Source organism: Bos indicus, chromosome 3 (assembly GCF_029378745.1).
Source record: "Bos indicus isolate NIAB-ARS_2022 breed Sahiwal x Tharparkar chromosome 3, NIAB-ARS_B.indTharparkar_mat_pri_1.0, whole genome shotgun sequence".
NCBI classification, from domain to species: Eukaryota; Metazoa; Chordata; class Mammalia; order Artiodactyla; family Bovidae; genus Bos; species Bos indicus.
Window position 1 is genome coordinate 44,333,076 of NC_091762.1, and position 72,089 is coordinate 44,405,164.

General features: G+C 38.8%; 1 protein-coding gene across 1 annotated transcript; it reads right to left on the bottom strand.

The window, feature by feature from the left end:
• Window positions 1–4,852: 4,852 nt before the first annotated feature.
• PLPPR4 (phospholipid phosphatase related 4) lies at window positions 4,853–60,000 on the bottom strand. The gene is made up of 7 exons (XM_070786054.1): window positions 59,578–60,000; window positions 28,188–28,373; window positions 20,527–20,656; window positions 18,205–18,400; window positions 16,387–16,444; window positions 15,486–15,659; window positions 4,853–8,720 (listed from the first exon to the last, which is right to left on the bottom strand). The coding sequence occupies exons 1-7, from the start codon at window positions 59,653–59,655 to the stop codon at window positions 7,392–7,394; spliced, it is 2,151 nt and encodes a 716-aa protein (XP_070642155.1). The 5' UTR covers window positions 59,656–60,000; the 3' UTR covers window positions 4,853–7,391.
• Between the last annotated feature and the right edge of the window lie 12,089 nt (window positions 60,001–72,089).

The following is a 72,089-nucleotide window of genomic DNA, read 5'->3' on the forward strand; positions in this document are numbered from 1 at the left end:
AGGGAAAAGCTACCCATGCCAGTATTCTGGCTTGGAGAACTAGTCCATGGGGTCGCCAAGAGTTAGACAGGACTGAGCAACTTTCACATTTTAGCGATAGCTTAAGTATAATAAGTATTCTTCATTGGCACTTGCCTCTACAGAAATTACTGTGGAGGTGGGAACATTTGAACAAACAACTGTTGCAAAATCACATCTATTGTGAGAAGACAGCTTGTTCCAAGAAATCTGGCTTACACCATGTCAACATTTTTAAAAGATGCTTCAAATAAGAAAAAAGAGAAAAATATAAATAAATTGGCTTCAAAATCGTGAAGGGATTTCTGAGAACTGTGGAACTTCAGAGAGAAATAAAATGAACAACTGTTCCTTTCTGTTCCAAGACCCTTCATATTTTTAACTTTATATAATAAATTCTATTTACTTATTTTCATGAATTTTTCATACATAATAGGTAGAACATACTGTACTCTTTCAAATATTCTTGTATTTGTTGATCATTTATTGTGTTAGATGCTGCATATAAGGAGGTTACAGTATAGTGTGTAGTAAATATTCAATGTCTTGTTAAATTGGTGATTAATTGTACAAATTATATAAGTATGAATACACTGGTCTTGAAAAACACAGGTATACAAACATTCTCAACCTTTTTGAAAAAGGTACCAACTGTGGTGTCACAATATTTCATTCATTCATTCAAACATTCATTCATTGTGAATGTTTTCTTACTGTCTAACCTATGTGGTAGGTGATGTGCTAAACAGTAGGAATTACAAAATGAACACAAGGTAGTTGTTTCCTGCTCTCAATACCCTCCTGGAACCTACCAGTTGTGTGACTCTGAGTAAGTCACTTCTCATGTGTCTTAACTTTTCTTGAGACGTAGATAATTAGGCTATTATACCTAAAAGGATGTGAGATATCTGAAGTCCCTTCTAGCTCTAAAGTTGTATAGGGGAAGATTGAAATTTAGTCTTGAAGGACAAAAGAGATTTAAAAATGAATGCAAAGACTTTCTGGAAGGAGAGTTAAAAATAAACCACAGACATACAGCCAAATACACACACAAATGTAGAAGTGAAGCCTGTTGCACAATAGGTTTGTATGGAAAAGTAGTGGCTTATAAGGGTCTATACATTGTACTATGAAGAGTCTTGAAGCTGTACGACAGAGACTGTTCTCATTTATAAACCATTCTGATTCTTTTCCATCTGGTTAGAGAAGACACAAACTTTTAGTTGGTAATAAGTTCTCTGACCAAGAGACTACATTCTCTGGCATCTTTTGCCACAGGATAATCCAGTTTGCTCCCACTGGGTGGATTATACATGACAGATACAACTTAAGTGTCATTTTGTTCAAGACAAAGCTGCTTATCCTTGACTTCCTCCTTCCTAACCCCAATCCTTCTGGGAAATCATGTCAACTAGAGCAATTTTGGAAGCCATATATTAAAGATGGTAAAACAACTTCTCTAGCCATGGACTGCTCCTATCTGTGTTGTGTGAGATGGAATCATACAGGTGTAACCTTTTGGTTTTTTCATTCAGCATACTGCTACTGCTAAGTCACGTCCGACTCTGTGTGACCCCATAGACGGCAGCCCACCAGGCGCCCCCTTCCCTGGGATTCTCCAGGCAAGAACATTTGAGTGGGTTGCCATTTCCTTCTCCAATGCATGAAAGTGAAAGGTGAAAGTGAACTCGCTCAGTCGTATCCGACTATTCGCGACCCCATGGACTGCAGCCTACCAGGCTCCTCCATCCATGGGATTTTTCCAGGCAAGAGTACTGGAGTGGGGTGCCATTGCCTTCTCCATCATTCAGCATAGCACCCTGGAGATTCATTCAGTTGCATGTATCATAGTTCATTTCTTTTTATTGATGAGTAGTAGTCCATGATATGGCTGTATAACAGTTTGTTTAACAACTCACTCAAGGAAGGACATCAGGATTATTTTCAGTTTGGGGCTATTATTAATAAAACTGAGATGAATTTCTTGTGGACATAAATTTTTATTTCTGTGGATAAATGCCCAAGAGTAGGAAATATAAATGTAAATTTGGTTTTGCAAATAGGTTATACTATTTTATATTCCCACCAGCAATGTGTCAGTGATGCAGTTTGTCTACATTCTTGTTAGCGTTTGGCATTATAATTTTTTAAATTTCATCTTTATAGGTATGTAGTAATATTTCATTGTGATTTTAATTTGTATTTCTGAAATGACTAATAGTTTTGAACATCTATTCACATGCTTATTTGTTATCTATATAGCCTCTTTGAAATGTCTCTTCATGTCTTTGTCCATTTTTATTTTACTGTTTTTCTCTTTTAGTCTCTTCTGTTTACTGTTATTGAAGTTTTTACTGTTGAGTTTTGAGGATTTTTTATATAGTCTAGATTTGAATTTTAAAAAATAACCCATAAAGAGAAAAGATAAATTGAACCTCATCAAAAATAATAACTTTGCTCTTTGAAAGACTCTACTCAAAGGATGATGGATAACTACAGACTGAAAACAAAATATTTGCAGACACATATCTAACCAGGGACTAGTAGCTAGTCTTTGTTCTATATCCTAAAGATTTTCTCCTATATTTTTTTCTAAAAATTTTTTAGTTTTACATTTTACATTTAAGTCTTTGACTTATTTTGAGTTTATTTTTTTTAATACCTCTTTTTATACTCTGGTGGCTAAGATGGTAAAGAATCTACCTGCAATGCAGGAGACCGGGGTTCAATTCCTGGGTTGGGAAGATCCCCTGGAGAAGGAAATGGCAACTCATTCCGGTATTCTTGCCTGGGAAATCCCATTGACAGAAGAGCCTATTGGGCTACAGTCTATGGGGTCACAGAGAGTCAGGCACAACTGAATGACTTATACAAACACACATACCTCCAGAAATATCTGTGATTATTTAGTTTAGGTGCAGAATGGGAAAGACTGGGCTGGAGGTGGAGTGAAATTAGTTTACCTAATACTGAAAACCACATATCTTTTCTCAGAAGGATATCACAGACTAGAAGTTACAAACTACAACAAGGGAATTTGTGGGGGGGAAATTCCTCTTATAGAGAATATCTAGCTTTCTTTCTATAAGTTAGTGTGTGTGTTTGTGTGTGTGTGTTAGTCACTTAGTCATGTTCGACTCTGCAAACACATGGACTGTAGCCCTTCAGGCTCCTCTGTCCATAGAATTCTCCAGTCAAGAATACTGAACGGTTGCCATTTCCTTCTCCAGGGGATCTTCCCAACCCAGGAATAGAACCGGTTAGTAGCCAGGTGTAAAGTGTCAGGAGGTGATTGAGAGAAAGGGAGATTATACATGAATATGATTTCATATTTTTTTTCTTCTTTAAACTCACTCACCTACTTGTCAACTGTACTATTTTTAAAATCTAACCCTAGAGTTTAGATAGGTTTTTCTCTTAGGCTATGACTGAAAATCTTAATGAAGAAGGAGTAAAGGAGACAAAATGAACACTCAATAAGTCTGTTAAATAGAATTGGCGGCAGAACTATAGCTTTGCTCAGTTTGCCCCTCCTTCTCATTGATGATAGTGAATAAACACTAGCAGTTAGGGACTTTTATTGACCATCGTTTGGCCAGTGAAATGAGAATCATTTCTGTATCAGAGGACTCATCTAGACATTTTGTTTTCTTCTTTTTTTTTTTTTTCTTTTTAACTATTAGGAAGCATTGTCCCTGGGAATCTCCCATTATTGGGTCTCATCTGTAATATCATATGTGCTGTGCTTAGTCACTCTGCTGCTGCTGCTAAGTCGCTTCAGTCATGTCTGACTCTGTGTGACCCCATAGATGGTAGCCCACCAGGCTCCTCTGTCCCTGGGATTCTCCAGGCAAAAACACTGGAATGGGTTGCCATTTCCTTCTCCAATGCATGAAAGTGAAAAGTGAAAGTGAAGTCGCTCAGTCACGTCCAACTCTTTGCGACCCCATGGACTGTAGCCCACCAGGTTCCTCTGTCCATGGGGATTCTCCAGGTAAGAATACTAAAGTGGGTTGCCATGCCTTCCTCCAGGGGATCTTCCCAACCCAGGAATGGAACCCAGGTCTCCCGCATTGCAGGCAGATTCTTTACCATGAATCACCAAGGAAGCCTACAATATCATATACTATGACTGAAATCTATATTTCCTTCAAACTGTAGCATTTGATCTTAGAGCACAGTAGAAACTTTCTACAGAATAAAGACAGGAGACATTTAATAAGCAGAGAAAATTAAACACTCAGTCACAAACAAACCATTACCCATTTTCCAGGCCACATTTCCCTTTTAGATTAAACCATTTCAATTCCTTTTGATTTCCTTCAATTATTTTAATTAAATTACTTTCTGAATAATGAATTTCCATATTCAATTTGAATTTGAATATGAAATAACCCATAGATATCAAGTAAAGACTTGACCTGTAAAAGGCATAAATGATATGGCTTTAATGATAACTTCTTACATGTATAACCCAGAAACCACTCACCTGATACCTCATGAGAAATGTATTAGGATCAGGGTTACTTATCCAATCATAGTATAAGGGGTACTTACACAAATGATTCTTTCCCATTTTCTTTTTCAATACTCTGTAACATTGATATGTGAAAAATCTAGGTCTAAATAAATTTAAAAGAACTTCTTTAATAAGCATAAAACCAAAATTCTAAACGATAAGGAAACATTATGTCATAGTTTGAGAAGCTTTTCCTTCTTAGTGCAATACTTTCTTCTAATTATAATCAGTTCTGGGTCATTCTAATTTTTTCAGCTGTTTTCCTATAAAGTATTATCAATTCATACTCTGAAGTAAAAGACCAAAATGCTCCAATTTTGATGAAGAAATCTAATCTTTATTTCTATGATGTTAGCACAATATACTCACACAATAGCTCTGATCTGTACTTAACAAAATACATTATAGCACTTTACAAACTTTATCAGTTTGGAAAACATTGCATAACATTTTATTAAACACAATACTTTATATATATCATATATATCTTCATAATTTTATTTACTTTAAAAAGATAATTAACTCTCTTTATTCAATACTTGGTTTTATCAATAAAGCACAGCCTAACAAAGGAAGAAGTGCTCTCATTAGCAAATAAGATAAATAGAACACTAAGAAGAGATACCACCTGTTAGTCTCATTTGTTTTAAATTAAGGTACCAGTGGAATGTAAACAAATAATTCTTTGTAATCTTTTGTTTACAAAAGATGTGTTATCAAATACACATGCAGAGGTCTGAGTTCTAGCGACCATCATTATATATTTCCTTAACAATGTGGTACAATTTAAGTCATTAAAAACTGTAGCCTTTGGCACTTTGAGTAGAAAAAGAATATATCAATATTCATGTAAAGAAAAAAAAAAAACTTCAGTGACTAGAGAAGTACTTTAAAATCTTTTGTTAAGAAATAGGAAAGATTAGCAAATATCATACTGCACCTGAAATGCTGCAGCTTTTTTTTTTCCTTCAGAGCACTAAAACCAATCCACCTTTCTCTCTATAATTGGCAAAAGCCAGTAGGAGTGTCATAATGGTGGTGGTGGTGAGAAGTGGGGAAGGCAACATTTTACTCCCACTCCCCTCTCTGAGAAGGAAATTGCCAGAAGGGATATAGTTGAATCTGTATTTTATTGCCAGAGTTTTCAGTTCTGATGGTTTCAGCTAAATCCCTAATGCCGTAGGAGGTTGGTTACTCTAGAAAGCTCTGCCCTTTTCCAGCAGAAGTTGATTAAGAATGTGGTACTTACTCATCTCTAAACAACTACTTCTGCTCTCAGTGAAAACTGAACTAAGATTAACCAGCATTGTTGTTACCTTTTGTCCCCGTGGCAATCATGAGATGTACATCAGAATTCTTAGGAAATGGTGTAAAAAGGTTAAATGCGAAATTACAAGAACCAAATATTTCTTCATACTTAAAGTTTTATGTTGGAAAAACACCTCAAAATGTTTTGCTTTTACTTTCTTCTTATTGACAATATTGGTTTCCATTGATTTAAGTTGAAGGCTTCATTCAAGATAGGTAGCAAAAACTGTTATTTGTAGTTGAGCACAAAAACTGTGCCTATCTATTTTGAAGAAATACATTCTTAATGTACACTGTGAGATATTTTTACTTATCAATTTTCTTTTTTTTTTCAGATTCATCCTGTTAGTATACAAATAACAAAATATTTTAGAGAAGATGGCAAAACCCAACCACTGTGACTCTAACTGGTTATCAGGATATCAAAAAATGTTAATAATCTGGAACAAAATGAAAATTTTGGATTACTTAAGTTAGAAGTTTAAGCCAGCTGGCTGGAAACATCTAAGGTTAACATATGATCAACACTGCTGGCAGTGTAACCCACAATGTCAAGTTTTGGTTCATATTTCTTGTTTATAAATTCACAGCAGTATATTTTGCTCAAGGAATATCAACTGTTATTTCTGCATTAAAGAATGTATCTATAACATAAAAATTTAAGTCAATAAATAAAGGAGAAGCCATAAAATGCAAAATATGATCACATCAATTTCAAAAAACTCTAAAATAATATTTTAAATTATGCAAATTTACTCACTAAAAACTGATTTTTCATTAGCAGTAACTTGAAATAAAAAGTAAACAGCAAAAAGCTATGCAGAAAAGTACTGGTTATTCCCTTTCACTGAAAATATCCTTATAAATTTTTGTTGTTGAAGAAAGCAAACTTTTGAAGAAATGCACAATACCTTTTCATTTTTTGACTGTGACTGAGCCACTACAGAGAAGCTGCAGGGTGTCCTATTCTAACACAAAGAAGCCAACATCTTCTTAATAACAGTAGCATTTCTTTGACAAGGAATTGCACACCACTATTTCACAGCTAAATAGAAATTGAGAGTTTACACCATATATGTACTATAATAATCAGCACCACCCATATTGAGCTTTTGGTGCAGATTCTGCAAAATGAATATATAATACTGCATGGCCTCTGCTGCAGGGAAAACGTGTGTTCTGGATTCCCACAGCTAATTATAAAGAAAGAACCCTAAAGTTGGCACATTCAGGAAGTACAATAGTATACACTGAAGGAAACCACTTTCTTTTGATATTGCCCTCTGCAAACGTTTTGCGTTTGAAGGTAGGTCTTAGGAAGAGTCTTCACATTATCGCATGAGTTAGGTTCTTGCATTGTGCTTTTCCCTTCCCTTGATGTGAAGTCTACAAGCTTGGGTGGAATAGTTCTCGAGAGTCAGTGAATCGCGGGCTGATGGTGGATACTCGAGTTTGGTGAGAAGGTTCCCGATTTGCTGGAACAGAGCACTGGTAGAATCAACACGTTGTCTCTTGGGGTGACTCAAGTGATTTGAATGACTATCACTCAATCCTTATAAGCCCGTGTTGGGGAGGTTCCCTTGTAGAAGATATTCCTCGTGTTTTCGGGGCTGTTGCTCCTTTCAGGGATTAAAATGATGTTGCCCTTTCTCCGCAGGGTGGAGTCGCGGGAGGAAGAAACGGACAGAGTCTCTGAACCGATTTCGCTGCCCTCTACCGGGGTGACGCGGATGGTGGTGATTCCGTGGTGGTGATGCTCACTGTTGTCAATGTTGCTTCTCTTTCGATCTCCGGAACCAAAACTGTCTTTCAGGGACTCACAGCTTTCTGAGTCCCTGTTGAGATCGTTGAGCTCGTACGTTTGGCGAAGGCTGCCCTTTTCAGGGGCTTTCCATTTCCAGGAGCCACTGCCTTCGCCTTCGGTGGACGGGATCTGTATGATGGGCCTGTTGTTCTCCGGGTGGGCCTCAACCCTCACGATCCCACTGGGTTCGTGGTCTGTCAGGGTTTTGTATCGGATGGAGCCGGTGCAGGAGACTGTGCTGCCTTCAGTGTTCTTGGGGCTGCTTTGGAGGACACCCTGCTGCTTGGACATGGCTATGACTTGCATGATGCGAGGCTGGCTGTTGCTTCTATTACAAGCCACAGTCTTCTCCGCAGCTTTCAGCCACTTGGCCCGAGCAGAGCTGCTTTTGGGGGAGGTGCTTATGTTTTCCTGCGTCTCTTCAGGGATGTGTACTAACTGTGAGGACCCGGGGCGGGATTGAATGGACACTCTTGGTCCCCCAGGCATGCTATTGTTACACCCAGGGACGGTGCCAGGCTGGATCTTGAGATACTGATTGCTGCTGGGAGCGTGGTGGTCTCCATTGACCCCCACCCTGGACGGCTCCGAGCTTGATCTCATTTCAATGGATCTGGGTGGTGACTGTCCCGGCTCGGTCTCTATAACCTGCAGAGACAGCTTGCGGCTTTCATTCTTGTTCTTCCACTGGGTGAGGAGCTGCTTGGATCTAGCAGAATCCATCGAGGCATGAATGCTGGCGTTTCTTCTCACAGGGTCTTCCACGGATGGGGTGTTGGCTCTAGGCAAGGTATTGCTGAAGGTAACCATGTTCTCCTTCCCCATGGGGCTCCGTGGAGTGATGATTTCTACATCTGCATTTGCCCTTTTGAGGTTGGTCAAGGAGCTAGCATCTCTATGGTTTCGGTTCAGAATGCCTTCAGTGTGAGCAATTCCGTCAGTGCTGCTACCATTTTTAGCAGCTAAAACTCGGCTGGGGTCTTGATTGAGGTCTGTCAGAGACCTGAGGGCTTCTCTGTGCTGAAACACACTCTCTTCGCTAGGCAGAAAATTCCCCACAGCATACAGACCCTAGTGTTGGGAGAAACAATAAATATCAGGCACCAGATGACATGGTTACTGAGAGTTTGCATTGGAGGATGTAGTGACGCACATTAAGATGTGTTTGCTATACCCCACTGACACAAACAACCAAAACTAAAAGTACAGTTACTCAGGAAATAGTTGTAAGTTATATCATCAGCCGCTGAACTAACTCTTCAGAACTATAAAGCCCATTATTTTTCATTATTAGTTGGGTTTTCTCTCCTTTCTCCATCCCACCAGATGTTTTGGACAATCTTATCCTCTGTATTGAGAAGAGAAGTCAGACAATGAGAGAAATAAGGGCATTCTTCTGTTTTTCTTTTTGAAATTTATTTTTCAATTAGATGGAAATTGCTTTACAATGTTGTGTTGGTGTCTGCCATGCAACAACGTGAATCAACCATCTTCTGTTTTTTCAAAGCAATTCATTTTCCTGGATTTATGAACTGCTTGTTGAGTGACACCTCAGATGGCTTAACTGATGTACTTTACCTTCCATTTTCAGTCATACCTCATGATGGTACGATTGAAATCATACCATTCAATCATACCTGCATGTGGAAATGCAGAACAACAAATCATTCATAAAATATGACATAGGTTTTGTATTGAGGTCAGAGGCACACATCCTCGCAGCTGACATGGAGCTCAGCACTATGTGTGCAGCATTTTACAGAATGTTCTGGGAAAAGAGGGCAGAAACTGTCCCTATATTGGGTTCTAAGTTTTTTCCACCTAAAACCTGATCTTAAATTTTGAAAGTTATATTTGATAAGCTCAGTATTATTACACTAAACTTAAGCTGAATTTTATTTAATCTTGTCTTCACACTCAGGTGATCAATTTTTTTTTTTTTTTTTTTAGATTTTGGGGATAAAAATCTGATAAAGGCTAAAGATCAGATTCAGAATTTTTTAACCTTTTGACATGCAGAAGATCTAATACCGGCTGAATTTTCAGTTTTTGAGATGCTTAGTTTAGAGATAAGAGCAAGAAGCAGATAACTATTTGTGTGTTAAGCTCAACAGAAGGGAGCCACTGTCTAATTTTCAGACCAAACCAAAGGAATTCCACAGATGTGATATTTTGTAGAGTGCCTAACAATGAACAAGGGCATAGGCTTAAAATGGATAAGTTAATAATTTCAAGGCAGAGTGTAAACAGGAACAGAATAAAGTCAGGCTTCTCCCTCTCCAAGTATTTCAATTCCTGGCTAAAATCTTCTTCTAAACAATACCTATGTTCTTACTACAAAAGTTTTCAGGGTAAACAATCTCTACCTCATGTTCCATTAATAATTGTATTTAAATTCATACATCTAGGACCATCTTCCACCAGACTGTACATCAGTTCAGTTCAGTTCAGTTGCTCAGTCGTGTCTGACTCTTAGCGACCCTATGGACTGCAGCATGCCAGGCTACCGTGTCCATCACCAACTCCCAGAGTTTACTCAAACTCATGTCCAATGAGTCAGTGATGCCATCCAACCATCTCATCCTCTGTTGTCCCCTTCTCCTCCTGCCTTCAATCTTTTCCACCATCAGGGTCTTCTCTAATGAGTCAGTTTTTCCCATCAGGTGGCCAAAGTATTGAAGTTTCAGCTTCAGCATCAGTCCTTCCAATGAACACTCAGGACTGATTTCCTTTAGGATGGACTGGTTGGATCTCCTTGCTGATCAAGGGACTCTCAAGAGTCTTCTCCAACAACACAGTTCAAAAGCATCAATTCTTCAGCGCTCAGCTTTCTTTATAGACCTATTCTCACATCCATACATGACTACTGGATAAACTATAGCCTTGACTAGACGGACCTTTGTTAGCAAAGTAATGTCTCTGCTTTTTAATATGCTGTCTAGGTTGGTCATAACTTTTCTTCCAAGGAGCAAGTGTCTTTATTTTCATGGCTGCAGTCACCATCTGAAGTAATTTTCAGATCAGATCAGATTTTGGAGCCCCCCAAAATAAAGTCTGCCATTGTTTCCACTGTTTCCCCATCTATTTCCCATGAAGTGATGGGACCGGATGCCATGATCTTAGTTTTCTGAATGTTGAGTTTTAAGCCAACTTTTTCACTTTCCTCTTTCACTTTCATCAAGAAGCTCTTTAGGTCTTCTTCGTTTTCTGCCATAAGGGTGGTGTCATCTGCATATCTGAGGTTATTGATATTTCTCCAGGCAATCTTGATTCCAGCCTGTGGTTCTTCCAGCCCAGCGTTTCTCATGAGGTACTCTGCATAGAAGTTAAATAAGCAGGGTGACAATACATAGCCTTAACATACTCCTTTCTCAATTTGGAACCAGTCTGTTGTTCCATGTCCAGTTCTAACTGTTGCTTCCTGACCTGCATATAGGTTTCTCAAGAAGCAGGTCAGGTGGTCTGGTATTCCCATCTCTTGAAGAATTTTTCACAGTTTATTGTGATCCACACAGTCAAAGGCTTTGGCATAGTCAATAAAGCAGAATAGATGTTTTTCTGAAACTCTCTTGCTTTTTCCATGATCCAGCAGATGTTGGCAAATTGATCTCTGGTTCCTCTGCCTTTTCTAAAACCAGCTTGAACACCTGGAAGTTCACAGTTCACATATTACTGAAGCCTGGCTTGGAGAATTTTGAGCATTACTTTACTAGCATGTGAGATGAGTGCAGTAGTTTGAGCATTATTTTGCATTGCCTTTCTTTGGGATTTGGAGAAGGCGATGGCACCCCACTCCAGTACTCTTGCCTGGAAAATCCCATGGACGGAGGAGCCTGGTAGGCTGCAGTCCATGGGGTCGCGAAGAGTCGGACATGACTGAGCGACTTCCCTTTCCCTTTTTTTGGGATTGGGATGAAAACTGACCTTTTCCAGTCCTGTGGCCACTGCTGAGTTTTCCAAATTTGCTGGCATATTGAGTGTAGCACTTTTACACCATCATCTTTTAGGATTTGAAGTAGCTCAACTGGAATTCCATCACCTCCACTAGCTTTGTTCATAGTGATGCTTCCTAAAGCCCACTTGACTTCACATTCCAGGATGTCTGGCTCTAGGTGAGTGATCACACCACTGTGATTATATGGGTCGTAAAGATCTTTTTTGTACAGTTTTTCTGTGTATTCTTGCTACCTCTTCTTAATATCTTCTGCTTGTTAGGTCCATACCATTTCTGTCCTTTATGGAGCCCATCTTTGCATGAAACATTCCCTTGGTATCTCTAATTTTCTTGAAGAGATCTCTAGTCTTTCCCATTCTGTTGTTTTCCTCTATTTCTTTGCATCAATCACTGAGGAAGGCTTTCTTATCTCTCCTTGCTCTTCTTTGGAACTCTGCATTCGGATGGGTGTATCTTTCACTTCTCTTCTTTTCACAGCTATAACCTCTACCTACATTGTTCAGAATTCAGTGCCCAGAACTCGGCTTAATAAATATAGTTGTTTGAGTCCTTGTTATGATATGAGGCAAATAGTTATTATCCTCATTTTATAGATGAAGAATCAGGCTTCTGAATGGCTACAAAATCGGCCAAATAGCAGAAGAACTGAGATTCGAGCCCAAACCCTTGGGACTCTAAGACACCATGAAAATCAGACATATACAGACAATGCATGAACTGGAGAGTGACAGTTCTCAGTCTTATTCTCTAACACTTGTTGCCAAAGAACACTCCCAGGACAACCCAGGCTTATGCACAGTTCCTGGCACACATTTTCATTCGATGGCTTTCTCCTTCACTGAAGAAAGTATGAGTAGGAAGTATGAGATCTGAAGTGACAGTCCTGACTATGCCACTAGTATATAAAAATGAAAAAAATAAATCATTGCTCACTTTAATATGTTTCCTGTTTTTATAAGCTTTTTTTTATTAATGCTTTTCACAAGTATTCCAAGATCACAAGATTTAGAACTGCTCCAACAGGCAGTTAATTTTTATTTCTCTGTAGATCCTCTTAGTTTCTTTCATTATGGCCTTTTCCTCTGCATGCTACTTGCATATTGGTGATTTCCTGGCTCCTTTTATTCTTCAGTTCAGTTCAGTTCAGTCACTCAGTCGTGTCTGACTCTTTGCAACCCCATGAATCGCAGCACGCCAGGCCTCCCTGTCCATCACCGACTCCTGCAGTTCGCTCAGACTCATGTCCATCGAGTCGGTGATGCCATCCAGCCATCTCATCCTCTGTCATCCCCTTCTCTTCCTGCCCCCAATCCCTCCCAGCATCAGAGTCTTTTCCAATGAGTCAACTCTTCGCATGAGGTGGCCAAAGTATTGGAGTTTCAGCTTCAGCATCAGTCCTTCCAATGAACATCCAGGACCGATCTCCTTTAGAATGGACTGGTTGGATCTCCTTGCAGTCCAAGGGACTCTCAAGAGTCTTTTCCAACACCACAGTTCAAAAGCATCAATTCTTCGGCACTCAGCTTTCTTTATAGTCCAACTGTCACATCCATACATGACCACTGGAAAAACCATAGCCTTGACTAGATGGACCTTTGTTGGCAAAGTAATGTCTCTGCTTTTGAATGTGCTATCTAGGTTGATCATAACTTTCCTTCCAAGGAGTAAGCATCTTTTAATTTCATGGCTGTAATCACTATCTGCAGTGATTTTGGAGCCCAAAATAATAAAGTCAACCACTGTTTCCCCATCTATTTCCCATGAAGCGATGGGACCAGATGCCATGCTCTTAGTTTGGAAATTTGGAAGACTCAGCAGTGGCCACAGGACTGGAAAAGGTCAGTTTTCATTCCAAAGAAAGACAATGCCAAAGAATGCTCAAACCACCACACAAATGCACTCATCTCACACGCTAGTAAAATAATGCTCAAAATTCTCCAAGCCAGGCTTCAGTAATATGTGAACTGTGAACTTCCAGATGTTCAAGCTGGTTTTAGAAAAGGCAGAGGAACCAGAGATCAATTTGCCAACATCTGCTGGATCATGGAAAAAGCAAGAAAGTTCCAGAAAAACATCTATTTTTGCTTTCTTGACTATGCCAAAGCCTTTGACTATGTGGATCACAATAAACTGTGGAAAATTCTTCAATAGATGGGAATACCAGACCACCTGACCTGCTTCTTGAGAAACCTATATGCAGGTCAGGAAGCAACAGTTAGAACTGGACATGGAACAACAGACTGGTTCCAAATTGGGAAAGGAGTATGTCAAGGCTATATATTGTCACCCTGCTTATTTAACTTCTATGCAGAGTACATCATGAGAAACGCTGGGCTGGAAGAACCACAAGCTGGAATCAAGATTGCCTGGAGAAATATCAATAACCTCAGATATGCAGATGACACCACCCTTATGGCAGAAAGTGAAGAGGAACTCAAAAGCCTCTTGATGAAAGTGAAAGAGGAGAGTGAAAGAGTTGGGTTAAAGCTCAACATTCAGAAAACTAAGATCATGGCATCTGGTCCCATCACTTCATGGGAAACAGATGGGGAAACAGTAGAAACACTGTCAGACTTTAATTCTTAGGACCTGGCAATTTTATATATTCCCATAACTATAATGGTATTTCCACCTATAATGTTCGTGATTTCCAAATCTATCTTCCACCAGTCATTGCTCCTTTAAGTTCCAGACCCAACTATTCAACTTCCTATTGATCTTTAAATTCAGCTTGTACAAATCCATTCAGTCAGCTCATGAAGTCACCATCTGCTGGTCTTCCAAACTAGAAACGTGGCCATTATCTCTCATTCCTTCTGTTCCCTCACCCTCCACAAAGACTTGATCATTCATATGTCCATCTTTTTTCATATGTAGTTTCTTCAGCTTGAATGCCCTCTTCCTTTCTTAACCCTAAGAAACTCTCATGTTTTAAAAACATGAGTATAACTCTGTGAAGCCTTCCTTAGCTTCCTTAGGCAGTTTGCTATCCTCAAAGTACTTTGTTTATACCCTGTTTTGTCATTTAACATATTGTAACCATTTATACTTTTCTTAATCTTTGCACTATAAACTCATAAATGATAAATCTTATTTATCAGTGCTGTGATGCTCAGTATAGTACCTGGCACAGATCAGATTTTGAATAAATGTTAAGGTAATGAATGCATGAATGAAATGGACAATTTCAGTTCCCTTATGCTGAAGATATTTCCCTTAAAGGAAGATCAGGTTTGGAAATGAAGGTTGCTAAAGAATTCAGTGGGACTTCTCAGGTGGCACAGTGGTAAAGAATCCACCTGCCAATACAGGTGGCAAGAGACATGGGTTCAATTCCTGGGTTGGGAAGATACCCTGGAGAAGGAAATGGCAACTCAAGCCAGTATTCTTGCCTAAGAAATCCCATGGACAGAGGAGCCTAGCAGGCTATAGTTCACTGGGTTGCAAAGAGTCAGACATGACTGAGCACAAACACACACAAAGAATTAAATATTAGCTGGATTACAGTTATGTCCAGGTGCCACATTTGTGTTATTGGGCAAAGTATATAATTTTTCCATTATACTTCTACTCTCTTTAACTTACTTTCCTCATCTATAAAATTATACTAGTAATAGCAGTCCTTGACTTTTTTTTTTGTGGGAGAGTGATAAGGGAAAATGTGATAATCTTTCTAAAATCACCTTTTCTGGCCCAATGTATGAGTTTAATAAATGATTTTACTGAAAGTAGAATATATGTTTTGGCTTAGAATGGAGAAGGAGCCAGGGATTTTCTCATAGATATAAACTACATTGGAAGTAAATTATTATAGTGCAAGACATTTTGTGCATGTTTTCCTTTTTAAACTGTGCTTTGTTGAATAATAGTAAATTATTTACCAAGTACAGAGCAATTCCTCCTCCTATTAAAAAGCCACAGTAGACATCAACTGGGTGATTCTTATACTGAGTTATCCGTGTTAGCCCACAGATGATTCCACAGATGATAAAGGTGAAGACCAAGAGAGGTTTCAGAAGCTTAGAGGAATCCGTTAGTGTGGAATTGAAGTACATCTTTAAAAAATGAAAGGACCAGGGTAAGTATGTTTAAAAGGTCATTTTTTCCATTCCATTATAATCAAACAAAAAGGTAAACTCAAATCTCTGATACACTTGATGTCAATTTTACTATTCCTTTCCCCCTGCTCTGGCTAATTTCTGTACCTGAAAAAAAAGAGATGCCTGACAAAATCCATCAAATAAATAACAGACCACTTATGTGATTACACAAAAGTCTGGAAAAAAATTAAAGCAGTAGAATTAGCCAGATAACTGGTTAGTCTCCATGTTACTTGTCATTTAATTTCAATCCATTTTTTCACATAAAATCTAATAAACTATTATATTAATAAGATATAGTGACAATTCATTGCAGAGCATTTATCAACTTACACTTACTTAGAATTTGCTGTTACATAATGATTGAAACGAAAGTGTATGCTGTGTGTATATACTTAACGCAATTCTTTCAGTTTTACAGTTTTTAACATTCATGTACTTCACAGTACTCTCTCATGAAGTATAATATCACATTAAAAGAGATACAAGGCTAAATGAATACTATGACTATTTCAAAAATTATCTTACTGTTATATTGTTTATACTAAATTCTATTTTTTATGCCATTATACTCTTCTGTTATTACCCAGCTGTAATATAATCTAATTGGTGTTTGGAGACAACACTCATTTCTCTGATTTTCTCTAGGACACAGTTTGATGAAAAAGACCCAGTTACTTACCGAAACGTACACAGCTGCAAAGGCAGCAAGGGTCGCATGTTGAGAAGGGAATGATTTTCTGCCAAAGGAAGAAGTCAAATTATGCCTTCTATTTCTGATACACTGCTAACAATTATCTCAAGAACACTGAGTGGTTAAAATGTTCAACTAAAAAGCTGCAAGGTAATAAGCAATAACTTTAATTTCTGTTTGATTTTCTGCAGAAAGATCTGAGTGATAAAATAAACACTGTTAATCACCATTAGTATTAAAGAAGGGTAGTGATACACTTTCCAGTATAAAGTGTTAGCTTTCTAAGGGATCACTTCTTTACATTATTGGAATGCTGGTTGAAAGCAGAAATGGGGTGGAAAGCATTATAACTGTTTATTGGTGTTATAATTATGTCAGGTTAAAGTAAAAGCCTATAAAACCTAGATTTTAATGCTTTTAAACTTTCTCTATGCTCCTAAATATATGGTTTCATTTACATAAATATTTAAAAGAATAATTACATTCTCACAGTAGTGGGTCTAGAAGTGTTTTTTACAGTTTAGAAAGCATAGGGAAAAAAATCTAATTTTAGCAAAATGTTTCTCTATCCCACTTTAAAATGACTATTATCTCAAGAATCGCAAAGTATATTGTTTAGTTAAATAAGAAGCAAGGTGCGAGAGGTAGAACAGAGGACTGTGAAAGACAGAAGGAGAACAGAGATCTTTTAATGAATAAAAAGTGGGGAAAACTCAGTTTTATTAATGACCTCCTAATTATTTGGTACCCAATAAAATGGATTACTATTCAACACAGACAAGATAACGTAGAAAAATTGAGAAAGAATATAGAATATAAGTCTTAAATGTAAGTTCAAAATTAATTGAATTGAATGGACCATATGTATATAATTATATAATATCAGGTTCTGATTCTTCAAGTGTATTTAAATTATTTTTGACTCTTAAATCAATCTTTGGGAACTGACTGAATGAAAAATAAAATTCTTATATCAGTCTTTTGCTGCCTTCACCCTTCTGTAATTTATTTCTTTTGAACTTCTCTTGCCATCTAAGCTTCTGTCTTTTTTTTTATTGATTGAAAACAGTTTAATGCTTTGGTAATTTCTTAAGCTTTTCAGTTTTTATTTTCTGAAATGCAAGGTCAGGAGCTGTACAGACTTTCTGGGTTTATTCAGAGGAGACACATGCAATCGTAGATGCTATTTCTTTTAAAACTCTACCAAAAGGAAAATTCATATGATTTCTTTTTTAATAAAATATGTAACGGAGCTGGAAATATCATATATAGTCTTCTACTTAAGTCACTGCATGACACATACTGATTATAAGCCGTGACTAACTATAAACATCTAAAATAAACCAATTTGTGATAACCTAAACCCATAATTCGGAGAAGGCAATGGCACCCCACTCCAGTACTCTTGCCTGGAAAATCCCATGGACGCAGGAGCCTGGTAGGCTGCAGTCTATGGGGTCGCAAAGAGTCAGACACAACTGAGTGACTTCACTTTCTTTCTTTCTAAACCCATAATTAGTATCGAGGAGATTATAGAACATGACTGGGGTTTGGTGATATGAAGTTGAGTGGAATGAATATGGGGCTGAAATTTGGAGAGAGAGAAGGAGTTGGAAGGAGCCACCAAATGGAAGGAGCCACCAATGGGTTTCTATGGTATCATCCCTAAAGAGATCACTGAATTGAAAAGAAAAATAAAATCCAAGTCATTGTGATTGAAAAGGGCATGCCTATGATGATACCCCCAAGCTATTCATGAACAATAAAAACACCAACATGGAAGTTTTCATAATCTCCATTTCTAACCTGCCGCTGTTGATAACTGTAAGGTCAGATCCTGAGCAAATGTCTTCTACAATGTAGGAATTCTCTTTGCAAGACACATTCAGAGAGGTGTAGTTTGGCTTGCACACAGTCAGAAAGTACGGTGCCTGGTAGCCTGTGGAGAGCTGGATAATGTCTGTGATAAGAGCTGTAGAGCAGAGTCCAAAGATATGAACACCTATAAGGAAAAGGAAAGAACCTGTTACCAAGCTAGCACTTGATGCCAGTGTGGTGCCATCATCAATCTTGCGTATTACACAGTAACATAACAACCTTGACATCTACTATGATCATTTTCTCTGAGTTTATTTCAGGAAGATAGTGAAGAAAATTTCTAAACTTCCAAACAGATGCTGAAGGCAATGAGTATCTCCAAAGTTGTCATTTGAAGGATTTTTGTCTGTTTGGTTATATCAGGCCAATTCTTAATATTATTAACTGTAGGTCACTTGACAAATACCTGGAACATGTTAAGATGACAACTGTGTGATTTGAAAAGGATTCAATACGGGGAATGAAGCAAAATTCAAAATCACTACAAACTGCTTAGCAGAATTGTACTCCCAGGTCTCTCTCCCCAGTAGTTCCTCACCCCAGCCACAGTAGGCAAACCCTACTGGATTGGTTCCCGGTATGACTACGTACAGATGACTAGCATACCAGGAATGCTAATTAAAACAGAGAAGACAGCAAGCCAGCCCTATGGTGAAAAAAATAATCATACAAGTACCAGGCTGTGGGAGGCTTCCTTCATTTTGGAATACAGAAATGGCATTCTTAAATCTTTTGATTAAGTTCTTTCTTTTCTCTTCTGGGACCAGTTTGAAATCATAAACTGACAAACCCTGATGCAGGCTTGTACATTCGAACTCCATTCTTGCTTCAAGTTCCTTGCCTGGTCTTATCCTTGGGAGTCTAGCCTACCTGCTCCCTCTACACCCTGGAGTCATTCTGACTTGAGATTCTGATTCACAATTTGCTCATAGAAATCACTGTGACAGGCAGCCAGGTAACCCGACAGTGTTCTCCTTCTGGCCTGGCCCCTTTTGCGTTTTCCTTCTCTGCCTGTTGTCACCTAACAACCGCTCTCCCAGTTCTTTCTCCACTTATTCACCTCAGATTCGTGACCTTGGACCTTTATTTCTATATTCTGATTCCTAGCAGCATGTAAGATCTTGGGGAGGGGTATGAGTAAGTGAGGAAACCTACCTATCTCTAGGCCCCCAGGGCATGGGCGTGGTTGACTCTGGGACTGGGCTCTCCAGGATAAGATGGAGCATCCTCATAGTCGTGAGGTTTTTCAGAGAGGTTACGTGCCCCTTTGCCACGGCATTGTGTTACATTAGGAAAACTTCCTCTGAGATCAGCTAGATGTCCTAAAGTTTTACTTCTTGGTCTTAGTTCATGATCCTGGTAAGGGGATTATTCTTGCCGTACAGTCTTTGTGGAGCAAAAATGTGCCTTTCTTAGTGGGGCAGAGTCTAGGGCATGATTTAGACCAGATTTTTTTTTTTCTCCAGTGGAAGAGATGATGGTACTTAATTTTCTATTAGGTATTAAATGAAGCTACCTCTTTGAACTGAGAGGTTACAGGTGAAAATAACTTTTTGCTGATTTACTGGGAATGAATTAAAACATTCACAGTGGTGTGATGTACTGTGGCTTGACTTTTCAATTCAGTTAAAAAGAAAGGTCTGTGACTCAAATAATATTAAGATAGTCACATGCTAATCAGAGAGATGAAGGTTTAGATGCTCATTTGACTCTGATACAGGCCTATGGATATTCTGTAGGTCTCATAAAAATAGGAGGCAGAGTTAGATGATATAACCAAGGAAAAATAGCCTTGATGCTGTGCTGCATGGTGACATTTCCATGGATGGTAACTTCTGGATGAAAACACCGCAGGACAATTGAAATGGAATCACTGATGTGGCTAAAGTAATTTCTGAAGGGTTATCCATTTATATTGGTCTGCTGATATTTACTCTCCATTTTAAAAAATGAACCCAGATCCAAGAAACCATTTTAAAGTAAATTCATGATTCTACCAGAGCTAAGACAAAAATAAACTGAAATGCATGGCGTACTGGCTCTCAAAACAAGGACCTTAACTATAACACATTGTGGATACAAAACTTAAATTAGGGTGTTTTTAACAGTTTTTTTTTTTCGTATAATGTAAAATTCATCATGTACCTGACACTATACATCTAAATTACAGCTTTAAAGATAATATCTGTAATTAAATATAACATTTCTATTTGAAAAACATTTTCTTTCTTTGTGGTTTCCCACACCCACCAACGAATCTGACAGCTCTTCTAAGGAACGAGTTGAAGTTGCAGCCTCCAGCGTTAATGTTGGGCTCCAGGCCAACCCCATTCCTTCTTTTGGACAGGCAACAGTAGAGGATTCCTTCCCCTACCATAATCTGTGAAGACAAGAGGGTATTCAAAATGGATTCAACGGGTGCAGATGAATTATATAAGTTATCTCTTACATATGTATGCTCAGTTGCTCAGTCATGTCTGACTCCTTTGAGACCCCATGTACTGTAGCCGCCAGGCTCCTCTGTCCATGGGATTTTCCAGGCAAGAATACTGGAGTGAGTTGCCATGCCCTCCTGCAGGGGAAGTTATCTCTTAACATGCCATCAATTAAATTAAGTAAAGATGTACCTTTTGTAGGCACTTTAGAGATGGGAGGATTTCTCCTGAGAATTTGCAGGAGTGAGAAGTAATCAGGGAATTGTAACTAGTGTAGTTGGATCTTCTGTGCTCCTACATACTGGTCAAAATTGTGATAGCATCCTGGCATTGCAATGTGGTTGCAGACTTCGGCCCTATGCCCAACAATACCCAGTGTTACTTAGCTGATTAATCACATGGTGACTGATTCTGATCTGACGCCTAGAATCTTAACATTTTATCCTTAAAACTATGAAAACAAGATGCCCAAGGAGAGAATAAAATAAGTACCAGAGTTAGAATCAGGAATATTTTATTAGCATATTATTTCAATAAAGTTTGGAATTGGGCAGAAGGATCACCCATGTAAAGCAGACATGAAAGTAGAAAGGTTCAATCTAAAGCAGAGCTATCTGCTAAAATTTTCTGTGATGATGGACGTATTTTCTGCTTTGTCCAATATGGCAGCCACTATTGAGCACTTGAAATAGCACTGTTGGCTATTGAGCACTTGAAATTTTTTTGCTACTGCAATCGAGGAGCTGAAGTTTTAATTTCATTTTATTGTACTTAGTTAATTATTTAAAATGTAAATCAATCAGATTTAAAATGAAATAGTCACATGTGGCTAGTAACTATCCTATTGGAGAATGTAGATTATAAGAGAATCTATCTAGGTAAGCAGTAACATTTGGATGAAAATGCTCCAGGACAACTGAAATAGAATTTGATGTGGTTGATTTCTGAAGAGTTATCCATTCATACTGAGTAATGTTGAGTAATAGTGGTTCGGCAGTAAAAAATACTCCTGCAATGCAGGAGACTGCCTACAATGTAGGAGACATGGGTTCAATCCCTGGGTAGGGAAGGTCCCCTGGAGAAGGAAATGGCAACCCACTCCAGTTGCCTGGGAAATCCCATGGACAAAGGAGTCTGGTGGGCTATAATCCATGGGGCCCAAGAATCAGACACATCTTAGCAACTATACCAACTACCACTACCAGTGAGTAATACGTCTTAAGAATGAAATATTTAGAAAATGTGTTTTCAGTAAACAGAGGACCATACTTATGATAAGGAACAGCACACTTGCTGTCGGATTCTAAGACACAGGACATCAGTGACAAACTCAATACATTAGGCATCATTTCCGTCAAGAACTTTCCCTTGAAATCCCTTACTATATCCTAAACTGAAGTATGCCCCTTCTGTGTGGCTCCCTTAGTATCTTGTCCTTCCCTCTAGCATAGCTGGATTATTTCTCACTTGACTGTGACCCTCTGCGGGGAAATCATCTTTTTGTTTTACCTTTTATTCTCACTATCTAGCACAGTGCCCCACATTGCAGGGTTTGCTTTTGTTACCTTCACTGTGGGATTCTCATTGGCTAATTACCTTGGGCATTTGGGCTGGTAGTTATTAAGAAAAGTAAGACTTGAAATAATGTGGCTTTTTAAATGCAAAAAATCAAATATTGGGGGTTACTGTGCCTCAGAGATTATTGTGAAATTAGAATCAGTATGGCTAAAAATGTGGAAGTGAGAAACTGGGAACAGGCAGTCCCTTAGGTATAAGTGATCATGTCACTTTAAAGATTATCACCGTGATTGGGAACTGAAATATATTTTCCAAGGAATAGTTCCCAGTTCTCAACACCTACTTAACATTTATTTTATAAAGTACTTAAATTTATGATTTTTAAAACTCATGACTAAATCTATGACCTTATGCTTCAAATGTTCTGTCTGATCTATTTAGTTCCATATGGTGTATGTACAATTATAAGGAACCTTTATGTGTATAAAAACAATTTTCTTAATAAAATTCTACCAATAACCTTACAAGCGTGAAAATCTTGTGGTATACACTGATAAACTCCTTTATGGATAACTATATAAATAATCAGAAGGAATTTTTTTTCAAATCATTGAATACTAAGTTAATTATACTTTTTGAAAAATACCATACTACATTATCACTTCAAGTTAGACATAGAAACACAAAAGATTCTATAATATTCTGCACAGATAGATGTGACATGTTGCACCATGCAAGTAGAATAATATCATAATTATCCCAAATTCATCATTTCAAGAAAATTAACCACTCATTTCTGAAATGTGTCCTGAAATGCATTGAGAGGCTCATTTCATTTTCATTTCTTTAATAATAATTCTGTGAATAATTTTGTTTCTTTTTAATTATACATGTAAATAGTGATTCACATATTATCCTTGAATGCTAAAGTATGCAAGAATTTATTTGTTTAGTGTCATTAGGGAAATGCTTCTTGTCATATAACACAGCAGTCATTATCTCAAGTGACCTTGAAATTTCAAGAGTTTTCATTTATTTGCTTAATAAGCTCAAAACTCATATGTCAGGAGAGTGCTTTCACATCCTGGTTTGATTATGGATGGAGGTTTCTTGTCAGTATTTTGACATCATCCAACTCTCCCACTCTCGAAGGAGCACATTAATTTTCTCTTCACACTACTATTCATTTAACCTTGACCTACATGTCACTGTATGCATTTTCAAAATGATTTAATTTGCTTTAAAGATAGAATTCTCCTCAGGGAAAGGATAGATGTTTCCTGATGTATTTTCAAATATGCCTGCTTGTCTCCCCATTCTGAATGACATGCTGTTGTGATGCAATATGGTTTCAAGGATTAGGTGTTGACAACAGAATTATTTGTTGCCGTTGTCATTTGGAAATAGAAAACAGTATATGACAAGTATCTTCTCACAATATTCTGTTTATGCCGTATACAATCCTGAAAAGAAACAATACCATTTTGTGCATGTCAGATATCATGGACAGGTTTTTGAAAGAGATTCTAAAGTGACTGTTTCAGGGGAGATGCAGAGAGGAAATACATTGCTTATTATTATACGGACACTGCCCTTGGAAAAGCCACTTAAAGGAGAGTATATACTCTCCTAAAGCTAAGGTTACCTCCCAGAAACAATAATAAATTTCAATACAATTCTTCTATAAAACTGGATATGCTTACTCTTTAATCCCTTTACTTCCAGGGAAGAGAACATACACATGTTTTCTATTCATATAGATTTCAGAAAGATTTATGAAAAGCCTTAATATTCTGTGCTATTTTCCTTGAGAATCTCCAAAGGACTAAACAAAATGCTTGTTTAATTATCACTTAAAAGTAAGTTAAAAGTTAATGTTAAAGATGAAAATTTAAAGACAGTTTCAAAAAATAAGAATATACATTTCACAGACACAAAAGAAGTTTTACAATTTCTTGCGTAACAATACAAAGGCAGGTAATTTTTAAAATATCTTTCACAGCATCAAAAAAAAATCTGAGGGGCTTCCTTGGTCCAGTGGTTATGAGTCCACCTTGCAATTCAGGGGACACTGGTTTGATCCCTGGTCTGGGAAGATCCCATATGCCATGAAGCAACTAAGCCCATGTCCCACAACTACTGAAGTTCGTGCACTCTAGAGCCTGTGCTCTGCAATAAGAGAAGCCACCATAAGGAGAAGCCCGCATACCACAATGAAGAGTAGCCCCCCGCTTGCTTGCTCCAACTAAAGAAAGCCAGCACACAGCAACAAAGACCAAGCACAGCCAAAAATAACTAAAGAAATTAAAAAAAATTTTAAACCTGAGAAGCAAACATCACATGAGTTATATGTAAATGCCTGTATAAAAATATCAGTTGATCTTCCTTTTGTAAAGAATATAAACTTCCTTTTAAAGAATACTACCCATGTGTGGTCTTTTGTTTTGCTTTGCCTTCTCTTCATATGAATGGGTGAAAATAAGAAGCACCTCTGCTTACACCAATGGACTATGAAAGTGATTTTCAAAGGAGAATTCATCCTGCCTCTCTGGCTCCCCCACCATTCCATTTTGGAACAGATTAATACTGCCAAAAAAGAAAAAAAAAAGAAAATGGCATCCTTGAACGTAGGGAATTAGAGTCTGTTATTTTCACTTTCAGGAAGAGTAGGGAAAGAAGTTGGAGCAGTAACATATGTAGTAAGTTTAGAGACAGAATCATGGCTCTGGTATAGCAGTCCCCAACCTTCTTGGCACCACAGACTGGTTTTGTGGAAGACACTTTTTCCACAGATGGGGGGAGGGATGGTTCCAAGAGGATTCAAGCACACTACATTTATTGTGCACTTTATTTCCTTTATTGTTACACTGTGGTATATAATGAAATCACTATATACCTCACCATAATGTAGAATACGTGGGGGCCCTGAGCTTGTTTTCCTGCAACTAGGTTTGGGGGTGATGAGAGACAGTAGTAGCCACTACCACCCAGCTTGCCTCACCACCTCAGCTCCACCTCAGATCATCAGGCATTAGATTCTCATAAGAAGCGAGCAACCTAGATCCCTCATATGCACTGTTCACAGTAGGGTCCATACTCCTACGAGAACCTAATGTTACCAATGATCTGCCAGGAGGTGAAGCTCAGGGGGTAATGTGAGTGATGGGGAGTAGCTGTAAATACAGATGAAGCTTCGCTTGGTTCCTAACGGGCCATGGATTGGTACTGGTCCATGGCCCTGGGGTTGGTGACCCCTATTTTACGACTATAGTGACATACAGACACAATAAAAACCAATGTTTTGGGAAAAGGCTTTAAAACAAGGGAAAATGAAATTAGAAATTTAGAGAAGATATATGTTTAGAGAGTAAGATGTAAAAGACAGTTATTTGATGTCCATAAAGTCAAGATTAGTTTTACCATCAAGTTGTTTACTCAAAATCCATGAAGGAAGTGTGGAAGAAAAGAATCACTGACATCTTGGAATATCCTGAATGATAAGGGGAAGATCAGGGACCTAGCAGTGTAAATATTTCCCTAGTTTGCCTCTCCTCCCATAAAGAGGCACGCAACAGCTTATGGAGGAGGCCCAGGGGCAACCTGGGAATTCAGGCAGTCTTTGCCGAAGGAGTTGGCACTGGGTTCCCCAGGTCAGCTTGGTAGAGGTAGTCAGAGCAAACTTGTCCTTTCACTTCTCAAGGCTCAAGAAAGAAAGTGTTGACTCAGAATCTCCCAGAAAGCATCCTTAATTGCATTTCGAGAATTTATTACTGGAAATGAGGGAGTCAGAAAAGCAGGAACACAATAATGAGGCCAAGGTCATTGACAGGACCTGTAACAGTGTCAGCAAAGGGATCAGTGTGAAATAAATGATGCTGGCAGGAAAAGCCACAATTAGATGTGTTCTCCTAGCCACTTAGTCTAAGACCCAGGGAAGAAAGACGTCTGGGTATATAAAGAAGAAATTATGTAACTGATGAAATGTCATCATAGTCTCTTCAGTAGAGTCACAAGCATTTGTATTTTACAATTGTACTTCAAATATATTAATTACAATAAATTTTTGCATTATATTCCAATTAGGAGAAATGCTTTCTGGTCTACTAGATTTAAAACATGTATACTTTTTGCTTTTGTCAAATAACTGGATGATAATAGATTTTTTGGTAAGTCATTAGAGAAATGACCAGAAAATACTGTTACTCTGAACAATAGCGAAAGTGAAGTCATTCAGTCATGTCTGATTTTGTGACTCCACAGACTGTAGCCTACCAGGTTCCTTGTCCATGGGATTTTCCTGGTAAGAGTATTGGAGTGGGTTGCCATTTCCTTCTCCAGGGGATCTTCTCAACCCAGGGATCAAACCTGGGTCTCCCGCATTGCAGGCAGACGCTTTACCGTCTGAGCCACCAAAGCAGCCCACTCTGAACAATATTGCATGTTAAATATGCTTTTAGTCAGAGTCTCAGCTACTTCCAAGTACATCATTAACAGTTCCAATCATCCTGGAGTTACTGAAGTTCAGATAACTCATTTCTTAAAACTTACAAAGTGTTTTGAGACAAAAAGGTCTCAAAATTCATCTTTTAAGTATGATGAAGTTCTAGGAAAAATTAAATTTCAGTTTTATCTTCTGATAATATTTCATGTAATTTATAGTGTAAATAGAATGCTGTTGTTTAATGTGAGGAAATTAAAAAAGAAACAAATCCAAGGGTATACAAAAGGTCAATGCAGAGACTTTTCTAAAACTGCCATATAATGAACCAGAAGAGACCAGTTCTTTAGGGGATCCTATAAAAACTCCATTCAAATACAACTTTTTATTTAATGACCACTTCCTCTGACATTCATTAGCATCATAAAAGTAAAGAGTTCCTGCTGTTAGAAATAAATATTATTAACCCTGAAACATGATTCTTGTCCTTTTAGGTAGGTTTTGGGGGCCAAAGAGATGCTATAAAGACTATGTTTGTGTTATTTATTAATACATTTATTGAAAAATATCTAATTCCCAATTTGTATGTTAGCAAACTAAAAATAACTAGATTTCTAATTCAATTTCAATAGGTTACATCATTTCTTTAGGTTAAACATTTTAAAATCCAAATGCTTATTCTGAATCTAAATTATTTTATTTTGTGGTGGACAGGAATGTGAGTTGTACCCTCTTTTCTGTACAGTTGTGCATACTCAGGGCTAAGAATCAATAAAAAGTGCTAATCTGCTAAAATTGATAGCAACATGCACTTTGGAGAACAAAGTCTGTTGGCTATAGAATTATTTGTTTCTTTCCCACAGTTTCTAAGACTTGAGACATGGTATGAATGCATGCTGCTGCTGCTGCTAAGTTGCTTCAGTCGTGCCCAACTCTGTGCGACCCCACAGACAGCAGCCCCCAGGCTCTTCTGTCCATGGGATTCTCTAGGCAATGAATACTGGAGTGGGTTACCATTTCCTTCTCCAACGCATGCATGCATGCTAAGTCGCTTCAGTCGTGTCCAACTCTGTGCAACCCCATGGACAGTAGCCCACCAGGCCCCTTTGTCCATGGGATTCTCCAGGCAAGAACACTGGAGTGGGTTGCCATTTCCTTCTCCATGAATGCATGAGAAATACATTAATGAGGAAGTGTATCAGAAACTTATTGTTTGTTTTTAACCCATTTATTACATGAAAGTGAAAATTAGTTGCTCAGTCCTTCCGACTCTGTGCGACCCCATGGACAGCGGCCCACCAGGCCCCTCTGTCTAGGGAATTCTCCAGGTGAGAATACTGGAATGGGTTGCCATTCCCGACTCCAGGGGATCTTCCCAACCCAGGGATCAAACCCAGGTCTCCCGCATTGTAGACAGATTCTTCACCATCTGAGCCACCAGAGACACCTCATTTATTACATAAATGTGGTCATTCTTAGTCTTCTGGGGCTGACAAACACAATTTGGGGGCAATTCTTACCGTAATTGCAGGTCCAGCAAAAGCCAAGCTAAGCAACATGAGGAAAGGAATCGCCTCCTGGGTGGGTTCAATGTATGGCATGCTAAGACTCCGGTCATAGCAGCTGAATCCAGAGTGCACGGGTTTGAAGACATCCGTGAGTTCAAGGAAATACAGGCTAACCACCGATGATGCCAATATAGGCAACTGAGAATGAAGGACAGAGAAGATAAATTTATTTTTCTACACAGGTCATATATAGAATCAGTACATATTGAAATTAGAAACACAAGTGTTTTCCATTTTCTCTTACCACTCCTCTCTGATCTCAGAATTAAAGTCATTCGTACTTACTATTGCTTCTGCCTTCAAAATAAACTCTAATTCATCCACCTCTGTCACCAGCCTTCTCTGAACCCACGGCATGCCTCACCTTTGCTCTTGGATTACTCCTAAATGCTGCTCCACTTTCACACTTACCCTCCCCATCCCATCTATCCAATTTCTACCCAGCATCCTAAATATTCTGAAAATATTTTATTTTAGGTCATATTGCTCCTGATTTTAACTACTCCAGTGGGTCCCATTTTGCTTGAATAAAATTCAAATTTTACACCATTGAATGCATGACCTGGCTCTTGCTGCAGTTTCTTACATCTTTTTATACCATATTTATACTATTCCCCAGCTCCCCACTGTAGAATCTGCCTACAATGCAGGAGACCCTGGTTTGATTCCTGGGTCAGGAAGATCCCCTGGAGAAGGAAATGGCAACCCACTCCAGTATTCTTGCCTTGAGAATCCCATGGACAGAGGAGCCTGGCAGGCTACCGTCCATGGGGTTGCAAGAGCTGGACATGACTTAGTGACTAAACCACCGCTACCAGTCCCCTTGGGCTATACAGGTGGATCTGTGGTAAAGATCTGTGCCTGTCAAGCAGGAGAGGTGGGTTCCATCCCTGGGTCAGGAAGATCCCCTGGAGAAGCAAATGGCAACTCATTCCAGTATTCTTGCCTGGAGAACCCCATGGACAGAGGAAACTGAAGGGCTACAGACTATGGGATAGCACATAGTTGGACACAACTTAGTGACTAAACAGCAGCAGTAGCAACCAGCCCCCTAAGCACTATAAGCCAATGGGTCGCCCCTTTTGATTGAGACATAATTGACATATATCAACATATAACATTATATTAATTTCAGGTATGCAACATAAGGTTTAATATTTTTATATATATTGCAAAATGATCCCAATAAATTTAGTTAACATCCATCACTACACATACTTAACAATTTCTTTTTTATGATTAGTACTTTTAAAATCAACTCTCAGCAACTTTTAAACATACAATACAGTATTATTACCTATAGTCTCTATATGAACATTACAACCCCAGGACTTACTTGTCTTATAACTGAGTATCTGTGACTTTCAACCCCCTTTACCCATCTTGCCCACTGTCATTCCCCACCTCTGGCAACCACCAATCTGTTCTCTATTTCTATGAATTTGATTTTTTATTGCTGTTGTTTCTTTGATTCTACATATAGATGAAATCATATGATATTTATCTTTCTCTGGCTGACTTATTTCACTTGGCATAATGCCTTAAAAATCCATCCATGTTGTCTCAAATGTCAGTATTTCCTTCTTTTTGAAGGCTGAATAATATTCCATAGTATATATTTACCACATTTTCTTTACTTCTTCATCCATCAGTGGACACTTAGGTTGAATCCATGTCTTGATTACTGCAAACTATGCTGCAATGAATACAGTGGGGCATATATCTTCAGTGGGGCATATATCTTTTCCAGTTGGTGTTTTAGTTTTCTTTAGATAAATACCTGGAAGTGGAACCATGGGATCATGTGGCACTCTTATTTTTAATTTTTTTAAGAAAACTACTGTTTTCCACAGTGGATGCACAGGTTTCCATACCCAAACAGAGCACAATGGTTCCCTTTCCACCACATCCATGTCAACACTTGTTATTTCTTGTCTTTTTGAGGATAATCATTCTAATAGGTGTCAGGTGATACCTCATGTGGTCTTGATTTACATTTCCTTCATGATTAGTGATATGAGCATCTTTTCCTATATCTATTGCCCATTGTATATCTTCTTTGGAAAACTGTCTATTCAGATCCTCTGCTCATTTTATAATCAAATTGCTTGGGTTTGCTTGTTTTGGGGGAGGTTTTTTTTTTTTTTTTTCTGGCTATTAAGGTGGTGGTGTTGTTTAGTCACTAAATCGTCCCTGACTCTTTGCAACCCCATGGACCATAGCCCACCATGTTAGCCTCTGTCCATGGGATTTCCCAGCCTAGAATACTAAAGTGGGTTGCCATTTCCTTCTCCAGGGGATCTTCCCAACCCAAAGATCAAACACACGTATCCTGTATTGCAGGTGGATTCTTTACCACTGAGTCACTGAAGAAGGCCCTATTAAGTAGTATGAGTCCCTTATATGTACTTTGGACATTGGCCCTAATTATAATAGATTTTGTTGTTCAGTCGCTAAGTCATTTCTGACCCTTTGCAACCCCAGGGACTGCAGCACACCAGGCCTCCCTGTCCCTCACTATCTCCTGGAGTTTGCCCAAGTTCATGTCCACTGAGTTGGTGATACCATTATAATAGATAAATGATTTATAAATACTTTTTTACATCTGATTGGGCTTCCCTCATAGCTCAGTTGGTTAAGAATCTGACTGCAATGTGGGAGACCTGGGTTCAATCTCTGGGTTGGGAAGATCCCCTGGAGAAAGGAAAGGCTACCCACTCCAGTATTCTGGCCTGGAGAATTCCATGGACTTAGTCCACGGGGTAGCAAAAAGTCGGACACGACTGAGCAACTTTCGCTTTCACTACATCTGATTGGCTGTCTTTTCATTTTTTGATGGTTTCCTTTGCTGTGTAGAAGCTTTTTAGTTTGCTGTAGTCCTATGATCTTCACTCTTACCCTGTAGCAGTCAAATTCATTTCTACCTAGGGTTTTTGCATGTGCCATTTCTTCTTTCTTTTGTGCTCTCCCCCAGCTCTTTGTCTGAATGGCTTTTCCTTATCATTTAATGATGACTTCTGTATCATCATTAAGAAGGTAGTCATTGATCCATCTTTCCCTCTACCCCCATCATCATCTTTTCATTTCTTCATGACATTTATCATTAACTGAAATTGTCTTGTTGATTTAACACTTCACTTATTTATTTTTCTTCTCCCCTCATCTCCCACTGAAATACATGCTCCATGAAGTGAGTCTGCCAGTGTTATTTATTGCTGAGTCCCCAAGGTATAGAATTATTCCTGGCACATGGTAGGCATGCAATATATCATTTCATAATTTAATAAAACAATAAATGCCTGTTGATAAATGACTAATTGAATAAACAAGCAAATATTAATTCATTACAATAACTAGACTAGAGTTACCAGATTTAGCAAATGAAAATACATCACTCAGTGAAATTAGAATTTCAGATAAGCAATAAATCACTTTTAGAGTGGTACCCATGTAATATTTGGGAAATACCAACGTTAAAAATTGTTTATCTGAAATTCTAATTTTACTGGATGTCCTCCAGTTTGTCTGCTAAACCTAAACTAGGCACAATTTACTTTCTACACTTTGTGTCATAGATTGAATTATTCATTCGTTCAACCTACAATGTGCCAGGTACTATGTGGGTCCTTACTATGATATGGCAAACAAGACATGGGCTTGGTGATTAAGGATCATAAGCTTACTTAGACATCTGTTCTCAGCTAGAGAAAACTACTTCAAATATAATGTCCAATGCTAGGTCTTTCAGAATCTGAAGACACAGATTTCTACAACATTGAAAAAATTATCTATCTTAAGGCTTACTTACTAGTGGAGGATACAGTATTTATTTAACAAAGCAGATCAAGTTTTGTTAAAAAAAATATTATTGACCATCCACAATATCTGGTCATCTGGTTTAAAAATAAATAAATTTACAAGACAGTATTATGTCTTCTATTCCCAATATAGTTTTTGTAATGAGGTGAGAAGTTTATTGGAAAAATTAATAATGTATGAAACTAATCTGGCATTGTCTTTCTGTTTTTCAGATGGGTGTTTTTCAATAGAGAGAACAAAAGCCTGTAAAAACACTTACATTTTTCTTATTAAAATCCATGACCATTTGACCACTCTAACTATCTGGTCATTCCTCCTCACCATTTCCCTCTCCTGTAAGAAGTAGTAGCTTCCAGACTCAACCAATAAATCAACACTTTATGGTCTATGTGCACAATTAAGGTTTTTCCATTTAAATTAAGTTAAATATATTCTATCTTTAATTCAACAAATACTTTAAATATCACTCAATATGACAGATAATTTTCTGTTTTTGAAATTTTAATTAATTTTATTAATTTTAATTCATCTAATTAAAAACTTTCAATTATGACATAAGTGCTATTTGGGAGGTATGTATGCTAAACAATTATTTATACTTTTCGGATAGATAAGCTCAGTATCCTCTAGCAAGTAGAAGTGGTTGGATTTCGAATCCACAAATTGTAGCCACAAGGTCTTCTTTCTTAAACATAGCTCTGTGCTTCATTTCCAAAAATGGGAGTAGAGTTTTAGGATCAGTTCAGTTCAGTTCAGTCATTCAGTCCTGTCCAACTCTTTGTGACTCCATGCACACCAGGCCTCTCTGTCCATCACCGACACCTGGAGTTAACTCAATTTACTAAAACTCATGTCCATTGAATCGATGATGCCATCCAACCATCTCACCTTCTGTCGTCCCCTTCTCCTCCCGTTTTTAATCTTTCCCAGCATCAGGGTTTTTTTTTTATTATTATTATTTTTTAAATTTTATTTTATTTTTAAACTTTACATAATTGTATTAGTTTTGCCAAATATAAAAATGAATCCGCCACAGGCATACATGTGTTCCCCATCCTGAACCCTCCTCCCTCCTCCCTCCCCACACCATCCCTCTGGGTCGTCCCAGTGCACCAGCCCCAAGCATCCAGTATCGCGCATCGAACCTGGACTGGCAACTCGTTTCTTACATGATATTCTACATGTTTCAATGTCACTCTCCCAAATCTTCCCACCCTCTCCCTCTCCCACAGAGTCCATAAGACTGTTCTATACATCAGTGTCTCTTTTGCTGTCTCGTACACAAGGTTATTGTTACCATCTTTCTAAATTCCATATATATGCGTTAGTATACTGTATTTATGTTTTTCCTTCTGGCTTACTTCACTCTGTATAATAGGCTCCAGTTTCATCCACCTCATTAGAACTGATTCAAATGTATTCTTTTTAATGGCTGAGTAATACTCCATTGTGTATATGTACCACAGCTTTAATGAGTCAGTTCTTTGCATCAGGTAGCCAAAGTATTGGAGTTTCAGTTTCAACATCAGTCCTTCCAATGAACACCCAGGACTGATCTCCTTTAGGATGGACTGGCTGGATCTCCTTGCAGTCCAAGGGACTCTCAAGAGTCTTTTCCAACACCACAGTTCAAAAGCATCAATTCTTCAGCACTCAGCTTTCTTTATAGTCCAACTCTCACATCCATACATGACTACTGGAAAAACTATACCTTGACTACATGGACCTTTGTTGACAAAGTAATGTCTCTGCTTTTTAATATGCTGTCTAGGTTGGTCATAACTTTCCTTCCAAGGAGTAAATGTCTTTTAATTTCATGGCTGCAGTCACCATCTGGAATGATTTTGGAGCCCAGAAAAATAAAGTCAGCCACTGTTTCCACTGTTTCTCCATCTATTTGCCAAGAAGTGATGGGACCAATGGCCATGATCTTAGTTTTCTGAATGTTGAGCTTTAAGACAACTTTTTCACTTTCCTCTTTCACTTTCATCAAGAGGCTCTTTAGTTCTTCTTCACTTTCTGCCTTAAGCATTGTGTCATCTGCATATCTGAGGTTATTGATATTTCTCCCGGAAATCTTGATTCTAGCTTATGCTTCCTCCAGCCCTGTGTTTCTTATAATGTACTCTGCATATAAGTTAAATAAGCAGGCTGACAATATACAGCCTTGACGTACTCCTTTTCCTATTTGGAACCAGTCTGTTGTTCCATGTCCAGTTCTAACTGTTGCTTCCTGACCTGCATATAGATTTCTCAAGAGGCAGGTCAGGTGGTCTGGTATTCCCATCTTTTGAAGAATTTTCCACAGTTTATTGTGATCCACACAGTCAAAGGCTTTGGCATAGTCAATAAAGCAGAAATAGATGTTTTTTCTGGAACTCTCTTGGTTTTTCAGTGATCCAGCAGATATTGGCAATTTGATCTCTGGTTCCTCTGCCTTTTCTAAAACCAGCTTGAACATCTGGAATTTCATGGTTCACGTATTGCTGATGCCTGGCTTGGAGAATTTTGAGCATTACTGTACTAGCGTGTGAGATGAGCATTTTTTGGCATTGCCTTTCTTTGGGATTGGAAAAAGCAGCATATCTGCTTTTTAATATGCTGTCTCGGTTGGTCATTGCTTTTCTTCCAAGGAGTAAGCGTCTTTTAATTTCATGGCTGCAGTCACCATCTGAAGCGATTTTGGAGCCCCCCAAAATAAAGTCTGCCACTGTTTCCACTGTTTCCCCACCTATTTGCCATAAAGTGATGGGACCAGATGCCATGATCTTCGTTTTCTGAATGTTGAGCTTTAAGCCAACTTTTTCACTCTCCTCTTTCACTTTCATCAAGAGGCTCTTTAGTTCTTCTTTGCTTTCTACCCTAAGGGTGGTATCATCTGCATATCTGAGGTTATTGATACTTCTCCCGGCAATCTTGATTCCAGCTTGTGTTTCAGCTCACCGTTTCTCATGATGTACTCTGCATATAAGTAAAACAAGCAGGGTGACAATATACATCCTTGACATAATCCTTTTCCTATTTGGAACCAGTCAGCTGTTCCATGTCTAGTTCTAACTGTTGCTTCCTGACCTGCATACAGATTTCTCAAGAGGCAGGTTAGGTGGTCTGGTGTTCTGAAATACAATTAGCATCAATGAATGGGGGTACTGTTTAATCTGCAGTTCTGTTTAAATAAGAGTTTATATTTGCAAATCTGTAGTTAACAGTAAGTTTCACTTAGCATAAACATTATCTTAGAAATGTGGTTTCAATAAATTTATAAAAAATTTTCCTCCATTAATTTGAATGTCAAATATTTAACCAGATTTGATGATCCACATTCTTCCCTTGATGCCATTAGTTCATATTTTAGGGCTTCACACATGTTTTAAACAGGAGTCATGTTTGAGATGGTCGTTGCTGTTATACATATTAATAATAATACACTCCTCAAATGTCACCTTTCCCACTTGCCTTACTTGGTAATCCTTTTTGAGAGTAATTTCCTCTTTCTTAATTTCCCACTACTTTGTCTTTGGAAATTTCTACACACTGTTCTTTATTACAGTTCTCCAATGAAAATATCCTTAAGATGGGGCCTAAGCTTATTCTCTTTAATATTTAAACTAATAATATAATATCATAATGTCTTTCAAATATATATGCATATATATTATAAATAAATATATGTGAAAATAATTTCCTTCATTGTTAATATTATGCAGTTTAGCCTTTTAAGACATTAGCCTCCTTGAAATGGCTAATATTTCCAGTTTTTATAATCTGTATATCTTTCTATCCATATGTTAATATCTTTTATATAGTTCTATTGAAGCATGTTTCAAGACTTTCATCTGTCTTCAAAATAAGAATCATATTTTCATTCCCTTTTGATATTTGTTTCTCTGACTTTTTAAAAAAGGTATCTTTTACTCTTTGCCTTTTATATCAATTTTGGTTTTTAAGAAAGATATTTGAACAAAATACTTATTAAAATATTTGGGATAAAAGTAATTTTAGACATCATTTTCCTATACTGTATTTTACTACTGGACAGTGTAATGGATTAAATGGCAATGTTTGTTTCTAACATACTTATCTTCAAAGATTATTTTTACCTTTTTAAGTACACAACAATAACTTTCTTTTGAATGTAAGAAATTTAACAGACAGTATGTGCTGACTTTGGCATATAGAATTGATATATATACATAAAATGATATATATACATAAAATCACACAGACAGCTTTCGGTTGCATTTAAGATGAGATTTAAAAAGACATTTTAAAAGTCTTATACAGTTAAATATTAAGAATTTTATTCTCTAGTTATGTCAGACCAAAGGAAAAAAGTGTGAACCACACTATTTTTATGCAGCAATACAGAGAAGGGAAATTATCTGAAGATTGGGAAAATGGTTTTCAAAAGGAAAAGATTGATTTTTATAATTATCCTCTGATACAAGTCTTGTGAGTAAAAATAATAGGGCAATTTTTAGAGAGAAAATTATAATAGTTTAGAGAACAGAGCAAACAAAAGAAATGTGTTTCAAAAGATGATGTTTACTAGATAATATTGATTTTTCTGATGCCAACTTGAAAAAGACAAATACAAGATGTACATCAATGTTAGTGAAACATTTTATGGAATCTATCATGACATTTTATCTAGGTCAAATAGCTTGCTTGTTTTTAGCATCTTGATAATAACAAACTTTTCTCATTCAGGGAGTTCACTTGCTCTCAGCCTACAGACCTATCAATTCCATTCTTTTCCTTTTACACGGACATGGTAAATTTGGAGTCCACTGAGATATTCATAAACTGGTGGGATTATGGTAACAAAAGGTCAGTTACATACATTGTATCCATGGCTCATTTATTTATTCATTCAACAAATATCTATTGAAGCCTACTAGTTCGAGGCATTGTTCTACATCCTGGGAATACAGCTGCAATAAAAGACAAAGTCCTTATTCTGATGAAGATTTCATTCTTTCTGAAGAATGCAGATAAAATTTAAAAATTACAATATTAGCAAGAAAACATATTATAAAGAAGACAAGACAGGGGGCTGTGGTAATTGCCTGTATTGCTATTTTAGATCAAGGAAGACCTACCTAGGTAAGTATCTTTAAAACAGAGACCTGAGTGGGCAAGAATGAACTAACCATATAAAAACCAGGTAAAAGGCATAGTCAAAAGGAAAGCTAAAGTCAGAGAGGTGGATTTGGGACCAGACTTCGCAGAACATTGAAGTTCATGGCAGGCGTTCGTATTTTATTCATTCAAAGTACATTTGGAAATAACTTTGGAGTGTTTAAGCAGAGATGTAGTAAGACTCAAAATATATTTTAGGAAGATCACTGTGGTAGTTGAGTTGAGAATGATTGTGATGGGTCAAAGGTAAAAGCAGGGTGAAAATTAGAAGGCTCTTCAAAACCCAACAAATACTTATTGAGTGCTTAATATGTGCTAGGGCTTTCTAGGCAGCACCAGTGGTAAAGAATCCACCTGCAAATGCAGGAGACATGGGTTCTATCCCTGGGTCGGAGAGATCCCCTGGAGGAGGAAATGGCAACCTGCTCCAGTATTCTTGCCTAGGAAATCCCAGGGACAGCAGAGCCTGACGGGTTACAGTCCATGGGGTCGCACAGAGTTGGACACCACTGAAGCGACTTAGCACTACACATAGCACACAACACTGAGACAAAGAGATGCTGGCAGATTCTGGATATAACTTTAGAGACAAAAATGACAGGGCTTGTTGATGAGCTGGTTACTGAAAAGGAAACAATAAAGGTTGATTTTAAGGATTTGAGGCTTGAGTGATTGGGCTAGGGGGTGTCATTTACTAGGATAAGGAAGGCTGGGAGAAGCTTAACTAGGAGGAACCTAAGGTTTTGTTTTGGAAATATTAAAACTGAGATGCCTCTCAGGTATCAAAATACCAAGAAGAGAGTAAGATGCCAATCTGGGTCTAAAGAGAGTCCAAGGTTGCAGGGAGAAAGCTGCATATCATTGATACAGGATGATTTGAACACCATCACCTTCAGTTTTGAAAAATACCACTTGCACAGGAAACTTCAAACTTAAATTAACTTGGTTTTGATACAAATAATGTCACAAGAATCCAAGAATCTAATTGAGTATATTCATACCACTTATATGCAGGAGATAATTTAAGAGAAAAAGAACATTTTTATTTAATAACAAACTTTAAATGTTAGACTCTGAATGAATTCAAGTATCCCCCAATCATACAAAATATGAAACTTAAAACATATATTTATTCAAATGGAATTTAAACTGGAAGAAATATTAGCAGATGAAAGTAATTTTATTAAAACTGGTGGCCAATAAGAACGTGGTCATAGGTCAGCACACAGTGACAGAGTTTTCCATTTCCTATAGCGCAATCTTTAATGATATCCCTCAGAATTTTTGCTGTATAGTTAATAGAGATAAATATTTCCTTTAAATACTGAAAAATAATAATAACTAGTAATATACTATAGGGCTTTATGGTTTATTTTCAACATAGTTGTAGCATATTTAGGTTAACTATAATGAACCTTAAGAATACAGATCATGAAAAGAATACTAACACTTGTAATGTCACTAAGAGTAGGTCAGAATGTGTCTATAACGTATTCAAGGTCTAGAAATCTAAACAAGTTTTCACAAATAGAATGGATGTGGCTTATGTCAATGACATGCATTGATACAAATTAAAACAGGACAGTGTGACTGAGGGAAATCAATGCTGACTGCAGGACCAGAAAAATTCAGTTTCTTCCCTCAATTATTCCACTAGCTTTTGGACTTCCCTGGTGGCTCAGTGGTAAAGAATCCACCTGCAATGCAGGAGATGAAGTTTTGGTCCCTGGGTTGGGAAGATCCCGTGGGGAAGGAAATGGCACCCACTCCAGTATTCCTGTTGGGACAATCACATGAACAGAGGAGTCTGGTGGGCTACAGTCCATGGGGTCCCAAAGAGTCAGACACAGCTGAGGAACTGAGCGCATACACAGCTTCTGGGATTTGGAGCAGGTCACTTAACCTTTCTAGGTCTTATTTGTCATCAGTGAAATGGGGGGCTTCTAATATTGTCATCTAGATCTAAAATTTTCTATGTGCTGTCATGATGTAAAAATCATCCCTCACACTTCTCTTACTATGACATATAATGTATGAGATTTTTTTACCTCTATTCTCTATAATTTGTTTCATCCTCCATAATACTTCAAGTCTAATTTTTCTGGAATTCACCTCTAATCATGACTTTCATGATGCCATACTAATTACTAAATAAAATGCAAATTTCCCAGAATAACCTTTTGTATTATACATGATCTTTCATATTACAACTTCCATCTGCCTTCCTTGTTTAATTGTGCTCTGTACCTACTCTTCACTTGCTCAACCACAAACACTTATGACCCCCTTACATTTATGTCCCAGACAGACATGTTCAAGTCTCTGATTTACATTTTCACATTTGCTTCCCATAAAAACTATCCTCGTAGAGGTTGAGATCACGTAATTTTTTCCCCCTGAAACCTCCCTCATAGTCTCCAGCCAGAACTGAAGAGTTTGCCTCATGTGCTCATATATATCTTTATTGTAGGACCTGTTAGTCTGCCTTGGATTGTAGTTATTTGTATATTATCAGCCTTTGGTAGGCTGCAGTCCATGGGGTCGCTGGGAGTCAGATACGACTGAGCAACTTCACTTTCACTTTTCACTTTCATGCATTGGAGAAGGAAATGGCAACCCACTCCAGTGTTCTTGACTGGAGAATCCCAGGGACGGGGAGCCTGGTGGGCTGCCGTCTATGGGGTTGCACAGAGTCAGATACGACTAAAGCGACTTAGCGGCAGCAGCAGCCTTTGTCTTAAGATCTGGTACTACAAAGTAAGACCTTTGTAATTCATACAGTGCCTTGAAAATTTTGGGTGTCCAATAAAATGCTTGCCGAATTTAATTGAAAGAAATCAGGATATTACTATTAAATAAACAGAAAACATGGGCAGTTTGTTAGTAGTACATAGACTGTGTTGAGGACCTAGGTGAAAGATACTAGGCTAGTTCTATAATAGAGTGCTGCATTCAGTTCTACAGCCCTATATACCATCTATTGGTATTCCCAATTTACAGATGAGAGAACTGAGAGAGGTCACATAAATTGGCCAATGGTCAAAAAGCAGGTAAAGGGGATCACCCAGATTCCTACCTAAGTGCCTAGGTGTAGGAAAAATGCTCTAAACTGCTTTGTTCCTAGGTCTCAGACTGCTTTCCTTCTTGATATTGCTGCTGCTGCTGCTGCTGCTGCTAAGTCACTTCAGTCGTGTCCGACTCTGTGCGACTCCATTGACGGCAGCCCACCAGGCCCTGCTGTCCCTGGGATTCTCCAGGCAAGAACACTGGAGTGGGTTGCCATTTCCTTCTCCAATGCATGAAAGTGAAAAGTGAAAGTGAAGTCACTCAGTCGTGTCTGACTCTTAGCAACCCCATGGAGTGCAGCCTACCAGGCTCCTCCATCCATGGGATTTTCCAGGCAAGAGTACTGGAGTGGGTTGCCATTGCTTTCTCCACTTGATATTGCTACAATGGCTGAAATTCTCAAATGGGAAGAGGGTGTTGCAGAGGAAATGTGCAGTATGAAAAAGCTCCCCCTTCCTCTTAACTCTTAAATACTCCTAACAGTTTCTCTGTGGACTTTATCACTCAAACATGAAAACTGCTTCTTTTGGGCAAATCTAGTATCTATCTTTACTAGAGCTCTCTTCATTTTGTTTCAGAAAGAATATATTGAGCACTTCTTCCTAAAAAAAAAAAAAAGAAAGACTATATTGACTTTTTATTTAAACATTTCCCCATAAGTTTTCTGGGAACTTAAGATAAACTTTAAGATGAAGACCCTGCTCAAGATAAGGTGAACAGCATGCCTGGATTCTAAGTACAGGCCAATTGTAAGAACCCAATCTGTTAAATTCCTGGAAGCATGAGTCCCATTACACCCTGCTGCCGCTTTGGTACATGTCACCACGGCCATCTGGCACTAGTCTGGTGCTTTTCAGGAAAGAATAGCCCCAGGCTTCAGTGGAAATGCCAAATCAGAGGACAGAAGTTCAAGATGGCCATGTGTGCAAGAGGTTTAATGACACCCAGAGCAAAGGGGTGCCAGGCACTTTTGAATCATGCTCTTAATTATATGGTATTCTAAGGTCTTGATTATTTTTTTTCCTGTGCTGTTTTCTCCAATGTTATTATTTTTTTAATATTTAAAGAACTTTAATTATATCTTGGACATGGTTGACTTTCATCTTCACTTCTATTTTCCATAGCAAATGACTTCAAGTACAAAATATGAGGAATTGGCACATCTCAAGCTCCCCAGATGCTTTCCTATCGTGTTGCCTTTGGATCACTTTCTCTATCTGCACAGAGATGGCCCGATGAATGCCTCTGACATAGCAATTGTCATTTGGGATGGCAGTTGTTCCTTTACTTTTCTCTCTTACTCAATGAAGAGATCCTGAGAGCAGGGAAATGATCCCATTCACTTCTCTATCCAAAGGGCCTAGTATTAGGGGAGGACCTGCCCTACTGGGTAAACTTGATGTACAAAATTAATGCATATATGGATGATTTGAATAGAAATGTCAATGTTTACATGGTTCTTATAAACGTAGTTAACTTGACTAAAGAAAAATCCCCAAGTTAAAAGACCCTTGTTTACTTCTACTGTAGAAAATGCTCCTACTGTGAATTTCTAGAATTCTAATAATTTTTTTCAACATTACAGAACACAAGAAGCTCAAATTGAGTGCTTCAAATAGTAATGGTAATTAATAGGAAAGAGAGAACAAACCTAATATATATGTTACGTTTGAGGAGGAAAATGTTTTGTATGTCTTTATGAAAAGTGAAAGTCTGTCACTAAGTTGTGTCCGACTGTTTGCAATCCAATGGACTGTAGCCCGCCAGGCTCCTCTGTCCATGGGATTCTCCAGGCAAGAGTACTGGAGTGGGTTGCCATTTCCTTCTCCAGGGGATCTTCCCGACAGTGACTGAACCTGGGTCTCCTGCTTGGCGGGTGGATTCTTTACCACTCAGCCACCAGGGAAGACCCCTTATATTTTCATGCCCAAATATAAATTACATCTGTACAGATCTAAAAAGACTAGTTAAAATCACCGTGATCTAACAGTGAAGTTTAAATAATGGTATGTGGTTGTTTTATTGGGGTTCCCTGATAGCTCAGTTGGTAAAGAATCTGCCTGCAATGCAGGACACCCCGGTTTGATTCCTGGGTCAGGAAGATCCACTGCAGAGGGATAGGCTATCCACTCCAGTATTCTTGGGCTTCTCTTGTGGCTCAGCTGGTAAAGAATCAGCCTGCAAAGCAGGATTCTTTTATTATGTGGGTTGTTTTATCACCTGAATATTGATCTAGCATTAAGCTTGGAGTACTAAGCTTTGTAGTCATCAGCTTTAACCCAGGGATGAGGGAGCCTGGTGGGCTGCCATTTATGGGGTCGCACAGAGTTGGACACGACTGAAGCAACTTAGCAGCAGCTTTAACCTCAGGTTCTGATTTGCTCCTCTTACATAATTACACAAGTATATGTACTGTCTTGGAAAGCATTTTGTTCTTTAAAGCTAATTTGAGACTAAGATCTGAGGCTGGAGACCTGACTTTCAATTCTTAAAAGTAATTGCTTTGAAATATTTTCTTCAGTTCAGTTCAGTCGCTCAGTCGTGTCCGACCTCTTGAGACCCCATGAACCGCAGCACGCCAGGCCTCCCTGTCCATCACCAACTCCCGGAGTCCACCCAAACCCATGTCCATTGAGTCAGTGATGCCATCCAACCATCTCATCCTCTGTCATCCCCTTCTCCTCCTGCCCTCAATCTTTCCCAGCATCAGGGTCTTTTCCAGTGAGTCAGCTCTTCACATTAGGTGGCCAAGGTATTGGAATTTCAGTTTCAATATCAGTCCTTCCAGTGAACACCCAGGACTGATCTCCTTTAGGATGGACTGGTTGGATCTCCTTGCAGTCCAAGGGACTCTCAAGAGTCTTCTCCAACACCACAGTTCAAAAGCATCAATTCTTCAGCACTCAGCTTTCTTCATAGTCCAACTCTCACATCCATACATGACCACTGGAAAAACCATAGCCTTGACAGCTGTAATTTCTTTGCCCATAGAACATATACCTATCTTTTAAAAACATGGGTACAAATCACAGCTTAGTGCTACTAATATGTACCAGGTATCATTTAAAGTTCATACTTTTACATTTCTGAATTCATCTGAGCTTCATAACACCTGTCTGATGAAGGTACTATTACTATCCCCATCTTACAGATGAGGTAACTGCAACACAGAAGTATCACATGGTTTATACAATGTTATACAGTTTGTTAACTAGATTATAAAATCAAGAAATTTAGTATTTGAGTTCATGTTTGTATGCCAACTACATTTTGCTAAAAATGTTTACCACTGACCTTACTCTCCAGCAGAAATTGAGAAATAGCAGAAAATAATATAATGCACATTTTTTCTTTGTATACTATGAATGTCATCCTACAATTTCTGCTGTGAGTGGTACTCCTAAAAAAAGTAAGATATTAATAAACACAGATTAAATAGTAATTTTTTATCAAATAGTATTTTTTGATTCCCTGGTGGCTCAAACGGTAAAGAGTCTGTCTGCAATTTGGAAGACCTGGGTTTGATCCCTGGGTCAGGAAGATCCCCTGGAGAAAGAAATGGCAACCCACTCCAGTTCGTGCTTGGGAAACCCCATGGACGGAGAAGCCTGGCAGGCTATAGTCCATGGGGTCACAAAGAGCCAGACACAACTGACCGACTTCACCTTCACTTTCAAATAGTATTTTAACTATTAGTGTAATTATTTTATTCATATAGAAAATCATATATATTTGGACCTGAATAGTTTAATAAAAGAACACATAGTATTTTGGGATCCAACACATATGTCTTAATATCAAATGAAATAGGAAGTAATGAAAAAGTGGAAAAATATTAAATGATGTCAGAGTAATAAAAGTAACTAAAAGTTCTGTATTTGAGATATGGAATAAGAGAAACAAATTTCTGATTTTAATATTTACTGTGACAATCCTAAATTATATACACATAAATTATTGACTTTGAGACATCAATATTTGTAAACTACTTCTTTTGAGTTGTTTACTAAGTTAAGTATCAAATTTACCCTTGAAACATTTTATTTTATGTCATACTAACTTCAAAGTTTATTCAAAATGTAGTTTTTACCACGTTCTTTAACCATTTTTTAAATTGAAGTATAGGTAGTTTATAATATTGTGTTAGTTTCAGGTGTACAGCAAAGCGACTCAGTTATATATGTGTGTGTGTGTTCTTTTTCAGATTACTTTCCATGCTGAAGATGCTGAAGTTGAACAAGACCTTTTAAAACTAACACCCAAAAAAGCCTCTTGATGAAAGTGAAAAAGGAGAGTGAAAAAGTTGGCTTAAAGCTCAACATTCAGAAAACGAAGATCATGGCATCTGGTCCCATCACTTCATGGCAAGTAGATGGGGAAACAGTGGAAACAGTGTCAGACTTTATTTTTTGGGGCGCCAAAATCACTGCAGAGTGTGATTGCAGCCATGAAATTAAAAGACGCTTACTCTTCGGAAGGAAAGTTATGACCAACCTAGATAGCATATTAAAAAGCAGAGACATTACTTTGCCAACAAAGGTCCGTCTAGTCAAGGCCATGGTTTTTCCAGTGGTCATGTATGGATGTGAGAGTTGGACTGTGAAGAAAGCTGAGCACCAAAGAATTGATGCTTTTGAACTGTGGTGTTGGAGAAGACTCTTGAAAATCCCTTGGTCTGCAAGGAGATCCAACCAGTCCATTCTAAAGGAGATCAGTCCTGGGTGCTCTTTGGAAGGACTGATGCTGAGGCTGAAACTCCAATACTTTGGCCACCTCATGTGAAGAGTTGACTCATTGGAAAAGACTCTGATGCTGGGAGGGATTGGGGGCAGGAGGAGAAGGGGACGACAGAGGATGAGATGGCTGGATGGCATCACTGACTCGATGGATGTGAGTTTGAGTGAACTCTGGGAGTTGGTGATGGACAGGGAGGCCTGGCATGCTGCAATTCATGGGGTTGCAAAGAGTCGGATATGACTGCGCAACTGAACTGAACTGAACTGAACAAGATACCGAATACAGTTCTCTGTGGTATACAGTGGGTCTTTGTTGTTGATTATATATATATATAGTGTGCATCTAATAATCCCAAACTCCTAGTTTATCTCCCTTCACTCAGCTATCCCCTTTGGTAACCATAAGTTTGTTGTCTAAGTCTATGAATCTATTTCTGTTTTGTAAATTAGTTCATTTGTACATTTTTTTAGACTCCACAAATGAATGATGTCATATGGTATTTATCTTTCTTTTGTTACTTACTTCACTTAAAATGATAATGTCTAGGTACATCCACACTGTTGCAAATAAACCATTTTATTTAAGGACTATAAAAGTTTATGTTTTGTATTATGTAATAACTAATTAGTTTATCTAGCAAATGGTTATTGAGTGTTTACCATGTGCCTGATATATTTCATTCAATCCATAAATTTTCCAGAGAAGGGATCTAATCTACTATGGGAGATGATAATTCAGCAATATATCATTAGCCACTGTCTTTTCAACCTTGTCTCCTATATAATTGTTGTTGTTGCTCAGTTGCTAAGTCATATCTGACTCTTAGATCATATTTAAATGCACATTATAGGCCCACCTTCAAGATTAAAATCTTTCCAAGGCTGCTTAAGACCTTATTTACTTGAATATATCTATAAAAGGGATTGATGAATAAGATATTGAAGGGGGGCTGTTAATGTGGGGCATTAATAACTTTTTCCAACATCCTAAGGGTATGATTAAATTAAGTATGATTGTTATGTGTTTCATTGTGAGATACACCAAAAAGTCAAATTATGAACAAAATATATAAAAGAAATAAAACCTAATATGGGATACAAATATATCTCACAAACACATTTTATTACTAACAAATCAAATAATTTATTCTACCATAGCAACAATAAAAAAATGTCTTTGCTGGCATGTGTACTTTATATCAAATAATTTTCTATGAAAATTAAAACTACAAGTTCTTTGTTTAAATATGCCTCTCTTTGAAGTTGCAAATCTCAAATAATTCATAGGTATGCTCCAGATCATAAATGAGCATAAATGTAATTAAGAATGAGGACTTATATATCTTAGAGATTGATTCAATCTTAATCTTCATCACAACTTGTTTTTCATATATAAATGTCTCCACTGGTTGAGAAAAAAAGTTAAGAAAAACAGTTATGTTCATAACTATTAGTCTTATTTTACTCCATCCATTCAATAGAACTTTATTGAAATTCTACCATAGATTAGAAGGTATGCCAGTAATGATTCCATACTATTTCCATTAATTTAACCAAAAGGCATATAATCATCAATATTTATTAAACGAATAAATGAATTTTCATAAAAGTACAAACAGAATACACTCTGCTATTTTACTTTGGCACCCATTTTGGTGTATATTTAATATAAGATTGGTTCCTTTTAGACCATTCATGAAGGCCCAGTTTCTGAGGCATGAATAGAACTTAATTAAATGACGATTTTACCATCAAAGCAGTCCTACAGCACAGGCTTTGGTGAGGACATTAAATTGTAGACAATACATCCATACATATTTCCATGGTTATTACTCACAAACAACTGTCCACTAAATGTACTGATAACTTGTTCACCTTTTCCTGAAAATACATCGATTTTTATTACCTTTATTTCTACTTCTCTTTAATTTGTACCTAAATGGCCTAATGTCAGTTTTAGCAGAATGTGCAGAAGCCATCTTGATTTCAAAACCAAGCCCAAGGTGTCCCTGGAGCCGAGAGCAGGAAGGGTTCCTTGTTGGCATTCAGTTTTTTTGTGGCATAAGATGGCAGAGTAGAAGGGACTGCGCTCATCTTCTGCGAGAACTCCAAAACTACAACTCGCTGCTGAACAACCCTCAAATGGAGAATGTTAGGTCCCATCCAAAAAAAAAAAAATACTCCACATCCAAGGGCAAAGGAATAGCCCCAGAAAGACGATAGGAGGGGCAAAATCGAGTTTAGAATCAAACCCCTTACCCACCAGAGATGCTCAGAGGGCTCAAACAATGCTTATGAGCACAAGGACCAAGAGACCCCACAGAGACTGAGCCAGAACTGTGTTTGAGTGTCTCCTGAGAAGGTCAGCAGTGGCCTGCCACAGGGGCAGGGACTCTGGGTGCAGCAGACCTGGCTATGGTGTAAGCCTTCTTGGAGGCGGTTGCCATTAAACCCAACATAGAGCTGCCAGAACTTATACAGGACTGGGAAACAGACTCTTGGAGGGCATAAACAGAAACTTGGGTACACCAGGACTCAGGAAAAAGAAGCAGTGATCCCACAAGAGATTGACCCAGACTTGCCCGTGATTGTCCACGAGTCTCCGGTGGAGGTGTGGGTCAACAGTGGCCTGCTGCAGGGCTGACCCTGCACTGAGTGTGACATGCCTCCATGGGACCTTTTCAAGGAGGTAGCCATTATCTTCATTAACTCCACCATAGTTTGGCCTCAGGTCAAACAACAGGGAGGGAACACAGCCCCACCCAGGAAGCTTCCATAAGCCTCTTATCCTTATCCATCAGAGGGCAGACATATGAAAACCACAATCACAGAAAACTAACCAAACTGATCACATGGACCACAGCCTTGTCTACCTCAATGAAACTATGAGCTATGACGCGTAGGGTCACCCAAGATGGACAGGTCTTGGTGGAGAGTTCTGACAAAACAAGGTCCACTGGAGAAGGGAATGGCAAACCACTTCAGTATTCTTGCCTTGAGAACCTCATGAACAGCATGAAAAGGCAAAAAGATAGGACAATGAAAGATGAACTCCCCAGGTCAGTAGGTGCCCAGTATGCTACAGGAGATAAGTGGAGAAATCACTCTAGAAAGAATGAAGAGGTGGAGCCAAAGCAAAAACAAAACCCAGTTATGGATGTGACTGGTGATGGAAGTAAAGTCCAATGCTGTAAAGAGCAATACTGCATAGGAACCTGGAATGTTAGATCCATGAATCAAGGCAAATTGGAAGTGGTCAAACAGGAGATGGCAAGAGTGAATATCGACATTTTAGGACTCAGTGAACTAAAATGGACTGGAATGGGTGAATTTAACTCAGATGACCATTATATCTACTGCTGTGGTCAAGAATCCCTTAGGAAAAATGGAGTAGCCATCATAGTAAACAAAAGAGTCTGAAATGCAGTACTTGGATGCAGTCTCCAAAATGACAGAATGATCTCTGTTCATTTCCAAGGCAAACCATTCAATATCTCAGTAAGCCAAGTCTATGTCCAAAACCAGTAATGGTGAAGAAGCTGAAGTTGAATGGTTCTATGAAGACCTACAAGACCTTCTAGAACTAACACCCCAAAAAGATGTCCTTTTCATTATAGGGGACTGGAATGCAAAAGTAGGGAGTCAAGAGATACCTGGAGTAACAAGCAAATTTGGCCTTGGAGTACAAAATGAAGCAGGGCAAAGGCTAACAGAGTTTTGCCAAGAGAACGCACTTGTCACTGTAAACACCCTCTTCCAACAACACAAGAGAAGGCTCTATACATGGACATCACCAGATGGTCAATACCAAAATCAGACTGATTATATTCTTTGCAGCCAAAGATGGAGAACCTCTACACAGCAAAAATAAGACCGGGAGCTCACTGTGGCTCAAATCATGAACTCCTTATTGCCAAATTCAGACTTAAATTGAAGAAAGTAGGGAAAACCACTAGACCATACAGGTATGACCTAAATCATATCCCTTACAATTATACAGTGGAAGCAACAAATAGATTCAAGGGATTATATCTGATAGACAGAGTGCCTGAAGAACTATAGATGGAGGTTTGTGACATTGTACAGGAGGCAGTGATCAAGACCATCCCCAAGAAAAAGAACCACAAAAAGGCAAAGTGGTTGTTTGAGGAGGCCTTAATAGCTCTGAAAAGAAGAGAAGTGAAAGGCAAAGGAGAAAAGGAAAGATATACCCATCTGAATGCAGAGTTCCAAATACTAGCAAGGAGAGATAAGAAAGCCTTTCTCAGCGATCAAAGCAAAGAAACAGAGGAAAACAATAGAATGGGAAAGACTAGACATCTCTTGTGGAGAAGGCAATGGCACCCCACTCCAGTACTCTTGCCTGGAAAATCCCATGGGCGGAGGAGCCTGGTAGGCTGCGGTCCATGGGGTCGCGAAGAGTCGGATACGACTGAGCGACTTACCTTTCACTTTTCACTTTCATGCACTGGAGAAGGAAATGGCAACCCACTCCAGTGTTCTTGCCTGGAGAATCCCAGGGACGGGGAGCCTGGTGGGCTGCGGTCTATGGGGTCGCACAGAGTCAGACACGACTGAAGCGACTTAGCAGCAGCAGCAGCAGCAGCAGCAGCAGACATCTCTTGAAGAAAGTGAGAGATACCAAAGGACTACTTCATGCAAAGATGGGCATAATAAAGGACAGAAATGGTATGGACCTAGCAGAAGCAGAAGTTATTAAGATGAGGTGGCAAGAATATACAGACAAACTATACAAAAAAGATCTCCATGACCCAGATAACCATGATGGTGTGATCATTCACCTAGAGCCAGCCATCCTGAAATGCAAAGTCAAGTGGGCTTTAGGAAGCATCACTTACGAACAAAGCTAGTGGAGGTGATGGAATTCCAGTTGAGATATTTCAAATTCTAAAACATGACACTGTGAAAGTGCTGCATTAAATATGCCAGCAAACTTGAAAAATTCAGCAGTGGCCACAGAAGTGGAAAAGGTTAGTTTTCATTCCAATCCCAAAGAAAGGCAATGCCAAAGAATGCTCTGACTACCACACAATTGCACTCATCTCACATGCTAGCAAAGTAATGCTCAAAATTCTCCAAGGCAGACTTCCAGAGTACGTGAACAGAGAACTTCCAGATGTTCAAGCTGGATTTAGAAAAGGCAGAGGAACCAGAGATCAAATTGCCAACATCCACTGGATCATCAAAAAAGCAAGAGAGTGCCAGAAAAAACATCTGCTTTATTGACTATGTCAAAGCCTTTGACTGTGGATCACAACAAACTAGAAAACTTAAAGAGGTAGAAATACCAGACAACCTTACCTGCCTCCTGAGAAATCTGTATGCAGGTCAGGAAGCAACAGTTAGAATTGGACATGGAACAACAGACTGGTTACAAGTGGAAAGGAGAACATCAAGGCTGTTTATTATCACCCTACTTATTTAACTTATATGCAGAGTACATCATGCAAAATGCCAGGCCAGATGAAGCACAAGTTGGAATCAAGATTGCTGGGAGAAATATCAATAACCATAGATATGCAGATGACACCACCCTTACGGAAGAAAGCGAAGAACTAAAGAGCCTCTTGATGAAAGTGAAAGAGGAAAGTGAAAAAGTTGGCTTAAAGCTCAACATTCAGAAAACTAAGATCATGGCATCTGTACCATCACTGCAAGGCAAATAGATGGGGAAACAATGAAACAGTGAGAGACTTTATTTTCTTGGGCTCCAAAGTCACTGCAGATGGTGACTGCAGCCATGAACTTAAAAGATGCTTGCTCTTTGGAAGAAAAGCTATGACCAACCTAGACATTAAAAAGCAGAGACATTACTTTGCCAACAAAGGTCTGTCTAGTCAAAGCTATGGTTGGATGTAAGAGTTGGACTATAAAGAAAGCTGAGCACCGAAGAATTGGTGCTTTTGAACTACCGTGTTGGAGAAGACTCTTGACAGTCCCTTGGACTGCAAGTCCAGGGACCAAACCAGTCAATCTTAAAGGAAATCAGTCCTGAATATTTATTGGAAAGACTCATGCTGAAGGTGAAACTCAAATATTTTGGACCCTTAATGAGAAGAACTGACTCATTTGAAAAGACCCTAATGCTGGGAAAGATTGAAGGTGGGAGGAGAAGGGGGTGACAGAGGATGAGATGGTTGGTTGGCATCACTTCTCAATGGAAATGAATTTGAGTATGTTCCGGGAGTTGGTGATGGACAGGGAAGCCTGGCTTGCTGCAGTCCATGGGGTTGCAAAGAGTCAGCGACGACTGAGCAACTAAACTGAACTGAATTGAATAGAAACCATCTGATGATAAGAAATAAGAAAGCAGTTATCGTCCCTATGATGATTTAGGTAAATGTTTGTGATTTAAAAACAACCAAACAACCGACTATATAGCAAAGGAAACTCTACTCAAGCTCTATGGTGACCTAAATAGAAAGGAAATCCAAAAGAGAGGTGATATATGTATATATATATAGCTAATTCATTTTGCTTTACAGAGGAAACTAACACAACATTGTAAAGCAAACACACTCCAATAACAACTAAAAAAAACAAAAAACAAAAAAAACAACAAAACAAAACAAAGACCCAGTGATGGACCTAAGAGGTGATTGATTCAGCGCCTAATTAAAGACTGGAAAAACACATTTACATCAATTTTGTCCAAAGAAAAGACAACTCATTCCAGTATTCTTGTCTGGGAAATCCCATAGAAGAGGAACCTGAGGGATCACAGACTGTCGAGTCGCAAAAGAGTCAGGCACAATTTAGCAACCAAGCAATAATAACCTTGGCTTTCACATTCCAAAACCCAGCTCACTGTAAGGAAACGACTCTATTCCATAGTTACATGGAAGTACATGTCTCAATTAATTAATTCTAGAAGAAACTAAAGAAAGCTGAGATGTTTCTTATTAGACATTTTACAGTAAATACAACCATTTTTCTTCTTGTGGTCAACAGAGGAAAACAGCACTACTTGGGCTTTAGACAATTCTTGTACCTGCATGAGTCTCTTAATTTGTTACTTAATTTGTAAAACAGACAATATCTACTCCTCTGTTGTATTAAAAGGATCACATGAAATAATATATGTGAAAAAGTAACATTAAACTATAATGTAAATGGTTTTACCAAAGTAGGCTTCCCTGGTGGCTCAGTGGTAAGGAATTTGCCTGACAATGCAAGGAGACCTGGGTTCGATTTCTGGGTCAGGAATATCCCCTGGAGAAGAAAATGGCAGCCCATTCTGGTATTCTTGCCTGGGAAATCCCATGGACAGAGGAGCCTGATGGGCTACAGTTCATGGGGTCGCAAAGAATCAGACACGTCTTAGAGACAAAAAAACAACAAACTGTAAACAAAACTCAGTTATTTTGTCACTGATATTGTCAATTATATCCTCACTCCTTTCAAGTTTCCACTTTTCTTTCCTGTCTGTCAGAGACCTCATCGTGTCCCAAGAAGTCATTGTGAAATGATAAGTAGACAATTAGGCAATGAGAAAGAAAAGTATCACTTACAATTTTATGATTTTTAGCTGTAAACATGCTTTTCAACAAGCCTAACAATTTGGAAAAGCAGAAGATCCATTCATAATTGCTCTAACTTGCTAATGCAATGTGACATGAAATATATAAAGGTATTTAGATATAAAGTTCAAAAAGTGAACACAATTTGTTCATGTGTAGAATTATAATGACCTATATTGTATTATAATCCAGAGGGAAACCCTGTAATGTAAGGAATTCTAGAAATAGTATAATTAGAGAGGAGCACTAGAACAGCAGTGGGGAGACAGGCTGTATTCTTGTCTGATATTAACCATAGTGTGTTTTTAGGTAACTCAGTTAACCTTTTCAAGCCACAGTTTTCTTATTTGTGATAGGGGAATCAAACCAAGTGTTCTGGGAGTACATGACTTTATTACACCTAATTCAGCAACGAGACATTTCCTCACATTTTGTTGTTAATACGTTGCATGAGAAATAGCCTGTGATGTATACAAATGCAGGGAAGAAATCTTTGTGATAATATCCGTAACAGATTCCCAAAGTAAACACTAAAAATTGCACCCTTAATGCTTTTTATTTAACAAGCCAATTTAGACAACTCACATCCCTAGAGGAATGGCCATGGCTTGCTCACAGATTCGATGTCCATTGCCTTCACATGCCTTTTCTCCTAATCCTCCTTGGTCTAACCTCCCTCCATTTCTGTTCTATTAGGAATTCTTTCCTCTGTGCTCTATCATTCTCATAGACATACACAATCTATTTTTCTAAATTTTTTAAAATTCTGACTCTGCCCTCTCAGTCTACCCAAAGCTCCATGTTCACTCTTTGTTCACAGGACTCTCAAGGGTACCACCTGTGCTTTCCCAAAGGAAGCATCTTTTTGGGTAGAGCCCCTGTGCCGTCTACACATCTGTGTTAGAATTAAACCAGTTGCTCTCAGCAGAAGATAGCACTATCAAAGCCAAATTCAGTAGCTAAATGAAGAGAAAACTCTGTTCCACAGAGTAGAACCCCCACAAGACATCACCCACACACATGACTTCCAAAACCACAAAGCTAGCCAAGTCACGGGAGAGGTCTCCCCAACCCACTCCCTTGTTAAGGTTAGCATTATTCGAGTCATTGTGAGGTAGACTGGGGTAATGGTAATTCAAGAGGGAGATGGACAAGCACCCGAATCGTGGCTCTTCACTTAACTGCTGTGTCCCCAGAAAGACATTTAGCTCTTTGAGTTACAACTTATTGATTTAAAAAATACAGATAATAATGCCTTCTTGATAGTGTGCTGTGCTGTGCTTCATCGCTCAGTCGTGTCCGACCCTCTGTGACCTTACAGACTGTAGCCTGCCAGGCTCCTCTATCCATGGGGATTCTCCAGGCAAGAATACTGGAGTGGGTTGTCATGCCCTCCTCCAGGGGATCTTCCCAACTGAGGGATCAAACCCAGGTCTCCTGGATTGCAGGCATATTCTTTACTGTCTGAGCCACCAGGGAAGCCCATGAACACTGGAATGGGTAGCCTATCCCTTCTCCAGGGGATCTTCCTGACCCAGGAATCGAACTGGGGTTTCCTGCATTGCAGGCAGATTCTTTACCAGCTGAGCTACCAGGGAAGCCCCTTCTTGATACTACCTTAATACAAATAATACTACCATTTAAAGTAGTTCTCAGGATTAAAGATAATGTATACATAGTCTGTAATATAAAGGAGGCTTGAAATCGTCTATTCTTTATTATTATTATCATTAACACCCTTTAAGGTTGGTAGAATGCACCCATTTTTTTCCCTACTAGGACAGGGATCACTATGAGTGACTTGACCATGGAGACACAGTAAGACAGTGGAGCAACCTAGGAATAGTATAGAATTCCCTAACAGTTGGTTCTATGTTCAAGACCTGGTTTCAGTATTTGTGGAAATGTCCTCATTTAGTGTCTCTAGAACCCAGGACTCTATTATTGTCTCTATTTCCTTTTTGTTTTTCACCAAAGGACTCTGCACTGTAACTTTAAAACAAGAAGAAAGATTTGTCAGCTTGTCTCTCTAGGTAGGGTTTGGACTTCTTTGAGTGGACCACCTATGCCACGCTGAAAAGGGAAAAACCCTACAACCACTATTTTGGTATGTGCGATGCAGAAATGTTGTCATTTTGTACTTCCTGCTGATGCTAAAATTTATGTAAATGGCAATCAGGTAGATTTCCCAGGAAGATCGTGTGAGTTATAAAATTTTCACATAGATCTTGAGCTAAACAGAAATCTTATGAATTAATGTTTGCTAAAATTAAGATACAGTGGACACTTTCCAGTGAGGAAAAACATAAAAACATATTAAGGTTCTGTCAAGACACAATAATGTACGGGCATGATGTTTAGACTGAACTAACCAGAGTATCTTTGCTTCCTTAAACAAAGGCCTTTTGAACTTCTTCAGGCAAGTCAGTAACAGAGAAATGATGGCTTTTACTCCTGAATGCAATGTCTAGATATTGATTTAAACTATAGTAACTAACCTGCATTAACAAAATCCTGAAACATATCCATTAAGTACAATATTCAATTAGTGAAAATTTTCTATATGATTTCAAGCCTGTCATGTTTAAAATATTTTGAACTGGCTTCAGGTAGTTATTTCACATTCAAAGGCTAGAGAATCTTTTCCCCATTTATTTATTAAGAACTTGCAACTTTTGGTTTCAAGGTTAATTTGTCATTTGTTTATAGTAGATACTGAGTCAGTGTGAACTCATATCTTGGAAAAGGATGACTAATGAGAACAAAATTGTGAGTCTGAGCACAGGTGGAACCATTGTTAAGCTTTGCATAAAGGAAATGTATTAGGCACAGAAACAGCCTTCTCATGGATAATATTGGGTTCTTAGGCTACAACACCTTTTATTAATTTGAGGTGTGCTGCCGGCTGCAATTGCACTGTAAGTGATACAACCATCACTTGGAGAGGGTTTTGGAACTTTAAAGGCAAGAGAAACCTTTTCTTCAGTGGAATGTTCCTTTTCACCCGCTTTTCTGTTTAACCTGATAAGGCCTAGGGTATGCTTGTTTTAAAGTTCCTTTCATAACTCGACTTTTCTCTTCCCAAATTAAACAGTGCAAAATTGAATTGTCGAACATGTTCATAAAGTGAGGTACCATGTTGGAAATCATTTGTGTTTTTCAAATTAACATGTAATATTGATATATTTAATTACTGTCAACCATAAACCCCTTTATCAGCATAAACAATTGGCAGCATAAAGCAAAAATGTAAGAAAAAATTAATTCTATCCATTAATTTACCCTTTGTTTATCATCGAGTTTGGACATCACCTAGGACATGATTACTTGATTTTAGTGACTGAGTACCTCACCCTATATATAGGATATAATTTCTATACCCTGACACCATGCAAAAGCACCTGATACATCCTGAGTGCATATTCTAGCTCAGGTATGCTAGCTGGTATATTTCATGCTTTAACTGCATAATATTTTCTAAGATACATGGATATTATAATTGCTAGTACATATGAATAAATATATTTATGTCATATCATATAATTTTTATCACATATGTAGAAATTGAGGATGAGAGAAGTACCTTGGCCAGAATTATCCAAGTAGTATGTAGAACAGGTGGTATATGAACCAGGTCAATCTGTCTATCAGACCAGGTTTTCTGGCCATAATTCAATTTAGCCTGATTTCAGCCCCATCTGGTTGGAATAAATGTTGTTCTTCACTTTCCTAGTTAGTTTCTTCATGTGCTATGCTGTGCTTAGTTGCTCAGTCATGTCTGACTCTTTGTGACCCCATGGACAGTAGCCCACCAGGCTCCTCTGTCCATGGGGATTCTCCAGGCAAAAATACTGGAGTGTGTTGTCATGCCCTCCTCCATGGGATCTTTCCAGCCTAGGGATCGAACCCAGGTCTCCTGCATTTCAGGCAGATTCTTTACCATGTGAGCCACCAGGGAAGCCTGAGAATACTGGAGTGTGTAGCCTTTCCCTTCTCCAGGGGATTTTCCTGACCCAGGAATTGAACCCGGGTCTCCTGCATTGCAGGTGGATTCTTTACCAGCTGAGCTACCAAGGAAGATGTAGTTTCTTCATATTTAATGCTATCATGAATAGCAATTTTAAACAGCCTGAACTCCAAGAAGAAAGGCAAAGTTTAAATTGTCCATGGTATCACTGACTTGAGACCCAGAGGCTTTTTCTCTAAAATTTCTTTAGAGTATCTTCTGTTATAGAGAAACTTTATTTGGGATGATAGGAAAATGTGTTAGTCTTTTCCTATATTATTTCTGACTTTAGTTATATGTTAAGAAAGGTCTTTCATACTGTAAAATCTAAAAATATATATGGTTATGCTGTTATTACTGTTTCGTTTTTAACCATTTCTTAAAATTTAAATTATTGGTCTGTCTGGAATTTATTTTTGTATGGGATATGGTACATGGTTATCGAACCTAACATAGTTAGTTACGGAACCTAACTAACTAACTAACAATTCTTAGATCCCATTTTTCTCTTCAAATTCTGGTCTTTTTAACCTTTTTGCTCCTTACATTACTGTCTGACGTAACAGAAAAGACTTGAAGTATGTGCTTGGGTTGATATGTGGTGAAAGACTCACTCATGTTTCGTTCTTCCATTTTAATTACTAAGGTCTGGGGAAACTATGCTGGAAAGCAAAGTGCCATTAGTCTAGAGCATTTTACTGACATGTTAAGTCATGCTATATTTGTTCATCCTCCAAAAGAGATACAAAGCTCATTCTCACTGCCTACAAAATGAGCTATTCCAAAGGAGTACAGTAGTGCATTCTGTCAACTCTTTAAATAATCGGTGTACTAATGTCTCCTCCCATTTTTGAGAGGCTCTTTAGTGGTTCATCATGAATATAAATTTCAGAGAGACCATCTGCAATCCAGTTTTGTGGCTCTTCCCTTGAAGTCTGTTACTCTCAAGACATAATGTCATAAGTGCACATGCAGACTCCATGAATTGTTTTCAAGCAATTGTTCTATAGCTTGCCCTACTAGGGAATCCATAGAGGGTATGTGAATGGGTCAAAGTGAAGGTAATGATTTTGGGCTGTTTCCACTCATGGAAAAGAACAAACATTTGTGAGATGTTTGTTCCTAGAGAACATATTTCAAATGAATTTTGAGGCATTTTTACTTTTAAAATTTTAAATTAAAAGATAATGTACTCCTATTAAAGGCACCTCAAAGGTGCACACATAGATTCTTTTAAGGTGGATCCTTAATTCTCTGGTTTGCATCCTCTTTCATGAAAGTGTTTTCCTCGAAGTCATACAGCTACAATCTAAATGTGGTCAGATTCTAGCTGACTTCAGGTGCACTCTGTTCTGGAGGCAGAAGCCAGCAATTAACTGATTTCTCCTGGACAGATGTAATAGATCCAGAAGGGAATGAACGTGCTTTTGCACAAAACCACAGCGGATTAGCAATGCGACAAGTGGCCTGACAGGATTTAACTTGAAGGCAGGGATCTCATCTCTCTATCCCTTAACCCTGTTCATCATGGAATCTTCTGTGCCCACATTTTTTTCCTCTGGAAAACTCTTCATAAGCTTTCAACAAAATTATCTAAACCATGGCCTCAAAATCCCTTGTGAAAAGAGAAAGGACAAAAATAAATGAATCAATTAATTACTTTAAATAAACAGGTCAGTTTTTTCCCTTCTTTTCTATGGGTCATGGATGAAGGAATCACCCATCATTTCTCTGAGACTTATGCAAATCACGTACATCTTTTTTTAACCCTGAAACCATTTTTTTTTTTTAATTTGCAAGACCTAAGGGAAACTTGCAGGTATACTGTTATCTATAAAAACAATCTGACAATGTCACTTCTCCCAAGTTTCAAAACAGTGACTATACCTCAACACAGATAAGCCTCACAATCATCAGATACAGAATCTACTATCTGTACTTGTAAGTGCTAAACCTCCATATTTGGCTGAAAAGACAACCAAGGAAGGATATTTATAATTCAGCAATGGTCTTATACTTCTCTCTGCAATCCAGGCTCTAATTACACAGAATATAGTTTTATGCTTAAAAACCATATGATTTCACTAAACATATCCAACACATCTCTCCTCTACCTATGATTTAATAAACCTCTTGCTTAAAAATGTCTTCCTAATGCAATGGACCACAGTGCATGGAATCACCGGACCTGTCAATCTTTATAACCCTCCCATAAATTGTTCCTCCCTTAAATACCGCATTTTGGTAACTTAGACGCTCATTATGATTATATCTGCATGTTAACTGCTTATCTGTGATACTGCTCAGCGCAGAATAAATGCACATGTACAAACCATGTAAAATCAGATGATGTCATTTATTTTAAAAATATTATACATACATATACATATGTATACATATACATGTATATATGCATATAATTTTTGTTAACCATGGAAAAAAGCCAATAGATTGATACCTAGAGATGTGGACCCAATTTTAGAAGCAGATGTGAACATCATAGTAATTTTAGTAGGGGAGGGGCTTTTTGTTTTTGTTTTTGTGTAATAAAGCAATCGATATTCCTAATCCTATATAAATATCCCCAGCCCTCAAACACCCAGGGCATGACTGTGTTTATTTGAACTCCCTTAGAAAGCTCACAGAGTTCTAGACAGGTATTTGTAGATTGAGGACACAAATCCTAAAATATCAGCATCATGGCCCTTCCGGGCCAGGGACGACGCTGTGCACACAGGCAGTCCAGGAGGGCCAAGGAACTAGCCCCACACTCACTCACACAGGTACCTCCCCGTCTGCAGGCCACCTAGCAGTGGCAACGCTACTGGCAACCAGCCTGGCTGGCGGGCACTCACAGGCACACTCCGGGGAGATCCCGAGAAACCTAGGGGGGAAAGGGGAGCGTGGGGGCATTTGGGGGCAGCAGCGCGCACCCAGCACGGTCTCTGCGCCTCCAACATCTTCCGGGACCCGAACTGGCTCCAGAGCCGCCCGGAGGATCTGCATTATGCCAAGGCGCTGGGCCAACTCACCTCCACGAAATAAAAGCAGGGCAGGAGGGTCACGCTGTCCTTGATCACTTTGCCCTTTGGCCTCTCCTTCGCCGACATCCCTGCCGCCTGCCCGGGATGCGTCCTCCCCGGGGCGAGGTGTGCACAGCGCAGCCAAGGCGAGATGCCTCCTCCAGCCGCAAGCGCCCGGCGCCGCTGATGTCACGTTCCCCGCGGGCACCGCTGGAGCCAGAGCGGTGCAGGCAGCGCCCCCGCCTCTCCCCGCCCCTTTTTGCAGCAACCCAGCGGCTCCCAGAGCGAGCAGGTCCTCCGCCTCCCCTACTCTGGCTGCCACCCCCAGTTTTTCTCGGCGGAGACGTCCAGCTCCTTCCTCCAAGCTGTTGCTGCAATGGCTTCCCCTCCCCGCCACCCTCCCTCTGCTCTCCACAGCCCTGGCGAGGCTTCGTGGCGGTCGGGGCTTGACGTCAAGAATCGGCAAAGGGGGACGCACCCCTGGATGCTGCAGCAGCGAGGCTGAGGAGACCAGGCACCCACGGGCCCCCGGGAAGCCTCCTGGATCCGTCTAGGAACTCTAACTTCAGGATTGCTGGAGAGCGGAAGCTCAGCTCTTGCGCACTGACCCGCAGCGCGAAAACCGACCTCCACCTGCGCGAAATTAAAACTTAGATCCCATACTGAAAAGTAGGCCGTGGTGGGAACTCACTGAGAGCTGGCTGCCATCCAGGAATGACTTCCCCGACTGAGGATTCTCTGCCTAGGAGACTCCCTGGCTCCCTAGGACACTGACTTAACCTGCTGATAAACTTTCACTATTGTCTGTCTGGGTATGGTGAGGCACTGGTGGAGGCGGATGTGTGGGCATCCTCATATAGCCCCAAAGCCACGGTATTATGCTCTTACCTCATCATCGCACCCCCGGAACCACGTCAGTATTACAGTCATAACCGTAAAAGGAGGCACTTCTCAGCCATTAACAATCTAAATTAAGTCCTTCACTTTGTTGTTGATGTTCTTGGCTTGTCTCAACTTTATGATGATTTTGGCAACCCAGAGGTGTCAAATGACATAGAGGAAAAAAAAAACCTAAAAAATATAAAATACTGTGTTATGCTAAGTAAGATAACCCACTTCCAGGACTACATCGCCCTGGTCATTTCAAAGTCTCCACATTAAGCATCTGAGAGCCAATTCGCACCGAACTTTTCAACTCACTTCAATTGCTAGCCTGTCTTAGTTTGGGCTTCTATAAAACAAACAAACAAGCAAACACATAGACTGGGTAGTTTAGACAACAGATTAGTTTCTCACCATTCTGAAAGCTAGAAGTGCCAGTTCAGGCTGCCAGCAAGATCAGGCTGTGGTGAGGATTCTCTTCTTGGCTGTATGCTTACATAGAGGAAAAAGAGAGCTACTTTTCTGGTCTCTCCTTATGAGGTCACTAATCCCATCATGAGGGAACCTCCCTCATTTGTTGTTATTTTTCAGTTGTTCAGTTGTGTCAGACTCTCTGTGACCCCATGGATGCAGCACACCAAGCTTCCCTGTCCTTCACCATCTTCCTGGAGCTTGCTCAAACTCATGTCCATTGAGTCAGTGATGCCATCCAACCATCTCATCCTCTGTCACCCGCTTCTCTTCCTGCCTCAGTCTTTCCCAGCATCAGGGTCGTTTCAAATGAGTCAGCTCTTTGCATCAGGTGGCCTAATATCGGAGCTTCAGCTTCAATATCAGTCTTTCCAATGAATATTAAGGGTTTATTTCCTTTAGGATTGACTGGTTTGATCTCCTTGAAGTCCAAGGAACTCTCAAGAGTCTTCTCCAACACCACAGTTCTAAAGCATTAATTCTTTAGTGCTTAGCCTTCTTTATGGTCCAACTCTCATATCCATACATGACTGCTAGAAAAACCATCCTCATGACCTCATCTAAATCTGATTGCCCCTCAAAGATCTCACCTCCAAATACTGTCATCTTGGGGGTTAGAGTTTCAATATATGAATTTTGAGGAGCCACAAATACTCAGTCCATCACATACTCCAGTCGATCTTTGGCAGCATCAAGATAGTCTGATCTACCAATGTCCATATTTCTGATCTACCACTGCCACTACCGTCTCATACCGTTACCTTCTACTGGTTTAGGTTCCAGAATTCAACAGTATTATCTCTCAGTTCCTACTTCTTGTTCACCACACTCACCTGGCAAAACCCCAGCTCAGTTAAACCCAATTCTCTGCCTTTACCAGAAGGTGGATGGAGAAGAACTCACAACTATGTGGTTCTGTGCCACATCAGACTCAGGACTACAAACTTCAAATAGTCCCTACTACTTCTCACATAGTCTTACTCTGTTCACTTTCTTATTCTCTGAGGACAAACTCACACCTCTTTTAGTCTCTTCAAACCTTGACATTTTCAGCTAATGACTTTAACTTGTTTTCATTCAGTTCTTTGTTGTTCAGTTGCTCAGTCGTGTCTGACTCTCTGTGACCCCATGGACTGCAGCATGCCAGGCTTCCCTGTCCTTCGCCATCTCCCAGAGCTTGCTCAAACTCATGTCCATTGAGTCAGTGATGCCATCCATCTCATCCTCTGTTGTCGCCTCCTCCTCCCACCTTCAATCTTTCCCAGCATCAGGGTCTTTTCCAGTGAGTCAGTTCTTTGCATCAGGTGGCCCAAGTATTGGAGTTTCAGCTTCAGTATCAGTCCTTCCAATGAATATTCAGGACTGATTTCCTTTAGGATTGACTGGTTTGTTCCCTGGACTTGCAGTCTAAGGGACTCACAAGAGTCTTCTCCAAATCCATAGTTCAAAAACATCAATTCTTCAGTGTTTAGCCTTCTTTATGGTCCATCTCTCACATATATACATAATTACTGGAAACACATAGCTTTGACTAGATAGATCTTTGTTGGCAAAGTAGTGTCTCTGCTTTTTAATACACAATCAAGTTTTGTCATGGCTTTTCTTCCAAGGAGCAAGCGACTTTTAATTTCATGGCTGCAGTCACCACCATCTGCAGTGATTTTCGAACCCAAGAAAATAAAGTCTCTCACTGTTTCCATTGTTTTCCCATCTATTTGCCCTGAAGTGATGGGACAGGGTGCCATGATCTTAGTTTTCTGAATGTTGAGTTTTAAACCAGCTTTTTCACTCTCCTCTTTCACTTTCATCAACAGGTTCTTTAGTTCCTCTCCGCTCTCTATTAGGGTGGTGTCATCTGCATATCTGAGGTTATTGATATTTCCCCTCTCAATCTTGATTCCAGGTTATGCTTCATCTAGCCAGGCATTTCACATGATGTACTATGCATATAAGTTAAACAAACAGGTTGACAATATACAGCCTTGATGTTCTACTTTCCCAATTTTGAACCAGTCTGTTTTTCCATATCCAGTTCTAGCTGTTGCTTTTAGACCTGCATCCAGATTTCTCAGGAGGCAGGTGAGGTGGTCTGGTATTCCCATCACTTGAAGAATTTCCCACAGTTTGTTGTGATCCACACAATCAAAGGCTTTAGTGTAGTCAATGAAGCGAAAGTAGATGTTTTCCTGAAATTCTCTTGCTTTTTCTATGATCCAACAGATGTTGGCAATTTGATCTCTGATTCCTGTCGTTTCTAAATCTAACTTGAACATCTGGAAGTTCTTGGTTTACATACTGTTGTAGTCTCTCTTGGAGAATTTTGAGCATTACTTTGATAGCATATGAAGTGACTACAATTGTGCTACAGTTTGAACATTCTTTGGCACTGCCCTTCTTTGGGATTAGAATGAAAACTGACCTTTTCCAGTCCTGTGGCCACTGCTGAGTTTTCCAAGTTTGCTGGCATATTGAATGCAGCACTTTAACAGCATCATCTTTTAAGATTTGAAATAGCTCAGGTGAAATTCCATCATCCCCACTAGCTTTGTTCATAGTGATGCTTCCTAAGACCCACTTGACTTTACACTCCAAGATGTCTAGCTCTAGGTGAGTGATCACACCATCATGGTTATCTGGATCATGAAGATCTTTTTTGTATAATTTTTCTGTGTATTCTTGCCACCTCTTCTTAATATCTTCTGCTTCTCTTAGGTCCATAACATTTCTGTCCTTTATTGTGCCCATCTTTGCATGAAATGTTCCCTTAGTATCTCTAATTTTCTTGAAGAGTTTTCTAGTCTTTCCCATTCTATTGTTTTTCTCTATTTCTTTGCACTGTTCACTTAGGAATGCTTTCTTATCTCTCCTTGCTATTCTTTGGATCTCTTCATTCAGATGGGTATGTCTTTCCTTTTTTCCTTTGCCTTTTGCTTCTCTTATTTTCTCAGCTATTTGTCAGGCCTCCTCAGATGGCCATTTTTTCTTTTTGCCTTTCTTTTTTTTTGGGGTATGATTTTGATTACTGCCTCCTGTACTATATCATGAGTCTCAGTCCATCATTCTTCAGGCACTCTGTCTATCAGATCTAATCCCTTGAATCTATTTCTCACTTCCACTGTACAACCATAAGGGATTTGATTTAGGTCATATCTGAATTGCCTACTGATTTCCCCTACTTTCTTCAATTTAAGTCTGAATTTGGCAATAAACAATTCATGATCTGAGTCATAATCAGCTCCCTGTCTTGTTTTTGCTGACTGTATAGAGCTTCTCCTTCTTCGGGTGCAAAGAATATAATCAATCTGATTTGGGTATTGATCATCTGGTGATGTCCATGTGTAAAGCCATCTCTTGTGTTGTTGGAAGAGCACATTTGATATTACCAGTACATTCTCTTGGCAAAGCTCTGTTAGCCTTTGCTTTGCTTCATTTTGTACTCCAAGGCCAAACTTGCCTATTACTCTAGGTATCTCTTGACTTCCTACTTTTGCAGAATGGTCTCTGTTTGCTCCAAGGCAAACCATTCAGTATCAGAGTAATCCTAATCTATGCCCCAACCACTAATGCCAAATAAGCTGGAAAGGAAAGGAAAATGAAGTTGCTCAGTCGTATCCAACTCTTTGCGACCCCATGGACTATAGCCTACCGGGCTCCTCTGTCCATGGCATTTTCCAGACAATAGTACTGGAGCGGATTGCTATTTCTTTCTCCAGGGGATCTTCCCGACCTAGGGATTGAACCTAGGTCTCCCGCATTATAGACAGATGCTTTACCGTCTGAGCCACCAGGAAGCTGGAGTTGAATTTTAATCAGAGAATGAAATTAATCAGAAGAGAATTCTGCCTTCTTCCAAACCTGACTACTTCCCTCCAACCTCCATCCTTCACAGGTACCACTGTCTCCTTCCTGGACTGGCACCATAGCTTCCAGGTGTTCTACCAGCTTCTTCCCTTGCTTCCCTTATAACCTACAAACAAGTCCCTATGCAGCAACCAGAAATCTTTTGACAAGTAAATCTAATTTTGTCATTCTTCCCAAACCCTGCAAGAGCTTTCCATCACATTCAGGAGAAAATCCAAACTCCCCGCCTCTTCTTCAAAGCCCAGGTACCCTGCCTGACTCATGGACCTCATTCATAGTGCTTTGTGCCTTAGTGGTTTGGCAATCCCAATCTAGCTTTGTACTATCTCAGGGACTTAGATAGTACTATCTCAGGGACTTGGACTCTTTGCAACCCCAGGGATGGTAGCCTGCTAGGCTCTTCTGTCCATGGGGTTTTCCAGGCAAGAATACTGGGGTGGGTTGCCATTTCCTTCTCCAGTTAATCATCCCAGGCCTCCATTATTCTTTACTCTTACACATTATTTTCTTTTTCTTCATAGAACTTATAATTATCTGATAGCTTATGAAGTATTGATTGGCCAGCTTTTTCATTGCCTTCTCTCCTGCTAGAACGTAAGCTCTATAAGATTGAGCACTTTTTTTTTTTTTAATCATTAAGTGTCTAGCTAGTGGGACTGTTTCTGGAAAATAATAGATCTTCAGTAAATATTTGTTCAAAAACATGGATGAGTCAGTTAAGTGATGCACATAAAATCATGTAGCAGCTTCTCCCACCTACTAAATGTTCAATAATTGCTAACTGATTCCATTATTAATTATCATGTTATTGACCAGATGTGTTTCTCACTACTACCTAAGCTACTTTGTGTGTGTGAGTATTTTTTCTTCAATTTTCTCAATATCTAGACAGAATTGACAATTCTTGGTAGGTATTGAAAAGTAAGTTAGAACTTTCCTGAATTTATCATCCTGGAAACTCAGCATTTATGTATAAAGGTAAATAAAACACAAGGCTAAAACTATAGCTCCCTAATGTCATTGGCCAGGAGCTGAAAATACATGTCAAAATACCAGAGATACATCCTGACTGCACCTCAATAATTTAGGAAATATATTGAGACATCAGAAAGGCACTCACCTTTCCTCTCTAGGTTATTTGACCAACTTGACCTGATCACATGGTCAGGGATCAAGAAATACTTCAGAATTCAAAGCCAATTCCTATTGCAAATTCTTTATCACTCTCTTACCCAGTTTCTCTTTCTTTCTCTCCCCGTTCTTTTAAAATACTCTTCCCTATGTAAAATCATTTCACTAAGCAATCAAGCTACTCATGCAATCCCTTAAATACTAAACAGAGTAATAATGCCTATATTAGGGTAACAGTTTAATGCATTTTACCTACTTGAACTTTTGATGCTCAAACAAAGCAATAAGCAGGGAAATTTTCCCCCTATTTTTTAGAAAAGTCTTGAAGACAAGATTCAGAGATGAAAAATAAATAAATAAAAGATTGAATCAGAGGAGAAAGAGATTTGGAGTCAGAAGAACTGAGTTCAAGCCCAGGATTTGTTACATTTGAAGTATGCTCTTGAGAAAGTCATTTAATAACTCTAAGCTTCAGTTTACTAACTTGTAAAGTGAGAAAAGTATTTGGTATCACTGACAGCACCATTCTCTAGCTCAAATGTGTGCAAATGCAATTGGTAGATGATCAAATTGGCTCATCCATTCATACATTCATCCATTCAACCTACAAATATTGATTGACCCTCAACTGTGTGAGAGGTATTTTTCCTTCTGAATATCTACTGGAGAGAAGAGATATGGTTCCTGCCCTCACAGAGCTCACAGTCTAATGCAGGTGGAGAGGAGAGAGACACAGATAACACATTAATCACAGCAATAAGAAAACACTTACATGATGCTCACCACAGATGAGGCACTGTTAAAAGTGCTTGGCACATGTTACCTCATTTAATTCTCACCACATCCTTAAGAATGGGTACCACCCTCCCACATTTTTTCAGTAAAAGAAACTGAGAGTTGGAGAGGTTAGTTATGGTTATGCAAGTGCAACGAGTATAATTACTATAATTAGTGAAGCTGAGATTTTGAACTCAGTGGATTTCTTCAGTTCTGTGATCTTAAGGGCTACACATACTGCTCTCTTAGAAAACATATAATTAGGTCTTGTGCTATACACTACTGAGTAAACATTAGAATGCAGTTATAATTACTATGAGAAACTTAAGTATGATGGCCAAGGAAGACCTTAGGAGGAGCTGACATTCAAGCCCGTTTATAGTATTGAGGTTACTACAGGATGGTCCTGAACTGAAAAATATGCTCCATCACACTTTCAAACCATGTAAATCCACCTTTAGGTCAAGGATAGAACTCATATGTTGAATATCACTTCAGGTATGCCTGCAGGTCCTCATAATTACAGTGGCATTAGAAATAATTTAAGGTGCCTCACAAAACTTGAATATTTTCCATGAAAATCCTGTTTCAGTGCATTCAAATGAAAAATGGCTCCCACTGAAAAAGCTGCACTCTGACATTTTACAAGACAGTGTACTTCCCAGCACAAATAACTTGGAAAAATATGCCTGAAAATGCATTTGACATCATCATTAACACCGTCAGATTCCAGAGATAAGAAAGAAGCAGCTCTTCTATATATCTTTTTTGGTTGCCCACAGCCAAATACAAACCCTTCTTCAGCTTCCTGGCAACTATTCATCCTCAGAATATTTGTCTGACATTTATCTTTAAGGTTATAAAAAGGTGTATTTCATTTAGTAATGTATTTCCCAGATATCAGCTCACTTCACGGTATTTTGAGGATACACTGTAAGATTTTATTTCATTTTTCTAAGAAACAGAGGTTTAAAAGAACTGAACATCCAGATTGTAAAGGAGGAAAAGTACTGAAATGACGAAGATTCTGGAAGATGGTAAAGGGATTTTCTGGTCCTGGCCTCATCACTGACTAACAGTGAGGTTGTGGAGAAGAACATTTTTACCTCAGGGACTCAAGTTTCCTCACCTGAAAAATGGAGTAGACTTGGTAAATTTGAACATCTGTTGTTTCTGTTTGTTCAAGATCTGTCGTTCATTCTTCTTGAGCTTGTTTCTTGAATTTTCCTGATGGACTGTCCTGCTGGTCACAGTCAGGACTGGGCCTGGAATAAAGATGCTCAGCTCTCTCTGGAGCTGGGAAGGGGGTGGTGAGCCAAGGTAAACAACTGGGCTCTGCTCGCAGGAACTTGAATCTTGAGGAGAGTGGTCCTGAGACAGAAAAGTCTTGGTATCGATTCATGGCAAAAGCAGAGAGAACAGTGATTAATGTTGGTCTTTCAATTTTCAGAATGGCCCTTGACCCATTTCTTTCAGAAGTCTGGCTTTTCTCCTTTTGGTACATCCCATATTCTTTCAAATAAATTATTCTCTCTGTCTCTATCTCTCTCTTCCTCTCCCCATCTCTCATTTTTCCATTAATTTAGCCAGAGCCCACTTCTGTGACCCCAAACACCTAACTATTACAAAGAATCACAAGACATTCATTTGCTAAATGATTAACTTAAGATCTAAAAAAAAAAAAAAAAAGCAAACAAATAAAACAAACAGAAAAACCCTTAACAGTATCCTCTGGCAAGAGACATAGGACAGAATTTAAAATTAAATTTTGTATTTACTATCAATGACTTTGGCCCACCGTGGTCTCCTGTGATTCCCTATCAGGGCAGGGTAGAAGGTGATCTGCACAATTCTAGTGAATGTCATTCCCCAGAATATGTCTTTCCTCTGGGGGTAGGGGCTACCCCGAGAAAGTGAAAGTGGCTCAGTTGTGTCTGACTCTTTGCAACCCCACAGACTATACAGTCCATGAAATTCTCCAGGCCTGAATACTAGAGAGGGTAGCCTTTCCCTTCTCCAGGGGATCTTCCCAACCCAGGGATCGAACCCAGGTCTCCAGCATTGCAGGTGGATTTGTTACTGGCTGAGCCACAAGGGAAGCCCAAATTCCATAGCAATGATTCAAAGAACAGAACAAAAGTTTGCATTACAGAGCTTTGCTGTGAGTGTGCATTGGCATATTAGTGTGCTGGGAATGGATTACATCTGTCCCACAAAATATTTGTCTCTTCAGGTTGCTTCTGGTTGTGAGCATCCTGGTGGGGAGGTGGAGTATCCTCTGTTAGTATGCCCTGAGGGCTGCTAGCAAGAAAACCAGAGGACTTATATCAGAACTTGCTATTCCAGTGCACTGAACAGAGCCAGGAAGGAACCCCACCACCTGGAAACCCACTGAGGAGAGCCTGGAATCACTGAACATGCATCTGGACAGCCAGCTGCAGAACATGTTACTGTCACAGCCTCAGGTGTGGCCTGTTGGGGTTGATGAGAGAATGGGCAGATCCAGAAGTCTCCTCGTGGGTATAACTGATATCCCTCTTAGATCTGTTAAGTCTGTCCATGTTTTTTATGGAGTGTCCAACCCACTATGTAGCAACTGCCCCCAAATACATACACTTTCTGCAAATAAGAACATCATTTTTGTTTTGAAACACTTGACATAAAAATACATAATTGGATTTAAAAACATCCAAGTTATCGCAGAAATATAAAGGTTACTTTTATCAATGAAGGCAAATTTATTGGATTTTTTCAATGTAATTTCAAGGGTTGCTGTATTTTTAATGATTACAAAGCAACGATTTTAGATTTTTATTAGCTATGTGTACAGTTTCTCTTTAGTTATGACTATCAAGAAAAAGAATTCAAGTTTTTCTGCCATACAACACCCCTCTGGATAAATATGCCACTCGACTTTCCTTGTCTCAGCTAAACAGCCTTGTTCCCTGCTCTGCAGACTGTCCTCTCCTCTGATGAGCTCGTTTGACCCATACTTGGACCGTGTTCGTTGTTCTGTCCCTGTGCCTCCTCGTATGTGTTCCCCTCCCCTGAAATGCATTAACATCTCTCCTTTCTGAATTGTATTCATGCGGCTCCAACGTTCAGTGACCTCTCTCTGAACACCAGTGGTCCTTGTTTTGCACTCTACATTCTAGCTCCTGATTATGAACTCTTTTATTTGATACATTCTAATCTTGTCCTCCCAACTGTAGGAGTGAACTGGGGGAGAGATACTTGCATTTTTCCTTCTGTCCATCTCCCTCCCTTCCACCTCTGCTCTCCCCATTTTGTTCAGCTCTTCATTAGTTCTATGACATTAGAATAGGCTCCAGGCCAGTCTCCCTGGATTCATCTCTTTGTTTTCTGATCAGTTCTTTAATTTTGTAGCAGGATAATTCTCCTAAGCACAATTTTGATTATGCCACTTATCTGCTCAAAATGCTCCATAATTTTCCAGTCTTTATATTGATGTTTATTTAAGGGCTTCCTTGGTCTGGCCTCCACCAATCTGTCTCACTCCTTATTCTCCCCTATTCAGAGCCTACACTCAAGATACCCCAAACTACATGGTATTGCATAAACTGTACTCTTCTGCAATGAAGGTTTTTATGTTTGCTTCCTTTTCCACCCTCAAAATTCACAGACAAAAAACAATTTCCTGATGAATCTTACTCAATCTTTTCCAAGTCTAAAAGTCTTTTAAGACTTTCTTTGGACACTGTTTGTAGATCATGTTATTTTCAGCATCAATTGTCTTATTTTTCCTCAAAGATATTTTGCTTCTTGTAAGTATGGGTCATATCTAACTCACCATTCTTTTTCTCTTGAACCTTCAGCATAGTACACATAAAAAGTTCAGTAAATATTTATTGAATGAATGAATGAATTCTATTATTTCTACTCTCCCCGGCAGTAGCTAGCACAGCTCTAGAACAATGCAGAGATTCTGAGTACATACTTATTAATTAATTTAGGGTTTTATGAGCCGTGATTCTGTAGGAATAAACACTCTCTCATTCTTTCTCCTTCTCTCTCCCCAACACTTTGAAAATACTGACAATTCTCACAAGAAGTGCAAAAGGACTCTGACACACACCAATGAAAACTTGTTTTGATTAGTCCAGAGTGACTCCTGTTCTCTCAATACTTCAATAATTATTCATTGATTGCACAGTCTGTCTAATGATTAATTCAACACGAGGATGTTGAGTATCTGTCTGGAGCTCCTAAAAAGTGTGCTCCAGTCACCAGATTTTCATCCTCTTCTCTTCTCTGCCCAGTGCCTAGCCAACCAACAGTGATCTCTCTTAAATATTATAGACCAAATTCTCCTAGAGAGACAAGTCCCTTAGGAAGCTACTTTAGGCTGGTCTTCAGGCTCTAACAGATCCAAACATGTTCCATCGTCCATGTGCTAGCTGTCTTCTTTCTCTGAGCACCTGTTCAGTTATGTGGCCCTTGTGTAGATCCTCTGGCCTATTCGGGTCTCCGTAGCTGTTGAACTCCTCTGTGGGCCAAAACTTCTGCTGTGTTTGTCATGCTAAACTACATTTATCTTTATGCTGTCTTAATTTGACTGTCATAATGATAAATATTATGTTTTATTTTTATTGAGGTATGTAATACTACATTGGTTATAGATGTATAACATAAAGATTTGGTATTTGCATACACTGTGAAATGATCACCACAATAAGTCTAGTTCATGCTTGTACCCATGCATAGTTACAGGTTTTTCTTATAATGAGTGTTTTATTATCTACTCTCTTAGCAACTTTCAAATATGCAATATTTCAAATATACCATTCAACACTGTTAACTATAGTCACCATGCTATGTTTCAGAACCAACTATAAGAAAAATTAGAGCAGGAGTTCAGATGATTTTAGAAGGATTTATTGAAGGGAAACATCTTCCTTTATTTATTTATTGAAAGGCACTATAAAATGATGTAGAAAAGTGGCTCTGAACCTTTGACACCACTCACACCACGTTTATTGTCACAGTATGTGCTCAAAGCACTTATGGAAAGATCAAAAGCAAGACAGCTCTTAAATTAAGATATCTCGTGACTTTAAAATAAAATAGAATTATAGTTTAATTTCTTAGTAATATATAAACTACATGAAAGTTACATATTTAAAACAAACTTTACTCCTTTAGTTATATTTTTGATAAATATTTGTTCACTGATATTTGAAAAATAACCATATTCATGTTGAACTTTATTTTAATGTGCTAAATTAATACAAATTTGATTTCACATAAGTATGGAATCACAAATGGGAGAGGATCTCTTCTGTCTTTGCAGATATATAGATATTGCTCGCTCAAACTCTGGAATTCTCAGATTCATTGACTCAAGTTTTACATGAACTTGTATGTCATTGATTTCTAAT

Coding starts and splice junctions, on each gene's coding strand:
- PLPPR4 (XM_070786054.1), bottom strand. CDS start 59,655: ATGTCGGCGAAGGAGAGGCCAAAGGGCAAAGTGATCAAGGACAGCGTG. Junction 28,374..59,577: donor CCTGCTTTTATTTCGTGGAG/GTGAGTTGGCCC, acceptor CTTCATTCTCAG/TTGCCTATATTGGCATCATC. Junction 16,445..18,204: donor ACAGTTATCAACAGCGGCAG/GTTAGAAATGGA, acceptor TTCCTTTGGCAG/AAAATCATTCCCTTCTCAAC.